The sequence below is a fragment of the Silene latifolia genome, chromosome 6 (genome assembly GCF_048544455.1).
Source record: "Silene latifolia isolate original U9 population chromosome 6, ASM4854445v1, whole genome shotgun sequence".
NCBI lineage: Eukaryota > Viridiplantae > Streptophyta > Magnoliopsida > Caryophyllales > Caryophyllaceae > Silene > Silene latifolia.
Genome location: NC_133531.1, coordinates 121,938,840 through 122,010,928, shown reverse-complemented (window position 1 = coordinate 122,010,928; position 72,089 = coordinate 121,938,840). Strand labels below are relative to the sequence as shown.

Here is a 72,089-nt window from a genome sequence, read left to right as displayed (position 1 = left end):
AACTTGAACCGTTTTCCGGATCGGTCGGTGGTGGAGGGGAATCTTCACCCAGCTTGGATTCGATTGCATCCATTCGGGTCATCATGAGGTTCACGGCCTCAGTAAGCTTGTTAACAGCATCTTCCATTGCTTGACGCCGGGTTTTTGGCGGCCTTTCTACAAGAAAACCCCGTACTGAGTCAATATTTAAAGTAAGAGCCCCTGCACACTTAAGGACTCGACCCCAACTTGACTCAAACAAAGACTCGACTTGAGATCGATTAAACAAGGGTTTGACTCACGGTTTGATTTAGACATCGATTCATTTTAGACTCGACAAAACGACATGACTCAAACTGTCATAACTCGATTCTAAACTGGACTTGGTGTGACTAAACCCGTGATTGGGCTAACACAGCCCATGGGTTCGAGTGAAAACGTCCTAAAGGGCCTAGCTTGGACGTTTTTTGTGGACTATCCTAGACCAAAAGGTCGACCAACATGACTCAAAGCCCAAGAGGTGAGCTTGGGTGACCCAACAGGGCCGTGTTCTAGACTCTTAGAACGAAACACATCCGGCCTAACACGGCCATGACCCGGACACGACTCGACGCATTTCATGCTTGGTTGAGGTTCGAGAAACATTTTGGATTGATTTTGAAAAATGAAGGATTGATTTGAAAATGAGATTTGAAATGGGCGACATGCCATATAAAAGCTCATTTTGGGCCGAAATTTCTAGTCCTATTTGGGCAGCGTTCCGCGTTTTTAAAACCATGCTATTTTGAAAATAAGTTGTTCAAAAGTTCGGTTTTGAAAAGGACATGGGAATTTTCGAAAAAAAGACTCGGGAAAACACATTGCACATTGTCATTCTCATGCTATAAGGATGTATGCTCCTAGACATCTCTAAGTCTCGGCAAGTCTTCTATAAGAAGGTATATGCCCTCCATCCTTTTGCGGTCTTATAGAGCAAGGTGTCTTAAGGTAAAGTACCTAGAAGATCGTCCCCACCATCAAGAACCACGCGAGGCGAAGTGGAAGCGAGCAATGTGCAGCTTCCTAGCATAGTGGGACGTCGCCCCCCACGCATCACGAAGAAACGCTGGATGGCCCGGCAAGTCCTTAAGGGTTTATGCATGAATCGTAGCACTATGAGTAATGTTTTACTTTCCAACACTTTCTTTTCAAGTTTCACCTCGGAGGAAAAGACCCTAGAAACACAAAGTGTAACTAGTCCTCTTTTCCCAGTGAGTCGCCAAAAGCGTGGACAAGGCCCTCGGAATCTGCGTCCGCGGATCCACACCAGCATAATCGACTCGAGGTTCTTTCGAATCGAATTAAGACCAATTAGAGTCGCCACCAAGTTTTTTGGGAACTTGGAACCGTTCAAGTCAACTTTACACCTTTCATCGAAAAGCATAAAGCCAATCGACTACGAGTGATTAAAGATAAAGACTTGTACCCTATATCACTCGATTTGAATGACTCTCGTAATCCAATGGTATTTAGACGGATCCGCAAACCATAGATCTTGAGTAAGGGGTGAGGGTACGTGTTAGGAAGCCCATAAGGACACCTAACCCCGCCCGTCAATAACGGCCTCTACTAAGTCAAGTGTCGGAGTTCAAACAAGGTCATAGCTACTACGATATATGATATGCAAACATCATTTTAAACCCTAACATGTGACAACAATTTCTATGTCGTTTTAGATGCAACTAAACTAACTTTGTCAAAGTTGTAATTTAGCATGTGGGTTGATTGATCTAACAACATTCAAACGAAACAAACAAGGCTTGATGGGAATGGGGAGCCGTTGGGATCTACCCTATTACAACCCAGGCATTTCATGCCGACACAACGATAAATTAAAGATACAACTCGATCTAAATACAATTGCTATATACGACACCATACGCGACACATGGCCATTCGGCCTAGGAAAACGTGCACAAAGGGGTGACTCACGGCCTACATGACTCACGGCCTTGGGTCACTCCTCGTAATGCGTGCTTCCACTTAATCTTATCGAATTAGACATTGGGTCACACACCAAAGCATGCATTAGCATAAATCGGGCCATGTTGCTTTAAACAACATGCGATTTACTACGCTCTCACTTGCATTGGGGCACAACCGTCTAACTAAACAAAACTAAGGTTTTTAGAAATCGTTTGACTCGATAAAGGTAAACTAATTACAAACAAACTACCAAACATGACTCGATAAACAAAGTAATTACAAGATACGAAATAACGAGATAAAGATAAAAAAACAACGAGAAAAGGACCACAAGGACACGGCCAAACACGGCCCACACGATCTAGCATACCCTAATTCTTAGGTTAGATTCATTAGGTTAGATAGATGATTGCGAAACGAACTCGAAACAAGTTAGAAAACAAGTTGAAAACGACGTTGATCGGTTGAGATGATGTCGCGCAATTGTGTATTCTACACGGCTCAAAAGGGGTCAAATTAGGTCAAGTTTGCTAATTAATTTAACTCATCGAGTGTTAATAAGAAGGTGCTAATCACGCACTCTTATACTAGCGAGAAATTAGGTGAAAGAGAGAGATGCGTTCATTAAGTTACAGAATTGTTAGTTGATTTTTAAAGCTATGTCGATGTACCCTAAAGTGTCTAATTAGGTTATTAAATTGATCTAATGTCATCTAAATAAGTCATATGTTAACAATCAGAGGTCATACTAACATGCAACGGGTCCTAAGGTGGGTCGAATTGGCCGAGACAACAAAGGGTCAAAAGCGAGGAACGGAAGTTAGAAATTCGTTTTATTTATGCCCTACCTTGAACACGAGGATATGTAAATGAGACGGGGGTGCACGACCGACTGATGTAGCGGTTTCTTTTCCCATGTCAAGTCAACGCGGGTGTTCATGGTGGTACTTTAACTCATACTCGGACTAAACTAGTTTCATAGTTAATTTAAACGATAAATAAAAGCGATAAACAAACAAAAACAAACTATAAAAGAACAAACATAAAAACGAAATAAAAAAAGGAGAAAGAGGAGTATTTGATGCACCCTCAACCTACATGTATCGTTGACACCGTCTTGGGTCGTAATCGATGGTAGATTTTATCTCGAGAGGCCGTCATCGACGAAGAAACAAAGCAAACACGCGTTTTTATCGAATCTGGACAGCAACTTTCAAACAGCGATTTCTCCCTCGTTTCACGATGAAAATTCGATTTAAAAGATGTTTTGAAAACTAGAAAGAGAGGAGAACAGAGATCTTAAAGCAACCCCTGCTAGTTTTGAGTTATTGAGCACGAAAAACGAGCACAAACAGAACTGGACAGACAGGAACAAACCGCGAAAACAGAGTGTATAACACTCTGTTTTTCGAGGGATTTCGTGTACTCTCAAGGGCAATTTGGCTCGTAAATCTTTATCTAATGTGTAGATGGATGTTATATGGTTAATTAGGAACAAGAAAATCGAGTTTTGATGGAGGTTTGAGGGAGGAACGAATTGTTTTTCGAGGAGGACACACAAACAGTTTCAGTTTGTATGTCGGTGTTGTGGAGGGTTTTTGAGAGGCAATTAGGGTTTGTTTCTGAGGTTTAAAGCTTGTATGTGATGCTTGGATGTATGGAGGACTTAGAGGAATGAATGTATCGTGAAGGGGTGGTATTTATAAGGAGTTAAAATAGGTTAAAAGAGAGGGAAGGCAAATCGGGCTAGCTGAACATAGCTGCTGTCCAGCAGCTTTTGGGGGGGTTTCTTGGTGATTAAGCTAGGGTAACATGGGTAGGATACTAGGGTATGGGTTAGGATTAATGGGTACGGGTTTTGGTGGTATTTGGAGCGGGTTTTGGGCTCGGGATTGAGCTGCCAAAACAGGGGGGCTGCTGTTTGTTGCGGGGTGTTTGGGGGCTGTTTGGGCCGTGGTTATGGGGGTTCGAACAAGGGTGGATGGGTAGAGGCTTAGGTTGGTTAGTGTACTCGATATTCGTGCCAACTCGTAAAGAAAAAGGGCTCAAAAACCGAGCTAAAATCGAGCTCAAAAACGTATGGTTGAAACGAGTTCTTTTCGATTTTTAAATCGATTTTTCAAATCAATTAACACATTAAAATAAATGATTTTTCAAATCAAATATACTCATAAAATGATTTTTCAAATCAATTATTTATTTTATTTTCAATAAAATAAACTTGGGAAAATAAATTCAAAATAAAATAAAATAAATTGAATTCACCTCCAAAAAACCATAATTTAAATATCATTTAAAATAAAAAAATGAACTCACTAAAAAACATTAATTTAAATATCATTTAAATTAATAAAATGAATTCACTTAAAAAAACATTAATTTAAATATCATTTAAATTAATAAAATACTTCATCGACGACGCCCATTCTACCTCGTAAAACGAGCTCCAAATAATGACAATGACAATTAACAAATACATGTGTCCTATCATCATCGGGTGTTTGCCGGGTTCTCTATAAATTCCAATATCGACGGATATGGGTATCTACACTTATTCTTTCTTACGGGTAATTTAATCAAATGTAAAAAAATAACTCCGTCGTCTATCTAAGATTAACTTACATGGGTGCCACTGCTAAACTACCAACAACTACATAACCATACATTCACCATCATCACCCCATAACCTTCCCTTTATCATCATACCAAATACTCAACTAACATCTATCCCCTTTGTCTAAAATAAACCCGACATTTTGTGCATCTCCCTCCAACCCAAACGAAGCCCAGACCAAAACCCGATTTTGGAGCCGCTCAAATCACAGCATCATCATGGCTCAAGCTCCCGACTTCGTTTCTGCCTCAATTTGTGTATTGATTATAGACAATGAGGGTATGCCTATCAACATTTTCCTCCGTCGCGGGCGACGAGCACTCACACAAGGATGGCCACCAACACCACAAAACGAGATATTTCTAAATCTACAATCACCAAATTCACGCCGACGATTATCAGGCGTACTCAGCCGACACCGATGATTACTCCGGCGAACAAACCCATCATCCAATTCATAAATAGCCGCTAATCTAATGACTCGCCTGTACAAATTGATTTTCGAATGGATATTTGGTGCACCGATCTGATCGCCAGAGACTTAACGTTCTTACATAATAATAAGCGTCGCCACCGTTGCCGGAGATGACGTTCTCTCCACCGTACCCGTCGTCCTCATCTGGTAGTGAGAAGGAGATGACGGCGATAAAGGAAGAGGAGGATTAAACGAAGGAATCACCATTGTTGTCGAATAGTTCAAGCTCGAATCAAATGATATCGCCTCCTGAATCCGAAATTATCGCCGTTAACAGGGAAAATTGATACATCTTTGCGGAGGAGAGTGAATGGAGTGGATTAGGTCGTAATTCTCCGTCGGTGATGTCGCCTGTTTCGCCGTTGTTGTCGGACAGATCGAGTTCGAGTGGAAGATTGTCATGTTCAAAGTTAATTCAGAACTAATTTTTGGGCTTTTATTTGTTGGGTTAATTAATTTTAGCCGTTGATCTCAGCCCATCTAATGGTTTAGCTTTGTAAAACTCACAACTCACCGTAAGAATCAAACTCACGAGATCCCGCCTATATATATATATATATATATATATATATATATATATATATATATATATATATATATATATATATATATATATATATATATATATATATATATATATATATATATATATAGGGGCGGGATCCCGTGCGAACTAACTTACGATGCGAACCGTGCGAACCAACCCATTATACACTGTTATCTTTTCTTACGCGCTTCAATCTTCTTCCACAAAACAAGAAACGGCTTCCATGGTTCTCTTCTTCAACCTCTCGCGATTCTCTTCTTGGTAAACTAGTTTCTACCATCACTATCCTCTACGAAACAAGCTTCTAGATTTACAACATTCACTCATCATTAATTCATCAAACAAGGTTAGCTTCAATTCTCGTTATTTTTTCATAAAATAATTTAATCGAAAATTTTACATTTAATTGATTTGGTATTTTAGATCAATGCACATATATGGATTGTAGAGTAGTTTATGAGGTTAATTTTATGAAGAAATTTCAAATTGTTTGATAAATTAGGGTTTGTAATAACCGAAAAATTCAAATCGTTTTTTTAGGGTTTCAATTGGGTTAAATTCTTTAAAGATGGTAACAGTCTCAACCAATTGTTCTTCAACTTCAGGTACAAATTCTTAATTTTGTTGTGCGATTAACATTTTAATTGCAGATTTTTAGATGCACTTACTAAGATACTATTGTGATTTTAATTGCGATGTTTGTACTCAAGAACATGCCTCAATAATCTAAACCGTAAATGATGAAGATGATTCCCAAATGGTAGATGGTACGAATTCTTTCACTCTTTTTGCATTGATTCTCGCATTTTATATTAAAAAGAGATGGTCTGCAAATTTGTTTCATAAAATCAAAAAGAGATCTTCTTTTTTTGTTTGGTTGTGTGTAAGAACTGGGTTCATGATAAGTTGGTTATTATTACAGTCAAAGAAAAGGAACAAAGGTGAATGACCACTATCACACATGCTTTTTAATAAGAGATCTTTTGGAGCATGTGTGAACAATACACAAAACGCAGATGGGGAGAACATTCGATTCATTTTTCAGATTTCTTTGCCATGAGCTTTTGGTCTTTGCATAGCTGTATTTGTGTTGTATATCAAATAGAAAGAGAGTCTTTGTGAGAATGTTTCGGACTTTCGGTGTGCTTGTGAGTGATCCGACGCTTTTTGCCCTTTTCGAAATATCCGATCTTGTAGAAAATCCCTGAGCTTACTCTGCTCATGTTAACGTCATTTGCGTTTTTACTATATGAGCTTGTAGTTTAATTTTTAAGCTTATTTACAATTGACCGAGACGGAGTAAGTATTGAACTAGAAAATTGTGTTAGGTAGTTTATTTTTTTAAGCTTATTTACCATTGACCGAGACGGAGTGGGTTAAAGTTCACTTGATATTTTTACAATCGCTATGTATAGTAAAAACGCTTAAAGTTCACTTGATATGTAAACTTACAAAATTAACAGCTATGTATAGTAAAAATATCAAGTGATAAGCTCAGGGATGGGTAACTAAGTAATGCTGCACTTTTGGGTTAAAGTTCAACGCTTTATTGGGTTGTAGCTCTGTTTCTAGTGATTATACTGTCGTCGATTTGGGGAGCTTGTGTTTGAGGTGGTTTTCTGTTGTTTATTTCCTTTAAATTCGAAGCTTTTCCGTTTTGAACTAAGCATTTGGACATGACATATCCCATATTTGAATTTAATAATCCCTTTTAATAGTAAACCATTTTTCTCATTTAAATTAGATTAGTGTTTTTTCTTTCTCTCTCGTTTTAGTTTACCAATGAAAATCCCATGTTTAGTCGTATAAACTTTGTGTTTCGACAATTTGTTACGATTAAACAGTGCTCATCATATCTTCTGCCTTTTTCTCGGTATTCGATTTCCCGAACCTTTGTTCTTGTAATCTTGTTAATGTAAATAGAGTCACAAAGAGATGTACCTTAAACTTAATTTGGTTCATAGACTTCAAACTGTCGCATCGAGTCAGGTGACTGCAATTCTTGCAACCATTTTTCTTATGAGTCTCATTAGGTTAATGTCAATACGGGTGAAGGATCATTGCATGTTTGATGTTACCCTGTCAATTTGGGTACATGCCCATTTGGGTATGGATCAATTTTGGGTTAGTGGTTACAGACTTAATCGTCTTAAAATATTTTGAGCGGGAATGGGTAATGGGTTATTTAGACGAAACGTACCCACAATATATGTAAAACGAACCTAAGACTATTTCGAAACGTACCTAGTACGTAAAAGGGATTAAAGGGGAGGCGGGTATCCTAAAACGGGACGGGAAAGGGTTAATTGAACAATTTTAATTTTTTTGCTGTGTTAATTGAACAATTGATCATTTGATTGATTGTTAAAGTTAGGTGTTCGCCTGTTTGTATGACAATGTTGGCAATTTTGTTGTTTCGTACACTTTCCCTCGTTACTTTTCCTAATACCCTTTCCCTTGTGACAATTTTAGCTGTTGAATTACATTAGTTCGAGCTAGGACAATCATCATTTTTCAAAATTATTAGCGAATAAGTGCTCATTTGGCCATTCGTTGTTTACTGCTATAGTTGGTGATACTAATGACATGGATATTTCAACAAATCCAGAAGAAGATATATTATTGCTTACTAATTGTCCAGATCAATTATTAGTGATTGATGTGCCATTAGTGAATGATGTGCCAGGTAAATCATTTAGTTTTATTTATTGCATTTTGTTAGTGTGAAGCAAGACGGCAGTTTATAAGTAATTGTTGTTAATTTGAGTCTTCCAGATAGCCCGGAAGTTGTTGCTACTAGTGAGATTCACGGAGTGCCTCATTGTTCAGAAGAGCTTAAACCATTTGTTGGAATGAAATTTGAGAATTTGGAGCAAGGGTTGGATTTCTACAAAGCATATGCCAAAGCTTGTGGCTTTATACCGAGATTGGATTCAAGTAAAATCATTCAAGGAGTTACTACACATAAGAGCATGTGTATAACAAAGAAGGTAATAGGCAACATGGTGGGCAAAAAAGGAGGAGGGCAATAACAAGAGTTGGGTGTCTTTGCCAAGATTAAGTTTAAGAGACTTCTTCTTGGTGAGTATGAGGTGTATGAATTTATCGAGGTGCACTCACATGCAATGGTAACTCCAGCCACAATGATTCACTTAAAGTCATTTAGGAAGCTCAACCTTGTGCATAAGAAAATGATAATGGATAACTCACGTGTTAACCAGGGCCCGTGAAGACATTTCGAATGTTTAAAGAGTACGTTAGGGGATATAAAAACGTAGGGGCTTCCTTAGAAGATTTTAAGAATTTTTCAAGGGATGTAAAGAAATACATCAAAGAATATGATGCGGAAATGCTGATAGAGGGCTTCATGCAAAAAAGAGCTAGGTGTCCCTCATTTTACTTTGATTTTGATGTTGATGACGACAAAAGACTCACTAAGGTTTTAAGGCTGATCCAATTGCAATTAAGAACTATGCACTCTTTGGTGATTCTGTGTCTTTTGACACCACATTCGATTTTAATGAATACCGTATGGTGTTTTGTCCTTTTACAGGGGTTGACAACCATAAAAAATGTGTCACTTTTGCGGCTGGTTTGATAATGCGGGAGAATGAAGAGTCTTTTACCTGGCTTTTTGACAATTTTATGAAGGCAATGGGTGGGTGTTATCCTACTACTCGATTCTTGACCAATGTCCGGTATTAAAGCGGGGTTAAAAATGTGTTTTCAGGCAACACAACACACAGATTACTCAGTATGTGGCATATCATGAAAAAATTGCCTGACAAAGTTGGTTCAACCATTTACAAAGACACGGACTTTCTAAAAGAAATAAGTTCTATTGTTTGGAATGAAGATATTGAGCCAACTGAATTTGAGTCGAAATGGTGTTCAATTATGGAAAAACATGATTTGTCTGGAAATGAGTGGTTGAAAATCCATGTTTGAGGACCGCAAATTATGGATTCCTGCATATTTTCGGGACACTTATATGGGTGGGCTTCTAAGGACAACTTCAAGGTCGAAATCGAGAGAATCGTTTCTTCGGCAACTTCACCAACCCCAACCTATCACTTGTTCGATTTTGGATGCGCTTTCGATCAAGAATGGATGCTCAACGCCGGAAGCATTCTAAATTAACTGCGATTCTAAAACTCCTCTCCTATATTATCAACTCCCCTTTCTATAGAAAAGAAATGTGTTTGAATTTTACACACCACCGGTGTTTTATGATTTTCAAGAAGAGTTGAAAGGTGCATGCTACTCTTGTAATGAGGCCAACAAAAGCACGAAAGAAAGGGACGTGGAGCGTTTATTTGTTATGGATCGTGAGAGCAAGAAAGTCTATGAAGTCGATGTTGATGGGAAAACTTTAGTGTGTTCATGCAAGAGGTTTCAGAGATTTGGGATACTTTGTAGACATTGTGTATGGGTGTTGCATAATAAGGGGTTTGATGAAATACCTTCTGAATATCTATTGCCGAGGTGGAGCAATTATGCAACATTTCGTCCTATCTTTAATGTTGTAGGGACGTCCTTAGAAGGCGATTGTGCCTCAATTGACACAAGACAAAACACTATCAGTGAATTATGGTCAGGGGTGTTCACTGCAGTGTCACTTGTGGAGGATGATGAGGAGAAGGAGAAAGAGTTACTCGAATTGCTTCAGAGTTTCAATGAGAAGTTGTTGATTTCAAGTAGTGGTGGGAAGTCAAAAAGCAAGAAAACTCAAATCGAGACGCTTCTTGGGTCTAAAATCCCTACTAAAGCTCATATTCTTCCTCCAAATCAAGCAAAAAATAAGGGATCTGGTAGAAGGATGACTTCTGAAAAAGAAAAGGCAATGGAGGAGCACGCTAAGCCTCTTAGAAAATGTCGTGCTTGTGGAGAAATGGCACGCCATGATAGTAGAAATTGCCCGAGTCAACTTCCTAACAAGTAATCTCATAATCATAATCAGGTACTTTATTTGCTTGTTTTTTTAAAATTTACATATTAGTGGAAGAGGGCATATATACAAAGTATTAATGATATTTTACATGATTTGATGATGTAGGTATTGTCAATGAAACAATTGTGGATTGGGATGCGCAGAATTGTAGCCGAAAGGGTGTAACAGTAAGCGACTACAATGGATATTGTATTTTGTTGATGTTAGCTGTTGGCGTATGTTTTGACCTCTATTAGTTATGTTTGAAGTTGAATTAGTATTCTCATTTTCGGTGGATAAATTGTTCCATTGCCTACGATGCCACTTCGAGTTAGTTTGTCTTGTTTAGGGACCTTGATATTATATTTTGTTCTTGTCCAAATGTAGGAGGAAGCTTTAATTTGAATGGATATTGTATTTTGTAAATGTTAGTTGTTGGCGTGTGTTGTCACGTCTATTAGTTACGTTTCAATTTGAATCATTAGTTTTCCAGCCATTCTCTTAGTTTTTAATTGTGTGAGGCCTATGTTCCAAATACTAGTACTTTGTGTACCAATGACTAGCTTCTTATGAAACGGTCCCGAGGTTGTTTGCTCTGTGCTATGTTCAACACTAGATGTTACTTGTGTGTCGTGTGTGAGACCTGGTATGGCACTTGTGCTCTTCATTTTAGAATATAAACAATTAAAAAGACTCTCGTCTAAATTAATATTGACACCTGTTTAACTCCAATTATTCACCTCTTTGTACATACAATATTATTTGCTCAACTCATTTGCTTTGCCACTTTAGTCACCGCAAGTTTTAGTTGTGCATCTTCCAGCCATTCTCTTAGTTTTTAAAAAGTGCTTGGCACGCTGAGGCGATAAGAGCCCTTGGCAATTAGGAGTGAGGCAAAGGCGTGCAAAGACATGTCCACATGCACACTGTTTTACAAAAGAAAAAAAATGAGTTTTGGATTATTTAGACGAAACGTACCCACAATATATGTAAAACGAACCCAAGACTATTTCGAAACGTACCTAGTACGTAAAAGGGTTTAAACGAGAGGCGGGTACCCTAAAACGGGACGGGAAAGGGTTTAGGGTTGGATTAGGTGGACCGCTAACGCGGGTCCGCCTAATCCAACCCTAAAGCCTTTCCCTTGTTATCGGGAATGTGTTATTTAGACGAAACGTACCCACAATATATGTAAAACGAACCCAAGACTATTTCGAAACGTACCTAGTACGTAAAAGGGTTTAAACGAGAGGCGGGTACCCTAAAACGGGACGGGAAAGGGTTTAGGGTTCGATTAGGCGGACCGCTAACGCGGGTCCGCCTAATCCAACCCTAAACCCTTTCCCTTGTTAGCGGGAATGGGTTATTTAGACAAAACGTACCCACAATATATGTAAAACGAACCCAAGACTATTTCGAAACGTACCTAGTACGTAAAAGGGTTTAAACGGGAGGCGGGTATCCTAAAACGGGACGGGAAAGGGTTTAGGGTTGGATTAGGCGGACCCGCTAATCCAACCCTAAACCCTTTCCCTTGTTATCGAAACGGAACCGTAAACCGAACCCTAAAAGGGAAGGGTGAACCCCTTTCCGAGGGGACCGGGTATCCTAAAACGGGACGGGAAAGGGTTTAGGGTTGGATTAGGCGGACCGCTAACGCGGGTCCGCCTAATCCAACCCTAAACCCTTTCCCTTGTTAGCGGGAATGGGTTATTTAGACGAAACGTACCCACAATATATGTAAAACGAACCCAAGACTATTTTGAAACGTACCTAGTACGTAAAAGGGTTTAAACGGGAGGCGGGTATCCTAAAACGGGACGGGAAAGGGTTTAGGGTTGGATTAGGCGGACCGCTAACGCGGGTCCGCCTAATCCAACCCTAAAGCGGTCCGCCTAATCCAACCCTAAACCCTTTCCCTTGTTATCGAAACGGGAACCGTAAACCGAACCCTAAAAGGGGAAGGGTGAACCCCTTTACGAGGGGACCGGGTATCCTAAAGCGGGACGGGAAAGGGTTTAGGGTTGGATTAGGCGGACACTAACGCGGGTCCGCCTAATCAACCCTAAACCCTTTCCCTTGTTAGCGGAATGGGTTATTTAGACGAAACGTACCCACAATATATGTAAAACGAACCCAAGACTATTTCGAAATGTACCTAGTACGTAAAAGGGTTTAAACGGGAGGCGGGTATCCTAAAACGGGACGGGAAAGGGTTTAGGGTTGGATTAGGCGGACCGCTAACGCGGTCCGCCTAATCCAACCCTAAACCCTTTCCCTTGTTATCGAAACGGAACCGTAAACCCAACCCTAAAAGGGAAGGGTGAACCCCTTTCCGAGGGGACCGGGTATCCTAAAACGGGACGGGAAAGGGTTTAGGGTTGGATTAGGCGGACCGCTAACGCGGGTCCGCCTAATCCAACCCTAAACCCTTTCCCTTGTTATCGAAACGGAACCGTAAACCAACCCTAAAAGGGGAAGGGTGAACCCCTTTCCGAGGGGACCGGGTATCCTAAAGCGGGACGGGAAAGGGTTTAGGGTTGGATTAGGCGGACCGCTAACGCGGGTCCGCCTAATTCAACCCTAAACCCTTTCCCTTGTTATCGGGAATGGGTTATTTAGACGAAACGTACCCACAATATATGTTAAACGAACCCAAGACTATTTCGAAACGTACCTAGTACGTAAAAGGGTTTAAACGAGAGGCGGGTACCCTAAAACAGGACGGGAAAGGGTTTAGGGTTGGATTAGGCGGACCGCTAACGCGGGTCCGCCTAATCCAACCCTAAACCCTTTCCTTGTTATCGAAACGGAACCGTAAATCCGAACCCTAAAAGGGGAAGGGTGAACCCCTTTACGAGGGGACCGGGTATCCTAAAGCGGGACGGGAAAGGGTTTAGGGTTGGATTAAGCGGACCGCTAACGCGGGTCCACCTAATCAACCCTAAACCCTTTCCCTTGTTAGCGGAATGGGTTATTTAGACGAAACGTACCCACAATATATGTAAAACGAACCCAAGACTATTTCGAAACGTACCTAGTACGTAAAAGGGTTTAAACGGGAGGCGGGTATCCTAAAACGGGACGGGAAAGGGTTTAGGGTTGGATTAGGCGGACGCGGGTCCGCCTAATCCAACCCTAAACCCTTTCCCTTGTTATCGAAACGGAACCGTAAACCGAACCTTAAAAGGGAAGGGTGAACCCTTTTCCGAGGGGACCGGGTATCCTAAAACGGGACGGGAAAGGGTTTAGGGTTGGATTAGGCGGACCGCTAACGCGGGTCCCCCTAATCCAACCCTAAACCCTTTCCCTTGTTAGCGGGAATGGGTTATTTAGACGAAACGTACCCACAATATATGTAAAACGAACCCAAGACTATTTCAAAACGTACCTAGTACGTAAAAGGGTTTAAATGGGAGGCGGGTATCCTAAAACGGGAGGGGAAAGGGTTTAGGGTTGGATTAGGCGGACCGCTAACGCGGGTCCCCTAATCAACCCTAAACCCTTTCCCTTGTTAGCGGAATGGGTTATTTAGACGAAACGTACCCACAATATATGTAAAACGAACCCAAGACTATTTCGAAACGTACCTAGTACGTAAAAGGGTTTAAACGGGAGGCGGGTATCCTAAAACGGGACGGAAAGGGTTTAGGGTTCGATTAGGCGGACCGCTAACGCGGGTCCCCTAATCCGGTCCCCTAATCAACCCTAAACCCTTTCCCTTGTTAGCGGGAATGGGTTATTTAGACGAAACGTACCCACAATATATGTAAAACGAACCCAAGACTATTTCCAAACGTACCTAGTACGTAAAAGGGTTTAAACGGGAGGCGGGTATCCTAAAACGGGACGGAAAAGGGTTTAGGGTTGGATTAGGCGGACCGCTAACGCGGGTCCCCTAATCAACCCTAAACCCTTTCCCTTGTTAGCGGAATGGGTTATTTAGACGAAACGTACCCACAATATATGTAAAACGAACCCAAGACTATTTCAAAACGTACCTAGTACGTAAAAGGGTTTAAACGGGAGGCGGGTATCCTAAAGCGGGACGGGAAAGGGTTTAGGGTTGGATTAGGCGGACCGCTAACGCGGTCCCCTAATCAACCCTAAACCCTTTCCCTTGTTAGCGGGAATGGGTTATTTAGACGAAACGTACCCACAATATATGTAAAACGAACCCAAGACTATTTTGAAACGTACCTAGTACGTAAAAGGGTTTAAACGGGAGGCGGGTATCCTAAAACGGGACGGGAAAGGGTTTAGGGTTCGATTAGGCGGACCGCTAACGCGGGTCCCCTAATCAACCCTAAACCCTTTCCCTTGTTTGCGGGAATGGGTTATTTAGACGAAACGTACCCACAATATATGTAAAACGAACCCAAGACTATTTCGAAACGTACCTAGTACGTAAAAGGGTTTAAACGGGAGGCGGGTATCCTAAAACGGGACGGGAAAGGGTATAGGGTTGGATTAGGCGGACCGCTAACGCGGGTCCGCCTAATCCAACCCTAAACCCTTTCCCTTGTTATCGAAACGGGAACCGTAAACTGAACCCTAAAAGGGGAAGGGTGAACCCCTTTCCGAGGGGACCGGGTATCCTAAAACGGGACGGGAAAGGGTTTAGGGTTGGATTAGGCGGACCGCTAACGCGGTCCGCCTAATCCAACCCTAAACCCTTTCCCTTGTTAGCGGGAATGGGTTATTTAGACGAAACGTACCCACAATATATGTAAAACGAACCCAAGACTATTTCGAAACGTACCTAGTACGTAAAAGGGTTTAAACGGGAGGCGGGTATCCTAAAACGGGACGGGAAAGGGTTTAGGGTTGGATTAGGCGGACCGCTAACGCGGGTCCGCCTAATCCAACCCTAAACCCTTTCCCTTGTTATCGAAACGGAACCGTAAACTGAACCCTAAAAGGGGAAGGGTGAACCCCTTTCCGAGGGGACCGGGTATCCTAAAACGGGACGGGAAAGAGTTTAGGGTTGGATTAGGCGGACCGCTAACGCGGGTCCGCCTAATCCAACCCTAAACCCTTTACCTTGTTATCGAAACGGGAACCGTAAACTGAACCCTAAAAGGGGAAGGGTGAACCCCTTTCCGAGGGGACCGGGTATCCAAAAACGGGACGGGAAAGGGTTTAGGGTTGGATTAGGCGGACCGCTAACGCGGGTCCGCCTAATCCAACCCTAAACCCTTTCCCTTGTTATCGGGAATGGGTTATTTAGACGAAACGTACCCACAATATATGTAAAACGAACCCAAGACTATTTCGAAACGTACCTAGTACGTAAAAGGGTTTAAACGAGAGCGGGTACCTAAAACAAAGACGGGGAAAGGGTTTAGGGTTGGATTAGACGGACCGCTAACGCGGGTCCGCCTAATCCAACCCTAAACCCTTTCCCTTGTTATCGAAACGGGAACCGTAAACTGAACCCTAAAAGGGGAAGGGTGAACCCCTTTCCGAGGGGACCGGGTATCCTAAAACGGGACGGGAAAGGGTTTAGGGTTGGATTAAGCGGACCGCTAACGCGGGTCCGCCTAATCCAACCCTAAACCCTTTCCCTTGTTAGCGGGAATGGGTTATTTAGACGAAACGTACCCACAATATATTTAAAACGAACCCAAGACTATTTCGAAACGTACCTAGTACGTAAAAGGGTTTAAACGGGAGGCGGGTATCCTAAAACGGGACGGGAAAGGGTTTAGGGTTGGATTAGGCGGACGCGGGTCCGCCTAATCCAACCCTAAACCCTTTCCCTTGTTATCGAAACGGGAACCGTAAACTGAACCTTAAAAGGGGAAGGGTGAACCCTTTTCCGAGGGGACCGGGTATCCTAAAACGGGACGGGAAAGGGTTTAGGGTTGGATTAGGCGGACCGCTAACGCGGGTCCCTAATCAACCCTAAACCCTTTCCCTTGTTAGCGGGAATGGGTTATTTAGACGAAACGTACCCACAATATATGTAAAACGAACCCAAGACTATTTCAAAACGTACCTAGTACGTAAAAGGGTTTAAATGGGAGGCGGGTATCCTAAAACGGGACGGGAAAGGGTTTAGGGTTGGATTAGGCGGACCGCTAACGCGGGTCCCCCTAATCCAACCCTAAACCCTTTCGCTTGTTAGCGGGAATGGGTTATTTAGACGAAACGTACCCACAATATATGTAAAACGAACCCAAGACTATTTCGAAACGTACCTAGTACGTAAAAGGGTTTAAACGGGAGGCGGGTATCCTAAAGCGGGACGGGAAAGGGTTTAGGGTTGGATTAGGCGGACCGCTAACGCGGTCCGCCTAATCCAACCCTAAACCCTTTCCCTTGTTATCAAACGGGAACCGTAAACCGAACCCTAAAAGGGAAGGGTGAACCCCTTTCCGAGGGGACCGGGTATCCTAAAATGGGACGGGAAAGGGTTTAGGGTTGGATTAGGCGGACCGCTAACGCGGGTCCGCCTAATCCAACCCTAAACCCTTTCCCTTGTTAGCGGGAATGGGTTATTTAGACGAAACGTACCCACAATATATGTAAAACGAACCCAAGACTATTTCGAAACGTACCTAGTACGTAAAAGGGTTTAAACGGGAGGCGGGTATCCTAAAACGGGACGGGAAAGGGTTTAGGGTTGGATTAGGCGGACCGCTAACGCGGGTCCCCCTAATCCAACCCTAAACCCTTTCTTTTGTTAGCGGGAATGGGTTATTTAGACGAAACGTACCCACAATATATGTAAAACGAACCCAAGACTATTTTGAAACGTACCTAGTACGTAAAAGGGTTTAAACGGGAGGCGGGTATCCTAAAACGGGACGGGAAAGGGTTTAGGGTTCGATTAGGCGGACCGCTAACGCGGTCCCCTAATCAACCCTAAACCCTTTCCCTTGTTAGCGGGAATGGGTTATTTAGACGAAACGTACCCACAATATATGTAAAACGAACCCAAGACTATTTTGAAACGTACCTAGTACGTAAAAGGGTTTAAACGGGAGGCGGGTATCCTAAAACGGGACGGGAAAGGGTTTAGGGTTCGATTAGGCGGACCGCTAACGCGGGTCCCCCTAATCCAACCCTAAACCCTTTCCCTTGTTTGCGGGAATGGGTTATTTAGACGAAACGTACCCACAATATATGTAAAACGAACCCAAGACTATTTCGAAACGTACCTAGTACGTAAAAGGGTTTAAACGGGAGGCGGGTATCCTAAAACGGGACGGGAAAGGGTATAGGGTTGGATTAGGCGGACCGCTAACGGGGTCCGCCTAATCCAACCCTAAACCCTTTCCTTGTTATCGAAACGGAACCGTAAACCGAACCCTAAAAGGGGAAGGGTGAACCCCTTTACGAGGGGACCGGGTATCCTAAAGCGGGACGGGAAAGGGTTTAGGGTTGGATTAGGCGGACCGCTAACGCGGGTCCGCCTAATCCAACCCTAAACCCTTTCCCTTGTTAGCGGGAATGGGTTATTTAGACGAAACGTACCCACAATATATGTAAAACGAACCCAAGACTATTTCTAAACGTACCTAGTACGTAAAAGGGTTTAAACGAGAGGCGGGTATCCTAAAACGGGACGGGAAAGGGTTTAGGGTTGGATTTGGCGGACCGCTAACGCGGGTCCGCCTAATCCAACCCTAAACCCTTTCCTTGTTATCGAAACGGAACCGTAAACCAACCCTAAAAGGGGAAGGGTGAACCCCTTTCCGAGGGGACCGGGTATCCTAAAACGGGACGGGAAAGGGTTTAGGATTGGATTAGGCGGACCGCTAACGCGGATCCGCCTAATCCAACCCTAAACCCTTTCCCTTGTTATCAAACGGAACCGTAAACCGAACCCTAAAAGGGGAAGGGTGAACCCCTTTACGAGGGGACCGGGTATCCTAAAGCGGGACGGGAAAGGGTTTAGGGTTGGATTAGGCGGACCGCTAACGCGGGTCCGCCTAATCCAACCCTAAACCCTTTCCCTTGTTATCGGGAATGGGTTATTTAGACGAAACGTACCCACAATATATGTAAAACGAACCCAAGACTATTTCGAAACGTACCTAGTACGTAAAAGGGTTTAAACGAGAGGCGGGTACCCTAAAACAGGACGGGAAAGGGTTTAGGGTTGGATTAGGCGGACCCGCGTTAGCGGGTCCGCCTAATCCAACCCTAAACCCTTTCCCTTGTTATCGAAACGGGAACCGTAAACTGAACCCTAAAAGGGGAAGGGTGAACCCCTTTCCGAGGGGACCGGGTATACTAAAACGGGACGGGAAAGGGTTTAGGGTTGGATTAAGCGGACCGCTAACGCGGGTCCGCCTAATCCAACCCTAAACCTTAGCGGGAATGGGTTATTTAGACGAAACGTACCCACAATATATGTAAAACGAACCCAAGACTATTTCGAAACGTACCTAGTACGTAAAAGGGTTTAAACGGGGGGCGGGTATCCTAAAACGGGACGGGAAAGGGTTTAGGGTTGGATTAGGCGGACGCGGTCCGCCTAATCCAACCCTAAACCCTTTCCTTGTTATCAAACGGAACCGTAAACCAACCTTAAAAGGGGAAGGGTGAACCCTTTTCCGAGGGGACCGGGTATCCTAAAACGGGACGGGAAAGGGTTTAGGGTTGGATTAGGCGGACCGCTAACGCGGGTCCCCCTAATCCAACCCTAAACCCTTTCCCTTGTTAGCGGGAATGGGTTATTTAGACGAAACGTACCCACAATATATGTAAAACGAACCCAAGACTATTTCAAAACGTACCTAGTACGTAAAAGGGTTTAAACGGGAGGCGGGTATCCTAAAACGGGACGGGAAAGGGTTTAGGGTTGGATTAGGCGGACCGCTAACGCGGGTCCCCCTAATCCAACCCTAAACCCTTTCCCTTGTTAGCGGGAATGGGTTATTTAGACGAAACGTACCCACGATATATGTAAAACGAACCCAAGACTATTTCGAAACGTACCTAGTACGTAAAAGGGTTTAAACGGGAGGCGGGTATCCTAAAGCGGGACGGGAAAGGGTTTAGGGTTCGATTAGGCGGACCGCTAACGCGGGTCCCCTAATCAACCCTAAACCCTTTCCCTTGTTAGCGGAATGGGTTATTTAGACGAAACGTACCCACAATATATGTAAAACGAACCCAAGACTATTTCAAAACGTACCTAGTACGTAAAAGGGTTTAAACGGGAGGCGGGTATCCTAAAACGGGACGGGAAAGGGTTTAGGGTTGGATTAGGCGGACCGTTAACGCGGGTCCCCCTAATCCAACCCTAAACCCTTTCCCTTGTTAGCGGGAATGGGTTATTTAGACGAAACGTACCCACAATATATGTAAAACGAACCCAAGACTATTTTGAAACGTACCTAGTACGTAAAAGGGTTTAAACGGGAGGCGGGTATCCTAAAACGGGACGGGAAAGGGTTTAGGGTTCGATTAGGCGGACCGCTAACGCGGGTCCCCCTAATCCAACCCTAAACCCTTTCCCTTGTTAGCGGGAATGGGTTATTTAGACGAAACGTACCCACAATATATGTAAAACGAACCCAAGACTATTTTGAAACGTACCTAGTACGTAAAAGGGTTTAAACGGGAGGCGGGTATCCTAAAACGGGACGGGAAAGGGTTTAGGGTTCGATTAGGCGGACCGCTAACGCGGGTCCCCTAATCAACCCTAAACCCTTTCCCTTGTTAGCGGGAATGGGTTATTTAGACGAAACGTACCCACAATATATGTAAAACGAACCCAAGACTATTTCGAAACGTACCTAGTACGTAAAAGGGTTTAAACGGGAGGCGGGTATCCTAAAACGGGACGGGAAAGGGTTTAGGGTTGGATTAGGCGGACCGCTAACGCGGGTCCGCCTAATCCAACCCTAAACCCTTTCCCTTGTTATCGGAAATGGGTTTTTTAAACAAGACGTACCTACAATATATTTAAAATGAACCTAAGACTATTTCGGAACGTACCTAATAGCTAAAGCATATCTAGTGCATAAAATTCTCCTTAAAGTGGAACAAGAAAGGGTTTAGGGTTTTGATTAGGCCGCTCGCTACGGGTAAAATAAAATTTCATCTATGTTTTTTTTTTAGAGAAGCTCAAAGTTCATGAAGAAAGAAAAAACCCTAAACCAAACAAGGAATTCCGTCACCGTAACTTTGACAAGTTTTTACAAAGCGTAGAGGCCGAAAGCGCGCCATTCTAATTGGACATACAAAGGAATCATAATACTAGTTTGGGAATGAAGTACACATCTAGAAGGCCAAAACATATGAACGAGTCATAAATGAGGAGGAAAACTTGGCAACATTAAAGACATCAAAAATTAGAGAAACTATAACAAAGCTTTGACAAATTTCTTCCGGCCATCTCATATGAAGACATGAATTTGTTATTTTAACATTCATCAACCGCAACATTGAAATTCAACCTAACTTGAAGACACGCATAAAAATCAAATCATAAGAAAAGTGTCTAAATGGGTGCCATAGTGTTATGAGGCTAGGTCAATTAAAATGAGGACTATTAAATATGTACACTCATCAAAATGTTACCGTTCTTGTATTCTTGTCCCATTTTAAAAGTTCAAGCATAATATCTTGTCGATAAGCGGCCATATCCTAGGGAAAAAAAAATAGATTAGCTTCAATTTCATATAGAATGTTACAAAAGATGTAACATTGAATTAATTTAATTCAAACCTTGTAGTGGTTTTTGTTTTTCAATAAAGTCTCATCGGTTATTCTGACTTCTAAGAACTTAATAACAAACAATCCACAGTCATGCCTGCGCAAGAACATAAAATTAGATCGTATAGTGATGTGAATAAATTTTGCTATGAAAAAAAAAATAATGTAGTCGAAACTAACAAATTGTCTTCTTTGAGGGACGGTGAAATTGGTAGTTGTAAACAAGACCATCTGACTAAGGTGTCCATACCCAGGTTGTTTGGCGAGAACATTTGCAACATTGTAGACCCGACATGATAATGGTCTCAAGAGCGCTGCAAGTTAATCTACTAATTTAAAAAAGTTGCTAAGTAAGAAAAAACTTACAATCTCTTCCACATATTCATTTCGCTCTCGAAGATCTGTAGCTGCTCTTGGCTTAAGTGAATCTAATATATAATTTTTCCTTTTCTTTACATCAGAGAGTAAAGCAAACCAATGATCACCATCTTTATTACCAATTGTCCAAAACACCTGCAACATAAATTAATGGATGTCACATAACATGTGACATCGAATATATACAATTCATAACCATTGTCCAAACCCGATTACCTTATCAATAGTGCTTCCATTAGCAGGCATATAGTGCATCTTAAGATAGGGCGTGAATGCAATTCTTTGTTTAAAAGCAAACTTAACACCCTGCCATTTTTTGCAGAAAAAGCTATGTTAGATACTACTAACTACTATCAACTTTAACACCCGACCATTGTAAGACACGCTGATTTATCACCTTGATATTATTACGGGCAAGTAAAGAATATTTGGCTTATTCAATGTCCACATCACTCCAACTGCATCAATAACCTACAAATATATATAGTTTGAAAATGTCTAGGTTACACAAAATGTCGAGATAAATGAACCTAGGTCCCTTAAGACTTGAACAAAAGTAAACTATGAATAAATATGAGAGTCCTTACGTGTCTATTAACCATTTGTCCGCACCGAAAGTTCTTAATTCTTTTCGAGTGACATTAATCCACTCTGTGTTAACTAGAATCTCAAACAAGTATCGCGAGTTCAAGTTCAATGTCAGTGTATGTATAAAATTATTGTTGTTAATAACATCAGTAGTAAAAAAAAAAATATGATAGTAAATTGAGAGCTTACGGTATACTACGCGGTTGTTGAAAACTAGATTGAGAAGCTCATCGTCGTGTATGGAAATTGAGGCTGTGTTCTATTCAATTTTTTTCTTCTGAAATGCAAATGAATAAAATGAGCATAGATTTAAAAAACTGTTACAAGCTGTCAAGTATAAAATTAGTATAGGTAATACAGTATATATGTATTATTACCTGAGACGTGAACAGAGAGCATGGGCATCAAATAGAATTTTGTCTTTGAAGCGATTTTCAGTGAAAGTTACTATTTGGTAGCAAACCCTTGCACCGAAAATTTTGAGCTGCTGCTTCTACAAAATACAAAAGAACATCCAATAATTTGGCATTCAAGCTTGGGATTTGGTAGTAAACACTTTATCTACTGGTAAAGTTAATATAACACTTTTAGCAATGAACTTACAGTATGTAGATCACTGGAATTATCTTTTTTATCACCTTTGTAGGTCTCTAATAAGCGGAGCAGGTAAATCCCACTATCAGCTTCATCAGCAACACCAATAACTGATTTAGGAACTTCCTCAAGTGTATGCCCATATACATTGTCGATAGTAGGCATTTTCTTTCTCAAGTACTTAGTCACGTACTTCCTCTGCCAAACAAGATTTAGAAAAACAAGATTTAGAAAAACAGTGTTGATTGCCACTTAACATTACTAATTACTGCATACGCATTTGATAACATTGAAACACATCTTTGCATATTCAATATGATCCGCATAGTCCAGGGAATGCTTCTTCATATGGTGTAAGACTTCTAACTTTTGTTTGGGGAAATTAAAAGAAAACACAAATTGCTTTGCGTGTAGTTGTATGGAACAAAAATCGAAGATAGGAAAAAGTCATAACATTTAGCTACAACAAATATCACATGTCAATAATTAACATAGTCATTAATAAAGACTCACAAGAGCCGCTCCTGCAAAATCATCAAAATCTCTTCTAGTCTGAAAACATTTAGAGAAGTCTCTAATTATATGCAAGACGAATAATTTTAATAACATAAGAAATAAGAATAAGAAGTAAAAGACTGAAATGACACTTACGGTACACAGTCTGAGAGGCATATAAAACCTTGACAATGATTCACGTGATTTTGATTTTCACTCGATTCAACATGTGACACCACATACATGTAACCGTCTCGAACAGTCTCTCACCCGAGAGTATAGTCTTCAAATCTGCCCGAGTAAGTGAATGGATGGCGTTTTCGAAAAGAATTTCACTGCAAGGGTAAATAGAAAATTGACATCACAAACTCGATGGAATGCTTTTCATGATCTCAGAGTCCAAATAACCATGTGGTCATGTTCTATCTTTTCAATTTCATCATCATAAATGATCAGAAACTAACAATATACTACTATGTCAACTACAAGTATCAGTGTCCAGGATTACGGATAAATAGTGTTAACAGATATATATTACTACTCGGCTTCTTTTATTTACGACTGTTCTGCAGTAACTGCAGTGAGAAATAAGCACCCGCGGCATCACTGACAAAAATAGACTGTAAAATAAGCACAATGCATTGCGAAGCGGACTACGGTCATCGAGTTTACGCATTATTTGCAAGGATAAATAGTGTTAACAGAATTTCACTGCAAGGGTAAATAGAAAATTTAGTAGAAGTGTATGTACAAGATCAAAATAAAGTATCTAACTTTGACTAGTTACAAGTTTGCATACTGTCATCAAACGACTCCCCAAAACATACTCCAATACTTCTTTTTCAGATTGATTCAAGTCCCCCACGACACTAACATTCCTCTGTAGAAAAGGTGATCTAAACACCTCGGCGGGCACTCTACTCCTCTTATGTGGCGGAATTTCAGTGGGGAGATGCGGGAAATGAAGGAATAACTGGATCTCGCTCTGGTGATAACGAAGAGACAGGTGATACACAAAGAGGTGATCCAGAGGGGCACTTGTGGTGATCTTTCACATGGAGGTGATTGTGGAGAGTCACCGTGTTGCGACTACGGGCTGAGTAGTTTAAAAGAAGGTGGCGTAATAATAGGAGGTGACGGAAAAGAAGGGGGTGTAAACCTTGGAGGTGGTGTAAACCGTCGGGATGTAGATGCTTGCTTCTCAAAGTTCGATGGCTCAAGTTCACGAGACTCCGAGTCCACTAAAATGACAGGAGACATCTTTGAGGTGGCAGGTACACTTAAAGGCTCCTTTCTTACCTCACTTACAGTCTCTTTTGGTACCTCACTTAGAGTCTCCTTTGTTACCTCACTTACAAGCTCCTTGGTTTCATTAACGGGCGTTTACCCAAAGCAATTTCAAGTTTCTGACGCTGCCAATAACTCGTCTTCGGAGGAGAATTTGCGTTTAGCAAATTCACTAAGTGGATCGAAGCTAGATCTTCAATCCCTCCACCATTTTGCATTCATCACTTTCGGTTTCAATCCCCTTTCCATTTCTGACGGTTTAGCTCCATGATTGACTTCATCTTTGCTTGGTGAGGCGATTGATAGCCTTGACCCAATGCTTCGCCATGGACGCCATCGACGCACAAGATCACAATCGGGCCTCTCTTTTTAGCTTCAGAGAGGACATCCAGAATGTATTATAAGCAACGGCAAACCCGTTTGCGGCTTATTAACTTCTTAACAATATAGCTTCCTTCTTCAACTTATCTATCGTCTCGGTGCTTGATCGGAAGGTCCGGCGGTGGGTGATCGGAAGGTCCAGCGGTGGGTCCATGGGCTCTTGGACGAAAGGCCTAAGCTTGTGGTGTGTGATAGGTTGGGATTGCTCTCTCCATCAACATTAGGCTTGACAATACGAGGTTGAACAACTCCCCTCCCAAACCCTGCCGGTTGCTCATCTTTCATCCGTTTTGAAATAGCATTTTTGGACCATGAAGACAATGTCGGGAAGACTCGTGGAGTCGTGTCATACTTGAATTTAACTCTATCCAGATAGATAAAAACCAGAACCATGATTGGACCTCCAAAATTAGATGTGTCACAATTGAGTGCGGTTCAAGAATCGACACTTTATTAATTAGGTGCTTGAGTGTAAACCCACACCAGTTCAAAGATTGAACACAAGAAAGATCCTTAAGACACTTCAAAATTCGAAGGCTTGCATGAATACCTTTAACACCCATTAAAAAAGTTGAGACTATAAAAACTATGAAGTTCCTGTTGTAAGAATTGGGAGGTCTCAACTTTTTTAATGGGTGTTAAAGGTATTCATGCAAGCCTTCGAATTTTGAAGTGTCTTAAGGATCTTTCTTGTGTTCAATCTTTGAACTGGTGTGGGTTTACACTCAAGCACCTAATTAACAGTGTCGATTCTTGGAACCGCACCAATTGTGACACATCTAATTTTGGAGGTCCAGTCATGGTTCTGGTTTTTATCTATCTGGATAGAGTTAAATTCAAGTATGACACGACTCCACGAGTCTTCCCGACATTGTCTTCATGGTCCAAAAATGCTATTTCAAAACGGATGAAAGATGAGCAACCTACAGGTTTGGGAGGGGAGTTGTTCAACCTCGTATTGTCAAGCCTAATGTTGATGGAGAGAGCAATCCCAACCTATCACACACCACGTTAGGCCTTCTGTCCAAGAGCCCATGGACCCACCTCTCCGCTGACCTTCGATCACCCACCCGCTGGACCTTCCGATCAAGCACCCGAGACGATAGATAAGTTGAAGAAGGGAAGCTATATTGTTAAGAAGTTAGCGGAAGCCGCAAACGGGTTTGTCGTTGCTTATAATACATTCTTGGATGTCCTCTCTCAAGCTAAAATAGAGCGCCCGATTGTGATCTTGTGCGTCGATGGCGTCCCATGGCAGAAGCATTGGGTCAAGGCTATCAATCGTCTCACCAAGCAAAGATGAAGTCAATCATGGAGCTAAACCGCTTCGTAAATGGAAAGGGATTGAAACCGACAAAGTGATGAATGCAAAATGGCTGGAGGGATTGAAGATCTAGCTTCTGATCCACTTAGTGAATTTGCTAAACGCAAATTCTCCTCCGAAGACGAGTTATTGGCAGCGCTTGTGAAACTTGAAATTGCTTTGGGTAAACGCCTGCTAATGAAACCAAGGAGCTTGTAAGTGAGGTAACAAAGGAGACTCTAAGTGAGGTACCAAAAGAGACTCGTAAGTGAGGTAAGAAAGGAGCCTTTAAGTGTACCGCCACCTCAAAGATGTCTCCCCGTCATTTTAGTGGACTCGAGTCTCGAACTTGAGCCACTGAACTTTGAGAAGCAAGCATCTACATCCCGACGGTTTACACCACCTCCAAGGTTTACACCCCCTTCTTTTCCGTCACCTCCTATTATTACGCCACCTTCTTTTAAACTACTCAATTCAGAGTCGCAACACGGTGACTCTCCACAATCACCTCCATGTGAAAGATCACCACAAGTGCCCCTCTTGATCACCTCTTTGTGTATCACCCGTCTCTTCGTTATCACCAGAGCGAGATCCAGCTTATTCCTTCGTTTCCTCGCATCTCCCCACCGAAATTCTCGCCACATAAGAGGAGTAGAGTGCCTGTTGAGGTGTTTAGATCACCTTTTCTACAAAGGAATGTTAGTGTCGTGGGGGACTTGAATCACCAAAAAGAAGTATTAGAGTATGTTTTTGGGGAGTCGTTTGATGACAGGTATGCAACTTGTAACTAGTCAGGTTAGATACTTTATTTTGATCTTGTACATACACTTCTACTAAATTTTCTATTTACCCTTGCAAAGGAAATTCTGTAACACTATTTATCCTTGCAAATAATGCGTAAACCTCGATGACTGTAGTCTCGCTTTCGCAATGCATTGTGCTTATTTTACGCCTATTTTTGTCGGTGATGCCGCTGGTGCTTATTTCTCATCTGCAGCTTACCGCAGAACAATCGTAAATAAAAGAAGCCGAGTAGTAATATATATCTCATTAACACTATTTATCCGTAATCCGGACACTGATACTTGTAGTTGACATAGTAGTATATTGTTAGTTTCTGATCATTTATGATGATGAAATTGAAAAGATAGAACATGACCACATGGTTATTTGGACTCTGAGATCATGAAAAGCATTCCATCGAGTTTGTGATGTCAATTTTCTATTTACCCTTGCAGTGAAATTCTTTTCGAAAACGCCATCCATTCACTTACTCGGGCAGATTTGAAGACTATACTCTCGGGTGAGAGACTGTCTGAGACGGTTACATGTATGTGGTGTCACATGTTGAATCAGAGTGAAAAATCAAAATCACGTGAATCATTGTCAAGGTTTTATATGCCTCTCAGACTGTGTACCGTAAGTGTCATTTCACTTTTACTTTTATTCTTATTTCTTATGTTATTAAAATTATTCGTCTTGCATATAATTAGAGACTTCTCTAAATGTTTTCAGACTAGAAGAGATTTTGATGATTTTGCAGGAGCGGCTCTTGTGAGTCTTTATTAATGACTATGTTAATTATTGACATGTGATATATGTTGTAGCTAAATGTTATGACTTTTTTCCTATCTTCAGATTTTTGTTCCATACAACTACACGCAGCAATTTGTGTTTTGTTTTAATTTCCCCAAACAAAAGTTAGAAGTCTTACACCATATGAAGAAGCATTCCCTGGACTATGCGGATCATATTGAATATGCAAAGATGTGTTTCAATGTTATCAAATGCGTATGCGTAAATTAGTAATGTTAAGTGGCAATCAACACTGTTTTTCTAAATCTTGTTTTTCTAAATCTTGTTTGGCAGAGGAAGTACGTGACTAAGTACTTGAGAAAGAAAATGCCTACTATCGACAATGTATATGGGCATACACTTGAGGAAGTTCCTAAATCAGTTATTGGTGTTGCTGATGAAGCTGATAGTGGGATTTACCTGCTCCGCTTATTAGAGACCTACAAAGGTGATAAAAAAGATAATTCCAGTGATCTACATACTGTAAGTTCATTGCTAAAAGTGTTATATTAACTTTACCAAGAGATAAAGTGTTTACTACCAAATCCCAAGCTTGAATGCCAAATTATTGGATGTTCTTTTGTATTTTGTAGAAGCAAAGAAATCAAAATTTTCGTGCAAGGGTTTGCTACCAAATAGTAACTTTCACTGAAAATCGCTTCAAAGACAAAATTCTATTTGATGCCCATGCTCTCTGTTCACGTCTCGTAATAATACGATATACCGTATTACCTATACTAATTTTATACTTGACAGCTTGTAACAGTTTTTTAAATCTATGCTCATTTTATTCATTTGCATTTCAAGAAGAAAAAATTGAATAGAACACAGCCTCCATTTCCATACACTGACGATGAGCTTCTCAATCTAGTTTTCAACAACCGCAGAAGTATACCGTAAGCTCTCAATTTACTATCATATTTTTATTTTTTACTACTGATTTTATTAACAACAATAATTTTATACATACACTGACATTGAACTTGAACCCGTTTCGATACTTGTTTGAGATTCTAGTTAACATAGAGTGGATTAATGTCACTCAAAAGAATTAAGAACTTTCAAAAGTGACAAATGGTTAATAGACACTGTAAGGACTCCTCATATTTATTCATAGTTTACTTTTGTTCAAGTCTTAAGGGACCTAGGTTCATTTATCTCGACATTTTGTGTAACCTAGACATTTTCAAACTATATATATTTGTAGGTTATTGATGCATTGAGTGATGTGGACATTGAATAAGCCAAATATTCTTTACTTGCCCGTAATGAATCAAGGTGATAAATCAGCGTGTCTTACAATGGTCAAGTGTTAAAGTTGATAGTAGTTAGTAGTATCTAACATAGCTTTTTCTGCAAAAATGGCAGGGTGTTAAGGTTGCTTCGAAACAAAGAATTGCATTCACGCCCTATCTTAAGATGCACTATATGCCTGCTAATGGAAGCACTATTGATAAGGTAATCGGGTTTGGACAATGGTTATGAATTGTATATATTTAGTGTCACATGTTATGTGACATCCATTAATTTATGTTGCGGGTGTTTTGGACAATTGGTAATAAAGATGGTGATCATTGGTTTGCTTTACTCTCTGATGTAAAGAAAAGGAAAAATTATATATTAGATTCACTTAAGCCAAGAGCAAACTACAGATCTTCGAGAGCGAAATGAATATGTGGAAGAGATTGTAAGTTTTTTCTTACTTAGCAGCTTTTTAAATTAGTAGATTAACTTGCAGCGCTCTTGAGACCATTATCATGTCAGGTCTACAATGTTGCAAATGTTCTCGCCAACCAACCTGGGTATGGACACCTTAGTCAGATGGTCTTGTTTACAACTACCAATTTCACCGTCCCTCAAAAGACAATTTGTTAGTTTCCGACTACATTATTTTTTTTTCCATAGCAAAATTTATTCACATCACTATACGATCTAATTTTATGTTCTTGCGCAGCATGACTGTGGGATTGTTTGTTATTAAGTTCTTAGAAGTCAGAATAACCGATGAGACTTTATTGAAAAACAAAAACCACTACAAGGTTTGAATTAAATTAATTCAATGTTACATCTTTTGTAACATTCTATATGAAATTGAAGCTAATCTATTTTTTTCCCTAGGATATGGTCGCTTATCGACAAGATATTATGCTTGAACTTTTAAAATGGGACAAGAATACAGTAACGGTAACATTTTGATGAGTGTACATATTTAATAGTCCTCATTTTAATTGACCTAGCCTCATAACACTATGGCACCCATTTAGACACTTTTCTTATGATTTGATTTTTATGCAGGTCTTCAAGTTAGGTTGAATTTCAATGTTGCGGTTGATGAATGTTAAAATAACAAATTCATGTCTTCATATGAGATGGCCGGAAGAAATTTGTCAAAGCTTTGTTATAGTTTCTCTAATTTTTGATGTCTTTAATGTTGCCAAGTTTTCCTCCTCATTTATGACTCGTTCATATGTTTTGGCCTTCTAGATGTGTACTTCATTCCCAAACTAGTATTATGATTCCTTTGTATGTCCAATTAGAATGGCGCGCTTTCGGCCTCTACGCTTTGTAAAAACTTGTCAAAGTTACGGTGACGGAATTCCTTGTTTGGTTTAGGGTTTTTTTCTTTCTTCATGAACTTTGAGCTTCTCCGAAAAAAAACATAGATGAAATTTTATTTTACCCGTAGCGAGCGGCCTAATCAAAACCCTAAACCCTTTCTTGTTCCACTTTAAGGAGAATTTTATGCACTAGATATGCTTTAGCTATTAGGTACGTTCCGAAATAGTCTTAGGTTCATTTTAAATATATTGTAGGTACGTCTTGTTTAAAAAACCCATTTCCGATAACAAGGGAAAGGGTTTAGGGTTGGATTAGGCGGACCCGCGTTAGCGGTCCGCCTAATCCAACCCTAAACCCTTTCCCGTCCCGCTTTAGGATACCCGCCTCCCGTTTAAACCCTTTTACGTACTAGGTACGTTTCAAATAGTCTTGGGTTCGTTTTTACATATATCAGGGTAATACGTTTCGTCTAAATAACCCATTCCCGCTAACAAGGAAAGGGTTTAGGGTTGATTAGGGGACCCGCGTTAGCAGTCCGCCTAATCAAACCCTAAACCCTTTCCCGTCCCGCTTTAGGATACCCGCCTCCCGTTTAAACCCTTTTACGTACTAGGTACGTTTCAAAATAGTCTTGGGTTCGTTTTACATATATTGTGGGTACGTTTCGTCTAAATAACCCATTCCCGCTAACAAGGGAAAGGGTTTAGGGTTGATTAGGGGACCCGCGTTAACGGTCCGCCTAATCCAACCCTAAACCCTTTCCCGTCCCGCTTTAGGATACCCGCCTCCCGTTTAAACCCTTTTACGTACTAGGTACGTTTTGAAATAGTCTTGGGTTCGTTTTACATATATTGTGGGTACGTTTCGTCTAAATAACCCATTCCCGCTAACAAGGGAAAGGGTTTAGGGTTGGATTAGGGGGACCCGCGTTAGCGGTCCGCCTAATCCAACCCTAAACCCTTTTCCGTCCCGTTTTAGGATACCCGCCTCCCGTTTAAACCCTTTTACGTACTAGGTACGTTTCGAAATAGTCTTGGGTTCGTTTTACATATATTGTGGGTACGTTTCGTCTAAATAACCCATTCCCGCTAACAAGGGAAAGGGTTTAGGGTTGATTAGGGGACCCGCGTTAGCGGTCCGCCTAATCCAACCCTAAACCCTTTCCCGTCCCGTTTTAGGATACCCGCCTCCCGTTTAAACCCTTTTACGTACTAGGTACGTTTTGAAATAGTCTTGGGTTCGTTTTACATATATTGTGGGTACGTTTCGTCTAAATAACCCATTCCCGCTAACAAGGGAAAGGGTTTAGGGTTGGATTAGGCGGACCCGCGTTAGCGGTCCGCCTAATCCAACCCTAAACCCTTTCCCGTCCCGTTTTAGGATACCCGCCTCCCGTTTAAACCCTTTTACGTACTAGGTACGCTTCGAAATAGTCTTGGGTTCGTTTTACATATATTGTGGGTACGTTTCGTCTAAATAACCCATTCCCGCTAACAAGGGAAAGGGTTTAGGGTTGGATTAGGGGGACCCGCGTTAGCGGTCCGCCTAATCGAACCCTAAACCCTTTCCCGTCCCGTTTTAGGATACCCGCCTCCCGTTTAATCCCTTTTACGTACTAGGTACGTTTCGAAATAGTCTTGGGTTCGTTTTACATATATCAGGGGTACGTTTCGTCTAAATAACCCATTCCCGCTAACAAGGGAAAGGGTTTAGGGTTGGATTAGGGGGACCCGCGTTAGCGGTCCGCCTAATCCAACCCTAAACCCTTTCCCGTCCCGTTTTAGGATACCCGCCTCCCATTTAAACCCTTTTACGTACTAGGTACGTTTCGAAATAGTCTTGGGTTCGTTTTACATATATTGTGGGTACGTTTCGTCTAAATAACCCATTCCCGCTAACAAGGGAAAGAGTTTAGGGTTGGATTAGGGGGACCCGCGTTAGCGGTCCGCCTAATCCAACCCTAAACCCTTTCCCGTCTCGTTTTAGGATACCCGCCTCCCGTTTAAACCCTTTTACGTACTAGGTACGTTTTGAAATAGTCTTGGGTTCGTTTTACATATATTGCGGGTACGTTTCGTCTAAATAACCCATTCCCGTTAACAAGGGAAAGGGTTTAGGGTTGGATTAGGGGGACCCGCGTTAGCGGTCCGCCTAATCCAACCCTAAACCCTTTCCCGTCCCGTTTTAGGATACCCGGTCCCCTCGGAAAAGGGTTCACCCTTCCCCTTTTAGGGTTCAGTTTACGGTTCCCGTTTCGATAACAACGGAAAGGGTTTAGGGTTGGATTAGGCGGACCCGCGTCCGCCTAATCCAACCCTAAACCCTTTCCCGTCCCGTTTTAGGATACCCGCCTCCCGTTTAAACCCTTTTACGTACTAGGTACGTTTCGAAATAGTCTTGGGTTCGTTTTACATATATTGTGGGTACGTTTCGTCTAAATAACCCATTCCCGCTAACAAGGGAAAGGGTTTAGGGTTGGATTAGGCGGACCCGCGTCCGCCTAATCCAACCCTAAACCCTTTCCCGTCCCGTTTTAGGATACCCGGTCCCCTCGGAAAGGGGTTCACCCTTCCCCTTTTAGGGTTCAGTTTACGGTTCCCGTTTCGATAACAAGGGAAAGGGTTTAGGGTTGGATTAGCGGGTCCGCCTAATCCAACCCTAAACCCTTTCCCGTCCCGTTTTAGGATACCCGCCTCCCGTTTAAACCCTTTTACGTACTAGGTACGTTTTGAAATAGTCTTGGGTTCGTTTTACATATATTGTGGGTACGTTTCGTCTAAATAACCCATTCCCGCTAACAAGGGAAAGGGTTTAGGGTTGGATTAGGCGGACCCGCGTTAGCGGTCCGCCTAATTCAACCCTAAACCCTTTCCCGTCCCGTTTTAGGGTACCCGCCTCTCGTTTAAACTCTTTTACGTACTAGGTACGTTTCGAAATAGTCTTGGGTTCGTTTTACATATATTGTGGGTACGTTTCGTCTAAATAACCCATTCCCGATAACAAGGGAAAGGCTTTAGGGTTGGATTAGGCGGACCCGCGTTAGCGGTCCACCTAATCCAACCCTAAACCCTTTCCCGTCCCGTTTTAGGGTACCCGCCTCTCGTTTAAACCCTTTTACGTACTAGGTACGTTTCGAAATAGTCTTGGGTTCGTTTTACATATATTGTGGGTACGTTTCGTCTAAATAATCCAAAACTCATTTTTTTTTCTTTTGTAAAACAGTGTGCATGTGGACATGTGCTGCACGCCTTTGCCTCACTCCTAATTGCCAAGGGCTCTTATCGCCTCAGCGTGCCAAGCACTTTTTAAAAACTAAGAGAATGGCTGGAAGATGCACAACTAAAACTTGCAGCTAAAGTGGCAAAGCAGTGAGTTGAGCAAATAATATTGTATGTACAAAGAGGTGAATAATTGGAGTTAAACAGGTGTCAATATTAATTTAGACGAGAGTCTTTTTAATTGTTTATATTCTAAAATGAAGAGCACAAGTGCCATACCAGGTCTCACACACGACACACAAGTAACATCTAGTGTTGAACATAGCACAGAGCAAACAACCTCGGACCAGTTTCATAAGAAGCTAGTCATTGGTACACAAAGATACTAGTATTTGGAACATAGGCCTCACACAATTAAAAACTAAGAGAATGGCTGGAAAACTAATGATTCAAATTGAAACGTAACTAATAGATGTGACAACACACGCAAACAGCTAACATTTACAAAATACAATATCCATTCAAATCAAAGCTTCCTCCTACATTTGGACAGTAACAAAATATAATATCAAGGTCCCTAAACAAGACAAACTAACTCAGAAGCTGGCATCGTAGGCAATGGAACAATTTATCCACCGAAAATGAGAATACTAATTCAAATTCAAACATAACTAATAGAGGTCAAAACATACGCCAACAGCTAACATCAACAAAATACAATATCCATTGTAGTCGTCGGCTGTTACACCCTTCTGGCTACAATTGCTGCGCATCCCAATCCACAACTGTTTCATTGACAATACCTACATCATCAAATCATGTAAAATATCATTAATACTTTGTATATATGCCCTCTTCCACTAATATGTAAATTTTAAAAAAAACAAGCAAATAAAGTACCTGATTATGATTATGAGATTACTTGTTAGGAAGTTGACTCGGGCAATTTCTACTATCATGGCGTGCCATTTCTCCACAAGCACGACATTTTCTAAGAGGCTTAGCGTGCTCCTCCATTGCCTTTTCTTTTTCAGAAGTCATCCTTCTACCAGATCCCTTATTTTTTGCTTGATTTGGAGGAAGAATATGAGCTTTAGTAGGGATTTTAGACCCAAGAAGCGTCTCGATTTGAGTTTTCTTGCTTTTTGACTTCCCACCACTACTTGAAATCAACAACTTCTCATTGAAACTCTGAAGCAATTCGAGTAACTCTTTCTCCTTCTCCTCATCATCCTCCACAAGTGACACTGCAGTGAACACCCCTGACCATAATTCACTGATAGTGTTTTGTCTTGTGTCAATTGAGGCACAATCAGCTTCTAAGGACGTCCCTACAACATTAAAGATAGGACGAAATGTTGCATAATTGCTCCACCTCGGCAATAGATATTCAGAAGGTATTTCATCAAACCCCTTATTATGCAACACCCATACACAATGTCTACAAAGTATCCCAAATCTCTGAAACCTCTTGCATGAACACACTAAAGTTTTCCCATCAACATCGACTTCATAGACTTTCTTGCTCTCACGATCCATAACAAATAAACGCTCCACATCCCTTTCTTTCGTGCTTTTGTTGGCCTCATTACAAGAGTAGCATGCACCTTTCAACTCTTCTTGAAAATCATAAAACACCGGTGGTGTGTAAAATTCAGCACATTTCTTTTCTATAGAAAGGGGAGTTGATAATATAGGAGAGGAGTTTTTAGAATCGCATTAATTTAGAATGCTTCCAAATGTTGAGCATCCATTGCCGATCAAAGCGCATCCAAAATCGAACAAGTGATAGGTTGGGGTTGGTGAAGTTGCCGAAGAAACTATTCTCTGATTGTGACCTTGAAGTTGTCCTTAGAAGCCCACCCATATAAGTGTCCCGAAAATATGCAGGAATCCATAATTTGCGGTCCTCAAACATGGATTTCAGCCACTCATTTCCAGACAAATCATGTTTTTCCATAATTGAACACCAAATTTCGACTCAAATTCAGTTGGCTCAATATCTTCATTCCAAACAATAGAACTTATTTCTTTTAGAAAGTCTGTGTCTTTGTAAATGGTTGAACCAACTTTGTCGTGCAATTTTTTCATGATATGCCACATACGTAAATCTGTGTGTTGTGTTGCTGAAAACACATTTTTAACCCCGCTTTAATACCTGGACATTGGTCAAGAATCGAGTAGTAGGATAACACCCACCCATTGCCTTCATAAAATTGTCAAAAAGCCAGGTAAAAGACTCTTCATTCTCCCGCATTATCAAACCACCATAAAAGTGACACATTTTTTATGGTTGTCAACCCCCGTAAAAGGACAAAACACCATACGGTATTCATTAAAATCGAATGTGGTGTCAAAAGACACAGAATCACCAAAGAGTGCATAGTTCTTAATTGCAATTGGATCAGCCCAGAAAACCTTAGTGAGTCTTTTGTCGTCATCAACATCAAAATCAAAGTAAAATGAGGGACACCTAGCTCTTTTTTGCATGAAGCCCTCTATCAGCATTTCCGCATCATATTCTTTGATGTATTTCTTTACATCCCTTGAAAAATTCTTAAAATCTTCTAAGGAAGCCCCTACGTTTTTATATCCCCTAACGTACTCTTTAAACATTCGAAATGTCTTCACAGGCCCCTGGTTAACACGTGAGTTATCCATTATCATTTTCTTATGCACAAGGTTGAGCTTCCTAAATGACTTTAAGTGAATCATTGTGGCTGGAGTTACCATTGCATGTGAGTGCACCTCGATAAATTCATACACCTCATACTCACCAAATAGAAGTCTCTTAAACTTAATCTTGGCAGTACACCCAACTCTTGTTATTGCCCTCCTCCTTTTTTGCCCACCATGCTGCCTATTACCTTCTTTGTTACACACACAGCTCTTATGTGTAGTAACTCCTTGAATGATTTTACTTGAATCCAATCTCGGAATAAAGCCACAAGCTTTGGCATATGCTTTGTAGAAATCCAACCCTTGCTCCAAATTCTCAAATTTCATTCCAACAAATGGTTTAAGCTCTTCTGAACAATGAGGCACTCCGTGAATCTCACTAGTAGCAACAACTTCCGGGCTATCTGGAAGACTCAAATTAACAACAATTACTTATAAACTGCCGTCTTGCTTCAGACTAACAAAATGCAATAAATAAAACTAAATGATTTACCTGGCACATCATTCACTAATGGCACATCAATCACTAATAATTGATCTGGACAATTAGTAAGCAATAATATATCTTCTTCCTGATTTGTTGAAATATCCATGTCATTAGTATCACCAACTATAGTCTGCAAAACAACGAATGGCCAAATGAGCACTTATTCGCTAATAATTTTGAAAAATGATGATTGTCCTAGCTCGAACTAATGTAATTCAACAGCTAAAATTGTCACAAGGGAAAGGGTATTAGGAAAAGTAACGAGGGAAAGTGTACGAAACAACAAAATTGCCAACATTGTCATACAAACAAAGTAACACCTAACTTTAACAATCAATCAAATGATCAATTGTTCAATTAACACAAAAAAAATTAAAATTGTTCAATTAACCCTTTCCCCGTCCCGTTTTAGGATACCCGCCCCCTTTAATCCCTTTTACGTACTAGGTAATGTTTGAAATAGTCTTAGGTTCGTTTTACATATATTGTGGGTAAGTTTCGTCTAAATAACCCATTACCCATTCCCGCTCAAAATATTTTAAGACGATTAAGTCTCAGAACCACTAACCCAAAATTGATCCATACCCAAATGGGCATGTACCCAAATTGACAGGGTAACATCAAACATGCAATGATCCTTCACCCGTATTGACATTAACCTAATGAGACTCATAAGAAAAATGGTTGCAAGAATTGCATCACCGACTCGATGCGACAGTTTGAAGTCTATGAACCAAATTAAGTTTAAGGTACATATGTCGTGACTCTATTTACATTAACAAGATTACAAGAACAAAGGTTCAGGGAAACTAAATACCGAGAAAAAGGCGGAAGATATGATGAGCACTCGTTTAATCGTAACAAATTGTCGAAACACAAAGTTTATACAACTAAACATGGGATTTCCATTGGTAAACTAAAACGAGAGAGAAAGAAAAAACACTAATCTAATTTAAATGAGAAAAATGGTTTACTATTAAAAGGGATTATTAAATTCAAATATGGGATATGTCATGTCCAAATGCTTAGTTCAAAACGGAAAAGCTTCAATTTAAAGGAAATAAACAGCAGAAAAAACCACCTCAAACACAAGCTCCCCAAATCGACGCACGAAAGATAATCACTAGAAACAGAGCTACAACCCAATAAAGCGTTGAACTTTAACCCAAAAGTGCAGCATTACTTAGTTACCCATCCCCGAGCTTATCACTTGATATTTTTACTATACATAGTCATTAATTTTGTAAGTTTACATATCAAGTGAACTTTAAGCATTTTTACTATACATAGCGATTGTAAAAATATCAAGTGAACTTTAACCCACTCCGTCTCGGTCAATGGTAAATAAGCTTAAAAAAATAAACTACCTAACACAATTTTCTAGTTCAATACTTACTCCGTCTCGGTCAATTGTAAATAAGCTTAAAAATTAAACTACAAGCTCATATAGTAAAAACGCAAATGACGTTAACATGAGCAGTAAGCTCGGGATTTTCTACAAGATCGATATTTCGAGAAGGGCAAAGTCATCGATCGCTCACAAGCACACTGAAAGTCTGAAACTGTTCTCACAGCACTCTCTTTCTATTTGATATACAACACAAATACAGGTACTGCAAAGACCAAAAGCTCATGGCAGCAAACTGAAAAATGAATCAGAATGTTCTCCCCATCTGCGTTTTGTGTATTGTTCACACATGCTCCAGTATCTCTTATTAAAAAGCATGTGTGATAGTGGTCATTCACCTTTGTTCCTTTTCTTTGACTGTAATAATAACCAACTTATCATGAACCCAGTTCTTACACACAACCAAACAAAAAAAAGAAGATCTCTTTTTCAGATTTTATGAACCAAATTTGCAGCCATCTCTTTTTAATATAAAATGCAGAATCAATGCAAAAAGAGTGAAAGAATTCGTACCATCTACCATTTGGGAATCATCTTCATCATTTACGGTTTCAGTTATTGAGGCATGTTCTTGAGTACAAACATCTGCAATTAAAATCACAATAGTATCTTAGTAAGTGCATCTAAAAATCTGCAATTAAAATGTTAATCGCACAACAAAATGAAGAATTTGTACCTGAAGTTGAAGAACAATTGGTTGAGACTGTTACCATCTTTAAAGAATTTAACCCAATTGAAACCCTAAAAAAACGATTTGAATTTTTCGGTTATTACAAACCCTAATTTATCAAACAATTTGAAATTTCTTCATAAAATTAACCTCATAAACTACTCTACAATCCATATATGTGCATTGATCTAAAATACCAAATCAATTAAATGTAAAATTTTCGATTAAATTATTTTATGAAAAAATAACAGTAATTGAAGCTAACCTTGTTTGATGAATTAATGATGAGCTGAATGTTGTAAATCTAGAAGCTTGTTTCGTAGAGGATAGTGATGGTAGAAACTAGTTTACCAAGAAGAGAATCGCGAGAGGTTGAAGAAGAGAACCATGGAAGCCGTTTCTTGTTTTGTGGAAGAAGATTGAAGCGCGTAAGAAAAGATAACAGTGTATAATGGGTTGGTTCGTACGGTTCGTACCGTAAGTTAGTTCGCACGGGATCCCGCCCCTATATATATATATATATATATATATATCTAAAATTTGAAAGAATTTCGACCCGTGTTTAAAATTGGGGGAAAAAAAATTCCGTAGTGTCCTTCAAAAGGTTTGTGTTGTTTTGTTTATCGAATTGTATTAGATAGTGACACATGAATTACTTGAAGAGAACTTTTTAAAGAGTCGGGGCCTCCATTTTACAATTTTGTTTAGATCTCCGAGATGTTCAGGACCGGCCCTGATTAAATGCATTAAACACTAGGTAGAAGTAGCAAAACACTTGAACTGAGAGTTGTCTTCCAAAAACGGCATATGTTTATCCTCCAAGTAAACATAAACTTTAATTCCAACACCATGAGAGTAAGTGTAATCAACAAGAATCATACTATTCTTAAGAAACGGGTAATTGATACCCACCAGAATCATTTTATCGAGTCGTCCGAATCCGAAATCTATGTTCTGGAACCCAAGCTTACACCAACTTATGACGCGGAAGATATGAGCTTTATCTTCAAGTGAGTCTTTGAACGCAGCCTTTTTTTTCTGCAAGAAATGCCTCTCCTCCATTTTCACCTTGTAATATTTTCACTTTTTGTCTCACTTTTTGAATTATTGTTGCATGGATTTCACGTACTATCTCTTTGAATCTATGCTCATCATAGCTACCTGTTATAAATTTAAAACATAAATTCTTAAAACTTGCTAAAATACGTTTGGATTTTTCTAAGTGGTACCCTGTATTTTTACGAATTCTAAGCGAGGTCCCTACATTTTTTAAAACATCTGTGATACCCCTAAACTTGATAAAATGTTATTAGAATACTCAAACTATTAAAAATCACCTTTTTAATCAGTTAAATTTTGTAAAGAAAATCGGTTTACGATATACTAAATGATATTTATGTTAATGACACGACAAAATATTGCCAAAAAATCATTCAAAACTATATAAACTAAACATTTAAGAGGCAGATTTGAGCATTTTGGGTATTTAAGGATGTTTTCATTAAGTTTAGGGATACCACCGATATTTTTTAAAAGCGGGGAGTATCACGTAGAATTCGAAAAAATACAAGGGTACTCTATAGAAAAACCCAATAAGTTTTATGCCATTGAGATTATTTCCAACATTACCGTTCTCGTCGCCAACACGTCCGGAAGTTATACTTGCGATAATGTTGCCCATAGTTTGGTTAGGGAGTGGAGGAGTAGTTCTCGATCGTAAACTTGTGATAAAGGAAAGCACAGTAGGAATTGGTGTTAGAATAATTAATAATATTCGTATGGCCTATGTGTTTCAGGTTTTAATAAAAGTTAAGTTTATATTAATATAACGTGACTTTAATATAAAAGACGGTATCATGATGGATCGGTCCCGATTAATGTAATTAAAGTTCGGGAATTATTATTCCCTCCTACCTTACCCTAATATACGTCGTCTTTCACGAAAAGGTACGATCGGGTTTGTTTTTGCGAAAAGGTACGTAGCCCATTATATAAATAAGAGGATCTACGTGACAGAAATAATGATACAGAAACAATTATTCTGACAAAACAAAATGTACATCAAAACCAAGAAGAGTGAAAGACAGTTTCTTCTCCATCATCCAGGAACATTAAAGAAAAGGGTTAAGGAGGAGAATCAATCGTCTTATACTTCTTATTATTGAATTGATTGCGTCTGTAAGACATGGACCAAGGTTAGTCCTTTATTCCGTCTTTATAATTGAATTAGGGTTGAATTAATTCAAGTCTATATTGTATCTTGGGACTGATTTCATTATCGAAATCATAAAGTATATCTTACATTTTGGTATCAGAGCGGTATAGTCTTGATTAATTTACCATAAAACATTTACTGCCATTATTTTTTTTCATCAGTGTATTTATGAGAAATCATGCACGTATACATGAATTGAATTTTTTGTACAAGAAGTTTTTGTGATTGTAGTGGATTATGTAGAACCATGTTGAATTATAATATACTGGGTAATTGTTTGGTATGCATTATGGTAAAAGTTGTTGCAATCACAGTATGATAAAATTAAAGGTTACAATTAAACGATGAATGTTTGAAATTTGTTATCTTATGACCATATTAACGGCTTCCGTTGCATACGTATTTGACTTGTCCCTTCAGGACTAATGGATTCTTTCAAGTACTATTAATTGATTATAATAATTATGTGTTTATTCATATGGTTAAGAATGCAGAACCATTAAAAGTTCTTATTAGTACGGTATTTCCTTAGAAATTCTTGTATTAATAGTAATGGCAATTAGTTTGTTGTTTTAATATGCACCGGAACATAATTGATAGTAATGAAGAGTACTTACTGTATTGATACTTACTCTCGATAATTGTTTATGCATTTTTTAATGATGTGACAGTCTTGCGTTGATTAGAGTTCCATTCCTTTTCACCCATATATGCATACATACGGCATAAAGTATATGTACAATATGTATTGTTTCAAATGATTGGTAATGCATATATAGACAAAAGACATGCATGACAGTACGTACTCCATATTGTTCATTTAAATTTTTTTTTATGGACCATGATAATAGTTTTGGTTATTCATTGTCTTTTCACGCAAAGCAAAGTACAGATAAAAGACATAAGAATATAGTCAGTATATTGGCACTTCTTATAATGGATATTTAGTGTTATGAAGTGTTAACACATTGAAAGATAATATACCGATATAGTTTAAATGTTTATTTTATATATTACATGTTAGTCACCAAAGTGGCCTTGTTATATTGCATTTAGACATTTGAAATTAAAGTTTTAATTGATCATGATTAAAAGAGATGGTTAAATGACATTATAGTTTGATTGATCAATTATTTTGTATCATCTATAATTTGGGAGATCACCCAAAGGTGGGTCATTAAATATAGTTGATAATATGAAAGGATTAATTATTCATAAGGTGGGTCTAATAGTATGTATATCCAAAGATAACATTCTTATTTGATTCATGTGTGTTATAATTAATTATTAAAGTACATATTAACATCAATGATGGTTACTTGTATTTAAGTGTTGCCCAAAGGTCATTTAAATACATGTATAAAAGTTTATATAATATTATTTGAATCTGTATGATAGTTTTTCAAAGCACTAATTGGTAACATGTATAAATGTTTGCAGCATCTCCAAATATGTTTGCATCTCCTGACTCTTTTGTAAAGTTCAATGGGCTTAATTATGATGAGTGGGCCTTAAAAATCCAGTATACACTGGGTATAATGGCTTTGGACATTGCCATCCTGACAGATGAGGTGCCAACAAAAATTACACCCGAGAGCTCCGAAGCCGAAAAGTGTCATTATCAGGCTTGGGAGAAATCTAACAGGTTGGGTTTACATCTCATGAGGATGACAATGGCTGATAACATTAAGCCCTCCATGCCTAAAACAAAGAAAGCAAGGGAATTCATGCTTAAAGTAAAGGAGTGTTCACAGTCGGATTTAGCTGATAAGTCAATTGTTGGTAGTTTAATGAGTGAGCTGACTACTAAAAGGTTTGACTGGTCTCAACCGATTCATGATCATGTGACACACATGTCCAACCTGGCAGCAAAGTTGAAGACTTTAGGAATGGACGTAAGTGATACTTTCTTGGTCTAATTCATCATTAACTCTCTACCTTATGAGTTTGGCCAGTTTCAGGTGACCTATAACACCATAAAAGATAAATAGAACTATCAAGAGTTAAAAGCCATGCTTATACAGGAGGAGGGGAGATTAAAGAAGATGAAAGATCAAGTCGTTTCATTTCCGAGTCATGATGGTGCCAAAGAAGAAAAGGCTAAACCGAGTAAGAAGGGTAAGAATGGTAAGAAGGGAAAGTCTTTCTTTAAAGGACCTGAAAGTGCGATCCAGAAAGAAAAGAAGTGTCACTTCTGCAAGAAACCTGGACACTTCAAGAAGGATTGTCCTAAAAGGAAGGCATGGTTCGAAAAGAAAGGTAAACATTATAGTTTTGTTTGCTTTGAATCAAATCTTATAGAAGTACCTAGTAATACTTGGTGGTTAGATTCTGGTGCAACTACTCATATTTCTCACATTAAACAGGGATATCGTATGATCCAGCCCATAAGAGGAGCTGAACAGTTTGTATCCATGGGAAATAGGATGAAAGCACGCATTGAGGGCATTGGGACTTACAGATTAATCTTAGACACTGGTTGTCATATAGATCTTATAGATTGTCTCTATGTACCTGATTGTGCTCGAAATCTTGTATCATTAAGTAGATTGGATAATTTAGGTTTTAACTTTAAGTTTGGACATGGTGTATTTTCTATGTACCGTAATGAATACTTTTATGGTAGTGGTACTTTGATTGATTCACTTTATAGGTTCAATCTTGATGTTAAATTTTCTGATTCCCTATTTATTGTTGAGAGTCAAGGTATTAAACGTAGTGCATCGAATGAAAAATCAGCTTACTTGTGGCATCAAAGGCTAGGTCACATATCCAAAGAAAGGTTAACGAGGTTGGTAAAAGATGAAATTCTACCTCAATTGGATTTTAGTTACTTAGATGTGTGTGTAGACTGCGTTAAAGGTAAGCAGACTAAGCATACAATAAAGAAATCAGCTACAAGGAGCTCTCAGCTTTTAGAAATTATACACACCGATATTTGTGGACCTTTTGACAATCCATCTTGGAGTGGTGAAAAGTACTTTATCACTTTTATAGATGATTTCTCGCGGTATGGTTTCACTTATTTGTTGCATGAAAAGGCTCATTCCGTGGATGTCCTTGAGATATTCATAAATGAGGTGGAAAGGCAGTTAGAAAAGAAAGTGAAAATTGTGAGATCGGATAGAGGTGGTGAGTTTTATGGAAGGTTTACTGAAAATGGACAATGTCCTGGTCCATTTGCAAAGTTACTTGAAAGTAGGGGTATTTGTGCACAATATACAATGCCCGGTACACCTCAGCAAAACGATGTTGCTGAAAGGCGGAACCGTACTTTAATGGAAATGGTTAGGAGCATGTTAAGTAATTGTTCTTTACCTCTTTCATTATGGATTTATGCATTAAAGACTGCAACCTATGTTTTAAACAGTGTTCCTAGTAAAGCAGTTCCTAAGACTCCTTATGAACTGTGGACGGGAAGGAAACCGAGTTTAAGACATCTTCTAGTTTGGGGTTGCCCAGCTGAAGTAAGGTTGTATAACCCAAATGAAAAGAAGCTAGATCCTAGGACAGTCAGTGGTTATTTCATTGGCTATCCTGGAAAGTCAAAGAGGTATAGATTTTACTGTCCTAATCACAGTACGAGAATAGTAGAGACTGGAAATGCTAGATTCATTGAGAACGGTCAAACTAGTGGGAGCATTGAACCACGAAATGTGGACATTAAAGAAATTCAGGTTGAAACTTCTTCTCCTGAAGTTGCACGAGAAATTGTTGTACCAATCGTGTCGTCACAGTCAAATGACATAATGGGACAACAACGAAATGAAGTGCAAGACCCACAAAATGACAATAACAATGATGATCAAGTCACAATTCAAGGGGAGAATAATATGTCACGTGAACAGTCAAGGCAACCTGTAAGGCGAAGAAGGGTAGTCAATGTTCCAGAGGAACAATTAAGGCGATCTATAAGAGAAAGAAGATTAGCCATCCCAGATGACTACGAGACATATAACGTTGAATGTGAGTTGAGCATTAGTGAGGATCCCGTCTCATTCCGTAAGGCCATGGAAAGTGATAATTCTGAAAAGTGGTTAATTGCCATGAAAGAGGAGATGAAATATATGGATGACAACAAAGTATGGGACCAAGTAGTGTTACCTGAGGGTTCTAAGGCCGTTGGGTCGAAATGGGTCTATAAGACAAAAAGGGACTCTAAAGGTAACATTGAAAGGTATAAGGCTCGACTTGTTGCCAAAGGTTTTACTCAGAAAGACGGTCTTGACTATAAATAAACTTTCTCTCCGGTGTCAAAGAAAGATTCTTTAAGAATTGTCTTGGCTTTGGTAGCTCATTATGATCTAGAGCTTCACCAAATGGATGTAAAGACCGCTTTTCTAAATGGTGAGCTTGAGGAAGAAGTATATATGGACCAACCTGAGGGGTTTGCATCCCCGGGTAATGAAGATAAGGTGTGTAGGCTGAGAAAGTCGATATATGGACTAAAACAAGCTTCTAGACAATGGTATTTAAAGTTTAATGATCCCATCACGTCATATGGATTTGTAGAGATTACCGTTGATCGGTGTATCTACATTAAGATCAGTGGGAGCAGATTTGTTATTTTAGTCTTATATGTTGACGATATTTTGCTAGCTGCGAATGATCTAGGCATGTTGCATGATGTAAAGAAATATCTATCTAAGAACTTTGAAATGAAAGATATGGGTGAGGCATCCTATGTGATCGGAATTGCAATTTTCCGTGATAGATCACAAGGATTGTTAGGGTTGTCTCAGAAAGCTTACATTGACAAAGTTTTAGAGAGATATAGAATGAATGAATGTTCCGCAGGGATAGTTCCTATACAAAAAGGGGACAAATTTAGTAAAATGCAATGTCCCCGTAATGAACTGGAACGAAAAGAAATGGAGAGAATTCCCTATGCATCTGTGGTTGGGAGTTTGAACTATGTTCAGACATGTACTCGACCAGATATCAGCTTTACTGTTGGAATGTTGGGTCGGTACCAAAGTAATCCCGGGATGGACCACTGGAAAGCTGCGAAGAAGGTCCTTAGGTACTTACAAGGCACTAAGGAGCTCATGCTTACTTATAGGAGATCCGATCATCTTGAGGTGATTGGTTATTCAGATTCAGATTATGCCGGATGTGTTGATAGTAGAAAATCAACATTTGGCTACTTGTTCCTTTTAACTGAAGGGGCAGTATCATGGAAAAGTGGGAAGCAGTCTGTCATTGCTACTTCTACTATGGAAGCGGAATTTGTGGCATGCTTTGAGGCCACTATTCATGCATTGTGGTTGCGAAACTTTATCTCAGGACTTGGGATAGTCGATAGTATTGCCAAGCCGCTGAGAATTTATTGTGACAATTCCGCAGCCGTCTTCTTCTCTAAGAACGATAAATACTCCAAGGGTGCTAAACACATGGAATTAAAGTTCTTATCGGTCAACGAGGAGGTACAGAAGCAAAGAGTGTCATTTGAGCATATAAGAACGGAGAAAATGGTGGCAGATCCATTAACTAAGGGATTACCACCCAAGGCGTTCATTGGCCATGTAGAACGCATGGGTGTTGTATCAAAAGCCTTGTTATTATAAAGTTAATATGCTTGTAATAAATATGACATCTAGAATTCACTTATAGTATTGTTTCTGTTATAATAGACATGTTAATCATTACAGTATATGTATACATTACAGTTATTAGATTACATGTGACTAATTGTGAGAATTAAGGTTCTTCTCAAATTAAGGATTTACCTAGATTTGGAATTGATTTGTGATACATGGAAGGAATCATGTCGATTAGTAAATGACATGTGACCGCCATGATCCAATTAGTTCTATTTCGATTAAGGATATGAAAGTTAGTGAGTTTAATATAAAAGTGCACATTATAATTATTAAACCATTAAGTCAACACAAAGGCCAAGTGGGAGAATGTTAGAATAATTAATAATATTCGTATCGCCTATGTGTTTCGGGTTTTAATAAAAGTTAAGTTCATATTAATATAACGTGACTTTAATATAAAAGACGGTATCGTGATGGATCGGCCCCGATTAATGTAATTAAAGTTCGGGAATTATTATTCCCTCTTACCTTACCCTAATATACGTTGTCTTTCACGAAAAGGTACGATCGGGTTTGTTTTTGCGAAAAGGTACGTAGCCCATTATATAAATAAGAGGATCTACATAACAGAAATAATGATACAGAAACAATTATTCTGACAAAACAAAACATATGTACATCAAAACCAAGAAGAGTGAAAGACAGTTTCTTCTCCATCATCCAGGAACATTAAAGAAAAGGGTTAAGGAGGAGAATCAATCGTCTTATACTTCTTATTATTGAATTGATTGCGTCTGTAAGACATGGACCAAGGTTAGTCCTTTATTCCGTCTTTATAATTGAATTAGGGTTGAATTAATTCAAGTCTATATTGTATCTTGGGACTGATTTCATTATCGAAATCATAAAGTATATCTTACAATTGGCTGAGGTGGGGCAATGTCTTCATTGTTGTTTCTGAAAATAGCACCCATGGCGTGCATTCATACGAACCCCACCACGGCCTCGAAGTTTGACGGGTTAGGGACCGTCTCACTTACAGCATTAGCTTTAACTTTGTTTATCACATCTTTGTTGAATTTGAAACTCTTCACCAATACTTTAATGGATACATTGTGGTGATGCAACAGCCTAGCAGGAGCTAGCACTCTTGCATCATCGCTCACAGTTTCAACCCGCTTCTATTTTGGAAGCGGGGGGAAGACCTTGAGGATGGTCTCGAAGTCGGGCTCCACCAGGTCCTCGTATCGCCTACTTGCTTGAGCAGCCCAATAATTCAGGAAGTTTGACAGTGAGGTGGCATCAATGAGCTTATGGTTGGAATAGCACCGGATAGCAACCCCACCACACACAAAGATATTAACCTGAACGCAAATTTTATTGTAAGACCGTCGTACCTGCTACCAGAAAAAAGTAACCATTTTATGATAAATAGTGACTATTTCAAGACTAAAAAAAAAAATTGTTGTACAAGGGATGAATTGTTGTAACCTGAAAAGCGAGAGGATCAACCGTAGTAATGGGGAGTTGCCCGAAGGAAGCGATATCTTCAGGAGGGAGAAGCTTCCTTCCAATATCAAGCTTGCGAGGCGAATTGAGATAGTCTTTTAGTTGACATTCGACACGAGTGATGATAAAGGGTATCCCTTGGTCGTTGCAGGAGACAGTGTATTCATTTTCGAACCGTCCTGCTAGAGGAAAGAAGTGAGTTAGTGTTTCAGAAAGAGATGTTTTTAAGCTTGTAATTATAGGACTGTCGAGAGTTGTTTTGATAATTCGTTATTGGTGAATATTAGAAGCCAAGGCACATGAATGGTCGGAAAGCTTTCATCAAGGAACGATAGTGTTATGGTTTTGCGTTCCGAAAGTGCCGGGCACGATGGCTTCACGGTGTCGTTTGATATTATTTCTACTCTTAGTTGTGCCTCCATATTTTTTGTGTTATGATAACAAGTATTCGACACAAGTTTTATATCTGAAAATGATAGACTCGAGTCCTAGCTATTCAATTTTTTCAGTGTATGCGTCACGTGCAAAGTGCATGGATGGCAAATGGGTGGTTCAATCCAAAAATCTCCAGCATATTTAATTTTAGTCCAGGGCGGACCTAGCCAAGTGGCTACGATGGCTCAACTAGATGCGGTAAATAAATTAATTGGGTTGGGTTTAGTTTGGGTTATTTTGTGTAAGGTTGTTGTTTTGAGTTTACTATACATTTTCTTTCGAGTTTAGTAGGGTTTTTGTTGAATTTTGAATGTCAAGTTGTAGGGTTATTTTCAGATCGACTCATTTTTGGTTGGATAAGAGATTAAAATAATGTAATCGGCACTCTAACTTGACAAATAAAGAGTATTTTAAAAAAAATTATGCCATGCGTTGAAACCAATTGACCGTTTTTTTTCAGTGTAAATAATATTAATACTCCCTCCAATTTCATATGTTGTTCCTCTTTTCCTTTCCGTTCAATTTCATTGTTGTTCCCTCGTTCCTTTTTTGGATAAGTTTGTGTGGTCAAAAATCAACTACATGTGGGGTCATGTGTAATACTACGGATTTTATAGGCCGGTACTCAACCGAGTATGGCCTACTCGGTCGAGTAGTGTGTGTCGTGGAGTCTGTTTGGCTACTGCCGAGTATGATGAATACTCGACCGAGTATCCGGCCTGACGGGTATTATTTCCGCGGTTTTGATTAAAATGATTAGAGGTTATATATAATCGTTCGTCAGTTTCTAAAGCCATTTTTCTTCCAAAACATAAACTACGTTTCATTCTCTTCTAATCATCTTCATCAATTCCAAGGCAAAGGTCGTCGATTGTGGGTTCTAGCATCTTATTCCGTGTCGATCGTCGTAGTAAGTGTCTTATCCCTATTGATCTATTGTCGTTCTTATAAGTTAGTAAACCCTAGTTTGGGTAATTTGGGGGTTTAGGGTTTGGTCATCATATGTGTGTTGATTGTTGATTATCATTGTTGTAGGTGACGATGTGGTATTTGTTATGTATATTGTATGATTGATTGCAGCATAGCGGATTGCGAAAAGGTAGGGTTTCCCCTACTCAGTTACTATTGATTGATTAAGATTGTGTTTGTTTTGTAATTGTTGTTATCTGCTGATCTTCGGAGTATGGGTGTTGTGGTGACGGTGGTGATGTGGTTGTGTTGTGACGGTTGTGGTGTTGTGACAGCTGTGATGCTATGGTGTGTGTGATTGTGGTGGAGTCACTTGCGGGAGTGGCTTCACATCCTAGTTCGCCCTCCGTGGAACCCGTCACGGGAGGGGATGTGCACATTAAGGGACAGGGATTGATAGTCGCTCGTTGATGAGCTGGACTTGGTGGGGATGGGCTGCGGTCCCCCACCGGCGGAGTGGATTACCTGTTGCGATGGGTAATCCGGCAGGGCTACACACTTCGGTGTGTAGTCGATTCTTCGTGGAGGATGATCGGCCGGTTACATTATTTGTTTGTCTTATCTTGATTATGCAGTAACTGACCCCGTGTTGTTGTTTTGTAAAACCTGCGGTGATCCATTCGGGGATGGTGAGCAGATTATGACAGGTAATGCAGATGTTTAGCTATGGGACAGTCATGGGGAGTCATCACTTTGAGTCTAGCTTTCGCTGTTACGAGTTTAGCTGTCTTTGATTTCAGTTGTATTGAGTTCCTTACACTCTTATTTTGAGTTGGTCTGAGATTATGTAATCGTTAAACTCTTTATACTTTGATAAAGTTGTTTTGGATTGTTGCTTTTGATACACTAACCTCGGGCAACCGAGATGGTAACAGCTTCTCATGTTAGGGTAGTCCTTGGTAAGGAACCTTGGTATGAGGGGGTGTTACATCATGTATATTATCTGGTCCAAATTAATTCCCTTAATTCTCGAGCCAAAAAGAAAAGGGAAAAACATATGAAATTAGAGGGAGTATGATTTAATACTAGGTGTTTCAGGTGATTTCGTAAAATTTCATAATGGGTCAATTATGGGGCGATTGGTTTTGGGTTGAGTCACCCTTGGGTCAATCAGGTTTGGGTCCAGTGTTGAAATTGTTGTCTCTTTTGTACGAGACCAGTGGTCAAGTTTGTTTAAATACGGTTATTTGCCTTTCAATACTAATAATTTTTTTTTCCCAAAACAGTGTTCAATAACAAACAAATTAACGAAATAGGGTCACTTTGAAAATAATTACACAAAATGGGTCTATATAGGCACGGTTTTGGTGAAACTAGGTTCAGGATTAAAGTCGCTCAATTGAAGAAAGACTTGAGAGGAAATTGCTCAGCGGCTGAGCGACTTGTTGCAGGCTATTAATCTGAGAGGCGGGGTCAAATTTTGGCCAAAAATTATCCAATTCTTTTTGCTAGGCGATGTGTCCCACGCCGACTTCAACTCCCGTCACCGCTTAGCGACTTGGGTTAAATAAAGTAGCATAGCTGAGGCCCGAGGTTTGGCCTCCTATTAACTAACACTTTGGACATGGCCGGTGAGGAAGAGAGCGATTTGAATCATAACCTAATTTCGGTGATGACGTGAATTATTCATCTTGAGTAATTACTTTGAATAAGTAACACCCAAAGAGATGGCGCCATTGACTTTGGTCCACGCACCATTTTGATGTGACGAATATTTCGCCAAAAACTTTTTCCGTCAAAAATCCGTCAAGATATATATCCATTAGTCGTAGGTTTACTTAGTTTCCATAGTTTTCTAATACTAGATAAATCTCGAAAATGCTAATTAGTTCTAATATAGATACTACTTAAAGAGTCTTTTCTTTATTAAAATGGCCATTTTTAATAAACTATTTCCCAAATTAGCCATTTTTGAATTTTAATTCCCATCTAGCCGTTCTTAAAGATTTTAAATTGTAATTAATTTTGACAATGGCTAGTTTGGGAAATAATTTGGATACAATGGCTAATACGGTAAGAGATCTATAAAATTTCAAAAATTAATTTCTCGTAGTGCAATTAGTATGTACTCCGTATATGTTGAGTTTATGGATTCAAGTACCTAAGAGGGGGAGGGGGTGAATTAGGTACTATTTTAAAAATTTATAACTTCAACTTTATTGAATTAAAGTGAGTTACAAGAACAAAAGAGATGAGAGGATACTTTGAATAATATTGAAAGATTGAACAAGTATCACTATGAATGTTTGCTGAAGTATGAAAGCAACAATCGTTCTGACTGTATCTATTTGTCTCAGTTTGTGAAATATGACTGCAGACCAAATGCGACAGTATGATGAACTGTTGCTTCTAAGTTTAAGCGAAACAAAACAAACAAACAAAGTATAAAGCAGCGGAAATAAAGTAAGCACTTGAACACGAGATTTTTGAATTGGTTCGGCAAGAAACTCAAGTGCCTACGTCCAATCTACCTTTTTATTACTTTCCTTTAGTGATCTACTCCGAAAACTAAAAGACCCTTGTAATAAGAGACGCCAACCTACTCCGGTTGCAAAGCTAGTACAAGAACTACTCCGTTCTTATGACAAGCTAACTCGCAATCTACTCCGATTGCCAAGAGTTAATGGACTACTCCGTCCTAGAACTCAACAACTCACAACCTACTCCGGTTGTCAAGAGTTAAAGACTACTCCGTCCTAAACTCTACTAACACACTTAGAATGTTATAGGATCAAGTTTCCACTAACACATTCTTAACAAAGAATAGAGGTGGACAACTTTTACAAGATCAACAATTCTTAAGCAAGAGAGTTTAGTATAGAAAAGCAACAGTAGCCACGACTGTAGAAACTGAAGACACTTGAAGACTTTTAAAGGATTTTGCAAATGAACACGATTTTAAGCTTTAAAAACAATTTGCAAATATGAAAGAATTATTTCAGAAAGTCTTGGGAATTTAAGATGGAGGGACACGGTTTATATAGAGGAGGTGAGTGAAGGGGTTGCTAGGGTTTTGAAGGGTCAAAGAGCTCACATGTGAAGGGCAATAGCAACCACCTAAAAACTTGCACCAAAAAGGAGTCTTTTGCAAAGGTAAGAATAGAGAAAGAAGGTTTGAAAGATAACCTTAAATGCTCATGCAAAATCAGAAAACAAAGGATGTGAGACAAGTCACATGATGACAAGTTAACACAAATATGGCAAAAAGCATTTTTTGTTTTCTTAAAGACCAAAGGATTGAATTTGCACAAAGAGGAAACATTTTGAATATTTCAAACCACTCTTTAATGAAGACTACTCCTTAATAAAAATCTGATATTTTATCTTTGAGAAATAAGTCACGTGAAAGCTTTTGAAAGATAAAAGGGACTTCAAGTTTTTACGAGTTGTGGCATAATCCAAACAGCTGTTTTCGTGTGAAAGCAACAGTCGTCTGGACTGTTTCTATTACTCTAGTATACTCTACTTTCTTGCTTGTACATTAGATGACACTTGACTAAATACAATGGGATTAATAACAACTTCAACACTTGTTAATCCAAGCTTGATTACATCATTAATCCTGAAAAGGTAAACTAAGATAACACAAATCAAATGGGCATGTTATCATCAACATAAGGAACCCAACAAATTCCCCCTTTGATGATGACAAGCCCCAAACGAATGTATAAACAATGTAAACACCTTGATTCAAGAATTTTAAGCAAGCAAGATCAAATGATAGAGAAGGGACAATATTACCTTACCTAAGGCAAGAGTTAGAATCAAACTATCATGACAATTTTACATTGCCTCAAACAAGAATCAAGCTAAGAAGGTTAGACAAGCCATTAGTTTAATCAATAAGCAAAGAGATTCAAAGCATGAGTTTACCTTTTCCCCCTCTTGACATCATCAAAAGGATAGGGATGTCACAAGCATTAGAGTGCAGATATTTCATAAGAAAACACAAAAAGACACATGGAAGTGTGACAAGGTAACAAGGTCAACATAAACAAGGTTTAAGCATAAGCTAACCAAAGTTCAACATAGCTAAACAAAGTTTAAAGTACACCACCCAATGTTCAATATAACAAGCAAAGAAAATAAGTCTTAGAGGGCACAACCAAGGTGGAACAAAATGAAATGGCACGGGTAAAAGTTAATAGGCCGAGAGGAAAGGGAAAGGCTAAGGGGAGGAGGCTTGTTCACCATCCGAGCCACTACCCAAAGGATCATCATCCACAAGAGCATCTTCACCAACTTCTTTCGTTGACACAAGAGTGGAAATAATATCCACCTCTCCACGGATGAGGTCCAAAGTAGAAGCAAGGGCCGAAATTGCCAAGTCCTTTTGACGAGCATCTTCCCTAATCCACGCACTCAACTCAGCCACGGCATGGAGCACTTCCCGCATACCACCCGTATTCACTTGACTTGATGACCCAACCTCCGGGTCCTTCTTAATTTTCACAGAGATCAATTCATCATTTTCAATTTTGATCAACATCTTCCCCATTTGCCCATCACTCATAATATCACACATATCCAACGAACCCAAGCTAGTGTTCACCAACACCCCTTGTGCCTTGAGCACAACCGATAACCACATGCCATAGGGTAGGTAAATCATACTAGAAGAAGGTCGACGAAGCTTGGTCGAAATAAGGTGAAAACGTTTAAACATTAACCCGACTAGGTTCACCTTCTTATGGGTAGCAATATGATAGATTAAGTATTGTTGGGCTATGGTGAGTTTTCCCCTATCACCCGAGGGGTAAATAGACCTACAAAGCATGTTGAAAATGATACGGAGAGGAGGAGGGATTTGGGTGTTGCTCACGGGTCCAGGAGAAACAGTTTTGGGGCAAACAGTTTGAGCAATACTAAGAGGTGAGGCATATGGTAAGGCAACCCAAGTTTCGGAGGGGAGTTTGTCATAGCCTCCGACTGGAATATTAAGAGCAGTAGCGAAATCAGATTGAGACAATTTAAGGGGCTTACCGTTCACCTTAGCCGTAAGAGTTTCACCCGACTTATCAACCCTAACAGTTGCAAAGAACTGTATCACCTCACTCACAAACACCGGCTCACGCATCTCCAATAGCTTCTCCCAACCTTGAGCTAGAACCATATCACGGACTGAGTGAAAAGCAGGCGGCTCGAACCAAGTTTGATTATAAACCCGAGGAGAGTGAATTGCTTTGATGTTCATCAACCTTTCACAGTTTTTGTAAATTGAAGTAGGGAGGTCAATACTCTCAAGGTGATCCCAAACGATGGCCAAGTCCCATTTCGAGGTTAGGGAGACCGGATCCGAGGGAGAAAGGTATACAAGCTTTTTCTTCAATGGTTTTGATTTTTTCTGAGGAGGTTCACTTGGATTTACAATTGGAGCATCAACAGTGGGGTTGTCAACATTACTCTGCTCGAAAGTTTCTGAAATTGGGGGTAAATGGGATGAGGAGGCTTTTTCCTTTCTTTTGTTGTTCTTTTTCGCCGGAGTCGGGTCAGACTCGCCGGACTTAGATGGATTTTCATTTAAATCAAATTCGGTTTCATCTTCAACATCTTCAACCAATACTGTAACCGGTTCAGAGGAGGAGCTCGGAACGGTGGAGCTCTTCTTCCGACCACCACGTGTGCGTCGTCCTACCATTGTGGAGATGGGAATGTCGTCGGATGATGGTGGATCAGTGGGGTTCGGTGAAGGTTGAGGGTTTAGTGTATCTGGGTTTGATGAAGGGTTCGTGTTTGAGGTTTGAGGTGGGAATGCATAGGATGTTTTGACTGGAGTCATGGTTGGAGTAGTTGATGTCGGTGGGTTGGATGTGACAGGTGGTGAGGTAATTTTTGTGGGTTTGATGGGTATGGGTGTGTTAAATGATGTTTTTACCATGGTGGGTTAGGGTAGGTGATATAAGGGAGTTGTGGATTTGGGAGATGAAGGGTTAGTGAATTGGGATATTTGGACGGGTAGGAGTAGAGGGTGTGTTGGGGTAGTTAATGGCCCATTTAATGAGGTAAGTGAAGTAGTTGGCCCAACTAGACAAATTTAATCACTCGAAATAAAAACGCAAGGTAGCATATAATAAACGTAAATTTAGATATGAGGTTGAGTGATTACCGACTCACAAATACGGTGTCAATTTTTGGTCCAAACATGATGTCAATGCACTTAGAACACTTAATAACATATATCCAAATTTAATTTAATCAATTAAGGAATTTTGTAAAACTCATACTAAAAATCACAAGCTATTAATTAACCCAATTTCTAGTCTAAATTTCTCAAAATGTTCTCTTGCAAGTGGCTTAGTAAAAATATCGGCAATTTGATTTTCGGTCTTGCAAAAGATAAGTTTAATATGTCCTTTTTCCACATGATCACGAATAAAATGGTGACGAATATCAATATGTTTGGTTTTAGAGTGTTGAATAGGATTTTTGGAGATATTTATTGCACTTGTATTATCACACATTAAAGGAATGGAGTCAAAAATAATACCAAAATCCAAGAGTTGTTGTTTTACCCAAAGAAGTTGAGAACAACAATGTGCCGCACTAACGTACTCACTTTCGGCCGTAGAAAGAGCTACCGTGTTTTGTTTCTTTGAGGCCCAAGAAGTCAAGCAAGGACCCAAGAACGTTGCAATTCCGGAGGTACTCTTTCTATCTACCGTGCACCCCGCATAGTCCGCGTCCGAAAAGCCTATAAGATCAAAAGGACAATGTAAAGGGTACCATAGGTAAAGATTTTGTGTTCCAATCAAATACCGAAGAATTCGTTTAACGGCTTTGAAATGTGATTCTTTCGGATTTGCTTGGAACCTAGCACATAAACACACGCTAAAGAGAATGTCGGGACGACTTGCGGTCAAGTAAAGAAGTGAGCCTATCATACCTCTATACACCTTATCACTAACATTCTTACCGAGTTCATCCTTGTCCAATTTGGACCCGGCTACCATAGGTGTATCATGAGGCTTACCATTAGTCATCCCAAATTTCTTAAGCATTTCTTTGATATACTTTTGTTGATGGATCATGATTCCATCCTTTGATTGCTTAATTTGGAGCCCAAGGAAGAATCCTAGCTCACCCATCATGCTCATTTCAAACTCCGATTTCATTAGTTCCGAAAAATATAAGTAAAGGAGTTCATTTGTTGCACCAAATATAATGTCATCAACATATACTTGTACAACCAACAGTTCACTGGACTGTTGCTTCAAGAACAATGTTTTGTCAACGGAGCCTCTTTTAAAACCATTTTCAATAAGAAATTTAGACAATCTATCATACCAACATCTTGGTGCTTGTTTTAAACCATAAAGAGCTTTGTCTAATTTGAAAACATGGTTAGGCAAATCATTGTTCTCAAAACCCGGTGGTTGCTCTACAAAGACATCTTCTTCCAAATATCCATTTAAGAAAGCGGTTTTGACATCCATTTGGAAGAGTTTAATGCCTTTGTGAGCCGCAAAAGCTATAAGCAATCGTATGGCCTCAAGTCTAGCTACCGGTGCATAGGTTTCATCGTAATCAATACCCTCTTGTTGGTTATAACCTTGCACCACTAGTCTAGCCTTGTTCCTTACAATTTCTCCCGAGTCATCAAGCTTGTTGCGAAAGACCCACCTAGTACCAATGACGGTACGATTAGGTGGTCTAGGGACTAAGTGCCATACCTCATTTCTTTTGAATTGATTGAGCTCATCTTGCATGGTAAGCACCCAATCTGCATCAGTCAAGGCGACTGTTACATTTGAAGGCTCAATTTGAGATAGGAAGGCATTATGGGCACAATACTCATCGAGGTGAGCGAGATTGTTGACGGATGATCTTGTTCGGATTCCCGAGCTGAGATCACTTGTGAGATTAGTGAGTGGATGAGAGCTTTGATGTTTCCACTTCTTTGGAACAATGGTTTCTTGTTCCCCCTCAACAAAGATCGATCCACAAGGATCGTTTCTATTGGCCTGGAAGGTTCTTCATCCTCACTGTTTTGGGTTACTTGATTCGAGGTGGATGCAACGATCGTTGGGTCTGTTGCTTCGAGAGGAATCGAGAAGTACTACGTGTTCCCCCTGAGTTGCTGCTCTCCTTTGAAGGTGACAGTCTCTGTGTCTGTTGCAATTCAGTGCTGGGAGCTTCTTCATCCGTGAACACGAAGTCTTTTCGAACAAGACCAATCTCAAACTCATCATCCTCGTCCTCATCATCATCATCCATATTTTGTACCTGTCCAAGCACACTAGATTCATCAAAAATGACATGGATGCTTTCTTCAATTAACAAGGTTCGTTTATTGTAAACTTTATAGGCCTTGCTATGATCGGAGTACCCAATAAATACTCCTTCATCACTACGTGGATCGAACTTACCCAAGTTGTTTTTACCATTGTTGTGAACAAAGCATTTGCTTCCAAAACATCTAAAATATGAAATGTTGGGTTTTCTTCTACGCAATGATTCATAGGGAGTTTTATTTAAAATACTCCTTATCATGACACGATTATAAATGTAGCAAGCGGTATTTACCGCTTCGGCCCAAAAGTTCTTAGGCAACTTACTAGTTAATAACATTGTTCTAGCCATTCCTTCAAGGGTTCTATTCATCCTTTCAACCACACCATTTTGTTGTGGGGTTCTAGGAGCCGAGAAGTTATGGTCTACACCATTGTCATCACAATAAGCACCAAATGATGAGTTTTCGAATTCGGTTCCATGATCGGTTCTTATTGAAACAAGTTTTAAACCAAGTTTATTTTGAATCTTCTTTAACCAAATTAGAAACTCATCAAATGTCTCATCCTTAGAGCTTAGGAAGAGTGCCCAAACAAACCTAGAGTAATCATCAACAATGACACACACATAACGACTACCACCTCTACTTCTAGTTCTCATTGGTCCACACAAGTCGATATGTAAAAGTTGCAAAGGTTGAGATGTACTCATAATTCTTTTGGATTTGAAGGAAATTTTAACATGTTTACCTCTAGCACATTCATCACATACTTTATCAATGTCAAATTTTATATTAGGAATGCCTTCAACTAAATCAAGTCTTTTAAGGGTATTAAGAGTTTTTGTACTAACATGACCAAACCTTTTATGCCATAACCAAGGATCATTGTTCATTACACTCATGCAAGACATGGTGTGACCGGATAGAGAGTTCAAATTAGTTAAGTAAACATCTTTGACACGTCTTCCTTCGAGTATTAGTTCATTAGTAGTGGCATCAAAAATTCGACACATATTGGCACGAAATTCAACAACATTACCCTTATCACAAAGTTGAGAAATACTAAGGAGATTATGTTTCAAACCTTTGACAAGCCGCACATTGTCGACACAAAGTAAGGATGACTTACCAACTTTTCCAATACCAATTACTTCACCTTTCTTGTTGTCACCAAACCTTATCGTGCCACCATCATACGCTTTAAGTGAGAGGAATTGGCTTCTATCACCCGTCATGTGACGAGAGCATCCACTATCCAAGTACCAATTGCGGCCGCCTCTCACCAAGCCCTACACAAGATTAGTTTTTGAGTTTAGGCACCCAAATGAATTTGGGTCCCTTTTTGTGATCAACATAACTTGTGGTGTCTTTCTTAATGTTCATTTCTTTTAATGTTTTGGTGTTCTTATCAATGTCATCAAATCGTTTTGTAGATCCATTAAAAACATGACCATTGTCACCACAATAATTGCAAATGATGTATTCGGGAAGACCTACATACTTCCTTCCTCTAAAATTGTTTTTAGGCTTCTGGATGCAACAGTCAGTCTGACTGTTCCATTTGAACCCTAAACCAGCAGATTTATCACATTTATCGGTTTGATTCGTGAGGAAGTTTAACACGGTTTGACTTCCTTCCCATTTTTCAGTGATGTTCTTAGCATTAACAAGCTCATTGGTCAAGTCGTTGACACGAGAGAGAAGATGCAAATTCTTTTCCTTTTCTCTTTTAAGTTCATCATTGTTAGCACTTTCTATGGACAATCTTTTCTCAACAATGAAGTCATGAGTGTGATTGTTGAGTTTAGACACGAGATAAATGATTCTTTCTTTGGACTCTTCATATTTAGATGTCATCTCGTCAAGTCTCTTGTTTAGATCAACGACTTCATCGGATCTATGGTGAGGAGAAGACCTAGAAGTGCTACATTCGGGCATACCTTTTTGAAAGAAAGTAAGCCTATCATGGAGATCTTCTATTTCATTCTTGAGACAAACAACCTCACTTTTAAGACACTCATTTTCATTTTCCAACCATTCACTTTTTCTTTTAAACTTGTCTAAATCGTGGTCAGAAGCAACAGTCTTAGAGACTGTTTCTCTTAAGTCTACAACTTCAACTACAAGGTCATAGATCTCATTTTCAAGAGCATCTTTGTCCTTTAAAATGTCATCACGTTCCTTGGTTAGTTGGGAAACTTGCATCACCAAAGTTGTGTTGACATTTTCAAGGTCGAGACGTCCGTGGGGTCAACCTAAGACGCTCTAGTTCTTTAGTCAAATGTTTGTTTAACTTGTTGACTCTTTTGACTTCATTATATGCCTCGAAGTGACAGAAACGATACTTGCTGTTGCTTTTAGTTCATTTTTCAGATTAAAGTTCTCTTGAGCAATTTCCTCAATCTCATTTTGCATAATATCAAGCTTATTAGTTTGAGATCGACACTTATCAAAAAGTTGGTCAAGAAGCTTACATACTTTCTCTTTGGAGTAAGTTCTAGCCTTGGCCTTTAGATGATTTACCTCGTTGTCGGAATCGGAGTCGGAATCGTCGGGGTTAGCCATGAGGCATCTTAAGTGTTCAAGTTTTGAGGTTTTTGAGACTTTTTCTTTACCATGATTTGCAAGACACATTTTAGCCTCAAGTTCCTCCTCGATGAGTTCCTCATCTTCCTCGGAGTCGGACATTCCCCATATAGCACTCATGACTCTATGTTTGTAGTCCTTTTTAACCTTTTCTCTTCTTTCCTTAGATTTGATTTCTTCCCACTTGGGACATTCTTTAATTTGATGAGTTTTATCACCACATTTAAAGCATCCCATGGTGGAAGTAGGTCGTCTCTTAGGAAAGCTTTTTTTCGAGTAATTATTAGTGAACTTTTTGTTACCTTGTCCATTGACCAACCCGGCTAAGTTCCTTGTGAACATAGCAAACTCGTCTTCCTCCTCATCTTCTTCATCACTTGGAGAAGATGTGAGGGCGAGACTCTTTCCCTTTGATGACTCACTAGAATGCTTATCGAGATTAAACTCGTGAGCCATTAGTGATCCCATTAGTTCATGAAGAGATAGGGTTGACAAGTCTTTAGCTTCCTCTATGGCGGTGACTTTAGGTTGCCATTTAGGGGTTAGACTACGAAGGATTTTTCGAATGATGTCCTCGGACTCGAAATTCCTTCCTAGACTTTGAAGCTCATTAATAATACAAGAAAAACGAGAAGAGAAACTATTTAAAGACTCGTCCTTTGACATTCTAAACATTTCATATTGTTGCATGAGAAGGTCAATACGGTGTTTTCTTACTTGGGACGTCCCTTCATATGCAAGTACAAGAGAATCCCAAATAGATTTTGCCGTAGGACACCCGGAGATTCGACTAACTTCCCCCTCACCAACACAACGTTGAAGAATCGACATTGCTTTGGAATTCTTTTCGGCAAGCTTGAAGTCGTTCTCATTGTAATTTCTTTCCTCTTTTGTCTTGGTGAAACCGTTAAGAATATCGGTTTCCTCAATGGCAAGAGGTCCATTTTGGATGATGTTCCAACATTGATAATCGATACTTTTGATGTAATGTTCCATTTTGAGTTTCCACCATCCAAAATTCGAACCGGTAAAGACCGGGATCTTGGAGTGTTTCTCGGAATCCATTACCCACGAATCAAACTCTAAGGCGGTTAGCCTCGATCAAGAGCACGAGGCTCTGATACCAATTGTTGAGTTTATGGATTCAAGTACCTAAGAGGGGGAGGGGGTGAATTAGGTACTATTTTAAAAATTTATAACTTCAACTTTATTGAATTAAAGTGAGTTACAAGAACAAAAGAGATGAGAGGATACTTTGAATAATATTGAAAGATTGAACAAGTATCACTATGAATGTTTGCTGAAGTATGAAAGCAACAATCGTTCTGACTGTATCTATTTGTCTCAGTTTGTGAAATATGACTGCAGACCAAATGCGACAGTATGATGAACTGTTGCTTCTAAGTTTAAGCGAAACAAAACAAACAAACAAAGTATAAAGCAGCGGAAATAAAGTAAGCACTTGAACACGAGATTTTTGAATTGGTTCGGCAAGAAACTCAAGTGCCTACGTCCAATCTACCTTTTTATTACTTTCCTTTAGTGATCTACTCCGAAAACTAAAAGACCCTTGTAATAAAAGACGCCAACCTACTCCGGTTGCAAAGCTAGTACAAGAACTACTCCGTTCTTATGACAAGCTAACTCGCAATCTACTCCGATTGCCAAGAGTTAAAGGACTACTCCGTCCTAGAACTCAACAACTCACAACCTACTCCGGTTGTCAAGAGTTAAAGACTACTCCGTCCTAAACTCTACTAACACACTTAGAATGTTATAGGATCAAGTTTCCACTAACACATTCTTAACAAAGAATAGAGGTGGACAACTTTTACAAGATCAACAATTCTTAAGCAAGAGAGTTTAGTATAGAAAAGCAACAGTAGCCACGACTGTAGAAACTGAAGACACTTGAAGACTTTTAAAGGATTTTGCAAATGAACACGATTTTAAGCTTTAAAAACAATTTGCAAATATGAAAGAATTATTTCAGAAAGTCTTGGGAATTTAAGATGGAGGGACACGGTTTATATAGAGGAGGTGAGTGAAGGGGTTGCTAGGGTTTTGAAGGGTCAAAGAGCTCACATGTGAAGGGCAATAGCAACCACCTAAAAACTTGCACCAAAAAGGAGTCTTTTGCAAAGGTAAGAATAGAGAAAGAAGGTTTGAAAGATAACCTTAAATGCTCATGCAAAATCAGAAAACAAAGGATGTGAGACAAGTCACATGATGACAAGTTAACACAAATATGGCAAAAAGCATTTTTTGTTTTCTTAAAGACCAAAGGATTGAATTTGCACAAAGAGGAAACATTTTGAATATTTCAAACCACTCTTTAATGAAGACTACTCCTTAATAAAAATCTGATATTTTATCTTTGAGAAATAAGTCACGTGAAAGCTTTTGAAAGATAAAAGGGACTTCAAGTTTTTACGAGTTGTGGCATAATCCAAACAGCTGTTTTCGTGTGAAAGCAACAGTCGTCTGGACTGTTTCTATTACTCTAGTATACTCTACTTTCTTGCTTGTACATTAGATGACACTTGACTAAATACAATGGGATTAATAACAACTTCAACACTTCTTAATCCAAGCTTGATTACATCATTAATCCTGAAAAGGTAAACTAAGATAACACAAATCAAATGGGCATGTTATCATCAACATAAGGAACCCAACAGTATATATTTTCCAACATCATATGGATATTGACAGACTTTTACTTTTTCTTTCCAATCTTTATTTGTATTTAGCTTTGTTTTTTTATAAATGTCACACTTATGTTCAAGCACTTATATATAAGTAATATATGAGTACATATAAAAAAAAAATGCGACATGAATCGACTTCTCCCTATATTTAATAAATTAACCCTAGTCATTTTCGAATTCTCACGAAAAGGAAAATCAACATTTAAATTATGAGCAAAGTGATAAAATTATAATTGTATATTAAAAACTTCAAATAAAATAAAATAATAATTGAAATAAAAAAATACGACTTTTTTATTTCCTCATAAAATGACATATTTGTTATTTTTTTTTACATTTACAAAGACAAATATACTCAATGAAGAATTATAAGATTTAGAATAATAAGTAATACATAGATTAAAAAAAACACATCTTCCAATATTCACGGGTTGATAAAAAATATATACATACTAATTGTCATCATGGAAAATTAATTAATTTTAATATTTTCTAAAAATTTTACCAAATTAGCCATTTTGCCAAATTTATTTCCCAAACTAGCCATTGTCAAGATTAATTATATTTCTAAAGTTTCAAAAACGGTTAAATAGGAATTAAAATTTGAGAATGGTTAGTTTGGTAAATACTTTAAGAAAAATGGTTATTTTAGTAAAAGACCCCTACTTAAATCTAAATACAGTACCGAGTACTCGACAGGGTGATGAATCCTGTTATTTGATTGTCTCCAAAATTCAAATCGGATTAGACGAAAAACCCAAACACGCTAGATTGAGAACTCGTAGACATCAGTTAGTCTTGCCGAAGACGGGTCGGAGCAAGTGACGGATAATACCACTCACAAAACGGATAGGGGGGCAAGGTGGAGACACCCCCATGTGCTTCTCTCTCTCCTCTATTTGGGTCATTTGTGAGAGGAAATGGTATCCGTCACTCCGGAGTGACGGATATGTGCCGTCTTCAATGAGATTTTTTGCGTAGACATATCTTCTTCTACCGAACCATCATCCACCCTAGCTGAATCACCTAAACCCTCATGTTCTTTTGTTACTTCAATTAATCTCTTCTTGTTGCATTTTGCTTGTTCCTTGAAATTTAAAGGACGCGTATATTAGTTTCATTTGAAAATATGATATACAAATAATTAATATTTTTTAAGTTTGCTAAGTTTTTATTTGAAATTGATTCATCTATCTTAATTACCGAAATTCTTATATCTCATTTATTACAACGACGGTTATGAAAATAATATTATCCACTGAAATATAATCTTACATAATTAAGTAACACAACAAATACAATTAACAATAATTATGTTATCGTACCAAAAAAGATGGCAAGTTTTTGGCACACTGCTAGCTGTCGTTAATTATGCTAATTACTCTATCAAATTAAAAATTTAATAACCAAACTAGATTCTACTACTTCTAACAAAGATAATAGTAAAGTGGAAGTAAGGGTCGAACCCACAAGGAAGTTAATAAAGACTTGACATGTAAACTAATAACCAACTACTAATTAGCCACTAATGAAAGATTAAGACTCAACAAGTGAAATGAAACACAAACGATGAGTATGAACAATGAACAAACAAGGATTAACATAGAAAAGAGTTTTTCATGTAGCAAATTGGTAACAAACAATAACTAAAGATTGGAACTTTGACAAGAGAACAATTCAACAAACAAATAGAGTGCAAGAATTCAATATGAGAGGGGATTTAGTGTAATCTCTTCTTAGAAACCAATTCAACAAATAGTAAAGCTGGACTCTTTTTACTCTTTTAATGTTATCTACCCATAACCAAAATATCAAAATAGTATAGCACACACAAATTAAACCATCTATATGCACCCTTCAAGCTAGTTTAATCAACAACTCATTAAACCATGAGAGACAACCAAACATGAGCATTAAGATTTTTACCAAGATATTTAAGCTACGATTGTTAGAAATAAATCCTTATGAGACCATAACTTCATACTAAATTAATTGGTAAACCGGAGTAGCGGAAGCGTACCTGATGAATCCATAGGAGTAGGATGAACAGATGAACTTGAGATCCGGATTATAGCCTTCTAGCAGACACACTCTCCTTAGGGTTCTCTCTACTGATGGGATGTTTAAGAGTTTAGGTAAAAGTGTGCTGCCAGGGACCATAACCCAGCTTATATATAGGAAGGGGATATAAAACCCTATTACCCTATAACAGCTGCTTTATTCTGATACGCCCATCATGCATCAGTTAAAGCCCTAATGGGTATCTACACAATTAAGATATCCGGCCCATACTTTATAAGACGTATATAATTATGCCCGTATTATATTATCCCAATGGATCACTGTATTGGGCTATACTTAAATGATAGCTAACAAATACAACCGGTTTAATAGCGTGTCCACATAAATTGTATTGGACCCAATATATTCTTACAATCTCCCACTTGGGTCAAATACAGTTAGTGTGTGACACCTAAAAAATTGTATTCATTTTATAACCTTACGCGCTCAACAGTGCTATCAACTTTCAAACCGTCTTATGCAATTCGGTCCATCAATTATACTAACATAGGATCAAAGCGGCCTTTGCTACGGTTTGTCGTAATAGACCCTCAATGGTCACGTATGCCAATACAACCAACGACATGAATCTAATATAGGTGCGTAGCATGGAAACAACATCCAAATGTGATCCAAAATATGTATATTCCCAACTGGTCCACCTTAAACTTTATTGAGGTCAACACCATAAACAAGTAACAGAGTAAATAACCGAAAAACTGAAAACTTTAACTTTATTTGCATGCAATTTTAAACCAAATACCCTAATAAATATTGTCATACAAGCAATGGTATTATTACAAACTCCCACTGAAACTGAACATACTAAAGTGGTATAACACCCATACGAGCAGTGTGCTCTAGAAAGACCTTGGGCGGTATGCCCTTAGTCAGCGGATCCGCAACCATGGAGTTTGTACCAATATGCTCTAAAGACAACTGACCACTCTGTACTCTTTCCTTCACACCTCTAAACTTGACATCAATATGTTTTGACTTTGTCAAGCTCTTATTGTTGTTAGAATACAACACCGCAGATTTATTGTCACATAGCATCTTGAGTGGCTTGTCCATGCCATTCACTATCCGTAGTCCCGTGACAAAATTCCTTAACCATAATGCCTGATTAGATGCCTCATAACAAGCTATGAATTCTGCTTCCATGGTGGAAGTAGCAGTAAGCGATTGCTTAACACTTTTCCAAGACACAGCTCCACCAGCCATTAGAAAAATATATCCTGATGTGGATTTCAAACTGTCTTGGCATCCCGCAAAATCAGAGTCAGAATACCCAACGACCTCTAGCTGATATGACCTCTTGTAAGTGAGCATGTAATCTTTTGTTCTTCTTAGATATCGCATAACCCTCTTGACCGCTTTCCAGTGATCAATCCCCGGATTGCTGAGATATCTGCCTAACATCCCAACTATGTATGCAATGTCAGGTCTTGTACAAACCTGTGCATACATCAAACTCCCTACAGCTGAAGCATAAGGGATATTTTGCATCTCTTTAGTTTCTAACTCATTCTTTGGGCATTGAGTGAGACTAAATTTATCTCCTTTAGCAACAGGGGTATCTATCGGTCTGCATTCTTGCATGCCAAACCTTTTTAAGACTGTCTCGATATAGCTCTTTTGTGATAAACCAAGAGTGCCTTGGGCACGATCTCGGCATATCTGAATTCCTAACACAAAAGAGGCGTCACCAAGATCTTTCATTTCAAAATTCTCATGAAAGAAATCTCTTGGTTTCGTGCAAGAAAACCTATATCGTTCTTTGGCAAGCAATATATCATCAACATACGAAACCGAAAAGATGTGCTTACTCCCATCGAACTTGTGGTATACACAATCATCAACCAAATTAGTCTCAAAACCATGAGACATCACAATTTGATGAAATTTGTAGTACCACTGACGAGAAGCTTGCTTAAGCCCATAAATGGATTTCTTTAATTTGCAGACCATATTCTTTGAATCTCCTGAAACAAAGTGTTCTGGTTGCTGCATATAAATCGTCTCTTCAATGTTACCATTGAGAAACGCAGTCTTAACATCCATTTGATGTAGTTCAAGATCAAAATATGCCACAATTGCCATTATAATCCTAAAGGAGTCTTTCGATGAAACTGGCGAATAAGTCTCCTTATAATCAATGCCTTCCTTTTGAGTATAGCCCTTAGCTACAAGACGTGCCTTATACCTAGTCACATTACCATTTGAATCCCGTTTGGTCTTGAATATCCATTTGCAACCAATGGGTTTCTTACCTTCTGGTAATGGAACTAGGTCCCAAACGTCATTGTCAGTCATGGACTTTATCTCTTCATTCATGGCATCAATCCATTTCTGTGAGTTAGGACCTTCAATGGCATGGCGAACGGTGATTGGATCATCTTCCACCATTCCATTATCTAACTCTTGATCAGGGAGTAGTGCATAAAGATTTTTCAAATTAGTAACACAATCATCTGAAATAGCACTTCTCCTTTCTCTAATGGATCTTCTTAAAGGCTCATCTGGATTTACAATTCGCCTTTCTCTAATGGATCTTCTTGAAGGCATTTGTTCTTGAGGTTGTTGAAGTTGTTCCCCGAGGATTACGAATTCCAGGATCAACTTCGATTTCTGGAGTTGTATCCTCAACCGTATCGGTATTAATAAACTGGTCCTGGGTAATTATAACAGGAGGAAGAGTTACATTTTCTTCTTCAAAGATGAAATCTTTGTCCTTATCTTCCCTCCCAAATTCAACATCCTTAAAGAACAGGGCATTTCCCGTCTCAAAAATTACCTTAGAAGTGGGATCATAAAACTTATACCCCCTAGATCTTTCAGGGTATCCAACAAAATAACAACTGACAGTTCTAGAGTCCAGTTTACCTTCATGTGGCCTATAAGACCTTGCCTCAGCTGGACAACCCCAAATGTGTAAATTCCTTATACTGGGTTTCTTACCAGTCCATAATTCATAAGGGGTTTTCGGTGCTGCCTTAGTTGGTACTCTGTTTAAGATATAAGTTGCAGTCTTAAGTGCCTCTCCCCAGAGTGATTCTGGTAAAGTTGTATGACTAATCATACTTCTCACCATATCCTTTAAGGTTCTGTTTCGTCTCTCAGCAACACCATTCATTTGTGGAGTACCTGGCATGGTGTACTGAGGGACAATACCACACTCCTCTAGGAATCTAGCAAAAGGCCCTGGACGTTGTTCACTTGATCCATCGTTTCTGCCGTAGTATTCACCACCACGGTCAGATCTGACTTTCTTTATTGTTTTGCCAAGTTGATTTTCAACTTCGGCCTTAAATGATTTGAACACATCCAGTGATTGAGATTTCTCATGAATTAGATATAGGTAGCCATATCGAGAGTAATCGTCTATGAACGTAATAAAATATTGTTGACCATTCCAAGAAGCCGTAGGGAATGGACCACAAATATCTGTATGAATAAGTTCTAAGACATCTGAAGCTCTCTCAGCACCTAATCTCCTTTTGTCTGTTTGTTTCCCTTTAATACAATTTATACAAACATTGAAGTCTGAAAAATCTAGAGAATCAAGAATTCCATCTGTCACAAGTCTTTCAATTCTTTGTTTAGAAATATGTCCTAAACGTTTGTGCCATAATGACGATGAATTCTCATTTGTCAATTTTCTTTTGGTACCACTAGAACGACTTACATGCAAGGTTTCATTAAAAGAGACATGCGTATCAAGCAAATATAGATTATCATATCCAGATAAAGAACCAGAACCAACGAACTTTGAATTATGAAAAAGACTGAATTTATTGTTTGCAAATGAACAACAATAACCAAATTTGTCCAAAGCAGAAACTGAAACCAAATTCCGTCTAAATGACGGTACAACAAAAGTCTCTTTCAAATCCAAATAATTTCCAGTCTTTAATAATAATCTAAACGTCCCTATAGCTTTAACTTCAACTGCTTTGCCATCCCCCACATAGATGTATCTTTCACCATCAACTGGATTTCGGCAGCTGAGACAGCCCTGCATGGACACACTTATGTGAGTAGTAGCACCAGAGTCTATCCACCAAGTGTGTTTAGGTACCGAAGTTAAATTGACCTCAGAACAGACAAAAGAAAGAAACATACCCTTCTTCTCACGCCAAGCGTGATACCTTATGCATTGTTTCTTCTGATGACCTGGCTTTCCACAAAAGAAGCATCCTGATTCCTTAGTTTCTGAATTTTCAGGTTCCTTAGTTTCCTTATTCTGCTTCTTTGGTGGTCGCATAACTGCAACTTCCTTACCCTTTTTCCTTTTCTTACCATCCTTAGAGAATGATGCCAAATGAGCACTTTCAGTCTTTTCTTGCTTCAACCTCTCTTCCTCTTGAACACAATGAGAAATGAGCTCATTAAGAGTCCATTTCTCTTTCTGACAGTTGTAACTGACAGTAAAGTGATTGAATTTCTTAGGAAGAGATATCAAAACCAAATGCACCAACAAGTCTTCTGACAAGTCTAACTTAAGTGCCTTTAACTTTGAAGCAATGTGAGACATTTCCATAATGTACTCCCTTATGTTCCCTGTTGCTTTATACCTATTGGATACTAGACTCGTTAAAAGAGTGTTAGTTTCCGACTTTTCGTTTTTTACAAAACGCTTTTCAAGCTCAACAAGGAACTTCTTGGCATTATCTTCTTCGGACATAGTGCCCCTGAATGATTCTGGAATTGCACGTTTCATGATCATTAGACTCATGCGATTTGAGCGTTCCCACTTCTCCATGTCCCTCTTAGCATCAGAGGTACTAGTAGCTGTAAGAGTAGCGGGACGCTCATCCCGAAGAGCAAGGTCTAGATCCATGCAACCCAGAACAATCATAACATTTTCCTTCCAATACTTAAAATTTGTTCCGTCAAGCATTGGAATCATATTGATGTTAGCAGATACCGTATTAGCAGAAGCATTAACTGTAAAAGAACAAAAAACAAACAAAACATGCCCACAATAAATACTTTATTCAACTTTATTTAATAATCAGATTTAAAAATTTGGCAAATCCCATCATAACAAGACACCTAGCACAACATTAACTTTAGTCTTTGGACATAAAATTAACTTGTAAGTGGTCATCTTGGTGTAGTGATCAAATATTAACAATAAACTCCTGTCAAACATTAAGCATTCCTTTGGGCCGACTTAATATTCACATGGAAACCTTACAATTGTTACATATTTACCACCACAAGCATGACTAAATTCCGGCCAAATAATAGCCTTCCTTTGGGCCGACCATTATCCGCATGAAACTCAGTCACACACCGTAGTCATAATATTCTAAATCATTCAACTTACACAATAGAGGTTACTTTGGCAACTTATTATGTCTATCAAACAACCCAAAATATTAGATCCATTCTTATAAATCCGTATGGCCAATTATTAAATCTGAAAATTGGTCTAAATTTATGAAGATGGGTAATTTAGACGCTGATATTATTACCGTAACAATAACAACCATAGACTGATACTAACACAGAACAGAAGACTGAACAACTTTGTAAATAAGTAAGCAGCAGAATCCAAAATATATATAATCAATCATATGCAAAGTGCCAGAACAACTTAGTAGCATTGATAATATAATCCAAATATCTCCAAATTTACCATAAGGATGTGCCAACATGAATTCATTAATAAATCCATATGATCAGCGGCAAATTCAACCAAAACATGACATGTGAAACCAAAACATGCTACTATATTAAATCAGTTTGTTTACATTAACCAATATCTTAAACAACCACATGCCTCATGCTAACTCTTTCCAATTACATACTGCAAACTTTAACAAACAGAACCAAAAAATTGAACCGACATGGTCTGCTATTATCTATCTCGAATATATACAGCATGTTAAATTAAGAAATTATCATCGCCTCACAAACAAACCAATACACAGAGTGAATGCTATGGCGGTCGAAACATGGGATCTCAACATGTAAAACAAACATTCATTATTGAATCAAAACTTTGTCTGCCACTATAATAAAATATGCTCAAGATTAAAACCTTACTATGCCGTATGTTCATCCAAACATGTGGTTAAGCGTATTAACAACAAAAAAAACTTAACCAATCGGGTATTCATCAAACAATCATATGAGCGAGTAAATCACTTTAACAAAATAATCTGATATCGCACACAGTATGAATACCGTATTATCCGAAATAAAATCGTCCCAAATAATTTAATATGAAGGAGGCTCTGATACCACTTGTTAGAAATAAATCCTTATGAGACCATAACTTCATACTAAATTAATTGGTAAACCGGAGTAGCGGAAGCGTACCTGATGAATCCATAGGAGTAGGATGAACAAATGAACTTGAGATCCGGATTATAGCCTTCTAGCAGACACACTCTCCTTAGGGTTCTCTCTACTGATGGGATGTTTAAGAGTTTAGGTGAAAGTGTGCTGCCAGGGACCATAACCCAGCTTATATATAGGAAGGGGATATAAAACCCTATTACCCTATAACAGCTGCCTTATTCTGATACGCCCATCATGCATCAGTTAAAGCCCTAATGGGTATCTACACAATTAAGATATCCGGCCCATACTTTATAAGACGTATATAATTATGTCCGTATTATATTATCCCAATGGATCACTGTATTGGGCTATACTTAAATGATAGCTAACAAATACAACCGGTTTAATAGCGTGTCCACATAAATTGTATTGAACCCAATATATTCTTACAACGATCACTTCTCATAAGATTAAACCATACAAATGAGAAAAGACATAAAATTTCCTACTTATCACGTGGTTTCTTTAAACCAATTCACCACACAACAAGCTTGCTTCAGACAATTCTAGATAAATTAACCATTTCTCTAGAATTTGCAATAGTTGAACAAACAATAAGCATGGATGGTCAATCCAAACATAAATTCATTCAACATATTAAGATTAAGCACAAGAAAAGAGTATTAGATAACAACAAGAGATTTAAAGAGTCTTACAATGCTAA

General features: G+C 39.1%; 3 protein-coding genes and 2 long non-coding RNA genes across 5 annotated transcripts; 2 read left to right on the top strand and 3 right to left on the bottom strand.

Moving 5' to 3' along the window:
* The first annotated feature begins 8,166 nt into the window (after positions 1 to 8,166).
* Positions 8,167 to 10,522, top strand: LOC141588593 (protein FAR1-RELATED SEQUENCE 2-like). Its single transcript, XM_074410026.1, has 5 exons — positions 8,167 to 8,266; positions 8,356 to 8,517; positions 9,134 to 9,238; positions 9,311 to 9,522; positions 9,770 to 10,522. Exons 1-5 carry the CDS (start codon positions 8,167 to 8,169, stop codon positions 10,520 to 10,522), a joined length of 1,332 nt encoding a protein of 443 aa, XP_074266127.1.
* A 25,302-nt stretch (positions 10,523 to 35,824) lies between these two features.
* LOC141588592 (protein FAR1-RELATED SEQUENCE 5-like) lies at positions 35,825 to 37,386 on the bottom strand. Its single transcript, XM_074410025.1, has 3 exons — positions 37,333 to 37,386; positions 36,738 to 36,861; positions 35,825 to 36,648 (listed from the first exon to the last, which is right to left on the bottom strand). Exons 1-3 carry the CDS (start codon positions 37,384 to 37,386, stop codon positions 35,825 to 35,827), a joined length of 1,002 nt encoding a protein of 333 aa, XP_074266126.1.
* Positions 37,387 to 38,656: 1,270 nt separating this feature from the next.
* Positions 38,657 to 39,186, bottom strand: LOC141658946 (uncharacterized). Its single transcript, XR_012549538.1, has 3 exons — positions 39,075 to 39,186; positions 38,816 to 38,880; positions 38,657 to 38,724 (listed from the first exon to the last, which is right to left on the bottom strand). It is a non-coding gene; the product is annotated as an uncharacterized LOC141658946 (long non-coding RNA).
* Positions 39,187 to 43,123: 3,937 nt separating this feature from the next.
* On the top strand, positions 43,124 to 43,662 carry LOC141658945 (uncharacterized). The gene is made up of 2 exons (XR_012549537.1): positions 43,124 to 43,283; positions 43,391 to 43,662. It is a non-coding gene; the product is annotated as an uncharacterized LOC141658945 (long non-coding RNA).
* Positions 43,663 to 68,812: 25,150 nt separating this feature from the next.
* LOC141658944 (uncharacterized) lies at positions 68,813 to 71,526 on the bottom strand. The gene is made up of 3 exons (XM_074465666.1): positions 71,402 to 71,526; positions 69,194 to 70,018; positions 68,813 to 69,086 (listed from the first exon to the last, which is right to left on the bottom strand). The coding sequence occupies exons 1-3, from the start codon at positions 71,412 to 71,414 to the stop codon at positions 69,058 to 69,060; spliced, it is 867 nt and encodes a 288-aa protein (XP_074321767.1). The 5' UTR covers positions 71,415 to 71,526; the 3' UTR covers positions 68,813 to 69,057.
* Positions 71,527 to 72,089: the final 563 nt, after the last annotated feature.

What these genes read in the sequence shown, in the direction of transcription:
- LOC141588593 (XM_074410026.1), top strand. Translation starts at nt 8,167, where the DNA reads ATGGATATTTCAACAAATCCAGAAGAAGATATATTATTGCTTACTAAT. An exon ending in TATACCGAGATTGGATTCAA is followed by an intron (nt 8,518 to 9,133) that starts GTAAAATCATTC and finishes GTCCTTTTACAG; the next exon opens with GGGTTGACAACCATAAAAAA. An exon ending in CAATTTTATGAAGGCAATGG is followed by an intron (nt 9,239 to 9,310) that starts GTGGGTGTTATC and finishes ATGTGTTTTCAG; the next exon opens with GCAACACAACACACAGATTA.
- LOC141588592 (XM_074410025.1), bottom strand. Translation starts at nt 37,386, where the DNA reads ATGTCAATACGGGTGAAGGATCATTGCATGTTTGATGTTACCCTGTCA. An exon ending in ATGTTACCCTGTCAATTTGG is followed by an intron (nt 36,862 to 37,332) that starts GTACATGCCCAT and finishes GTTGTTTTGCAG; the next exon opens with ACTATAGTTGGTGATACTAA. An exon ending in ATTAGTGAATGATGTGCCAG is followed by an intron (nt 36,649 to 36,737) that starts GTAAATCATTTA and finishes TGAGTCTTCCAG; the next exon opens with ATAGCCCGGAAGTTGTTGCT.
- LOC141658944 (XM_074465666.1), bottom strand. An exon ending in CGCTTGGCGTGAGAAGAAGG is followed by an intron (nt 69,087 to 69,193) that starts GTATGTTTCTTT and finishes GTGTCCATGCAG; the next exon opens with GGCTGTCTCAGCTGCCGAAA.